The sequence below is a fragment of the Nicotiana tabacum genome, chromosome 18, assembly GCF_000715075.1.
Source record: "Nicotiana tabacum cultivar K326 chromosome 18, ASM71507v2, whole genome shotgun sequence".
NCBI classification, from domain to species: Eukaryota; Viridiplantae; Streptophyta; class Magnoliopsida; order Solanales; family Solanaceae; genus Nicotiana; species Nicotiana tabacum.
The window spans coordinates 6,643,876-6,715,964 of NC_134097.1; the positions used below are offsets into that span (position 1 = coordinate 6,643,876).

Here is a 72,089-nt window from a genome sequence, read left to right on the forward strand (position 1 = left end):
AAGCCTTGTTGTCTTCAACAGCGGCTATGCAGGTGAGACAAAAATTGTGGCCTCATAAAGTTATTGCCTTCATTACAGAATCTCCTCTACTACTCCTTAGTCTTCACTCTTCTCCCTGTCCTATTCACTTCTCCATTTAATGCCTTTATCATAGTTCAACCCAGTTGATGTATCATTTTTATCATCTCCCATATCCATATAGTGATCTTCTTCTTCTGGCATTTGGACTGAAATTACTTTTTACTTTATTTCAGATTCATTCTCCATTCCTTGCATGTTAGGATGACAATTTACGGTCATTATGGATCTGCATTGATCAGCATTAGTTTTTACCCAACAATGAAAATTCATGGTTCTAGTAACCAACAAAATGTGCAGTATCTATTATAGAAACTCAAAAAGTAAAGTCCCACCATGTCTAGCTTAAACGTCTTAGGAGGTTATCTCAGTGCGTAGGGCAGCCCGGTGCACTAAGCTCCCGCTGTGCGCAGGGTCCAGGGAAGGGCCGGACCACAAGGGTCTATTGTACGCAGCCTTACCCTGCATTTCTGGCTTTCTGCAAGAGGCTATTTCCACTGTTTGAACCCGTGACCTTCTGGTTACATGGCAATAACTTTACCAGTTACGCCAAGGTTATCTCAGTGTTTGATAGTACATATAGTTCATGTAAGGAGGGTTTGTCATCTTCATTCTAAGCCTGTGCTAATTCATTTTCCATCTCTATTCCAAATACATTACACGATGGATGGAATAGCGAGTATTTTTGATGTTCCATGTCCAATGAACTGATTATCTAATGCGATTACTTGACAATAATGCAGGTAGAAGAATATAGCATTAGGTCTCATCTTATACAATTGAAACAAGTTTGGAGAAGTGATGAGCAGCTGATACTTGGGAATTAGATAGCTTTACCAAATGCTTCTCAAAATGCAATTCTAACCAACTTTTCCTTGTCAAATGAAGAATATGCCACATCTCCAGCCTTAGCTAGTGTGTATAGTAATAGTTTTTTTTTTTTCTTTTCATTCTTTTTTTCCTTCTAATTTATCATGGGAAATCTTGAATTATTCCATTCTTTTTTTCTTCTCCACATATCTTGCAAAAAGCTGTCGTCCCTATCCTAATGTAACTTTTTGTATCATCAACAAAAAAAGGAAATGCAAAGGAAGAAAAAGATTCAAAATTAGTTATAGAGAAGAAGCAAACTTCCCCGAAGATATCTTTGAGCACGTTCTTAAACTTTTCCTTAAACTCAAATTTTCTATTTATTCATTTACATACAAACAAATTTGACAATCTTTTTTTCTATTGATCACTTAAGATTGGGATTGGAAATCATAAATAGAGAGCAAGTGACCGTTGCTAAAGAAGATGACTCACTTTGACATAATATGATTTTGAGTCTAGTTCTGTTCATTTATCGAATCATTGACAGCTCTATGCATATATTGCTTTAAAATTTTTGGAAACTCAAATTTGCCATTTATTGGATTCATTGATACCATTGCTTTTAGTAAATGTTTAGTATTTACACCATTCAGAGACTTTTATAATGTTTGTGTTTACCAAATGAATATGCTAAATTGGGAAAATTTACAAACGTAGCATGAAATAACAATAACATAATAAAGGGCATTTAAATTTGTTTAAAGAATTAGAAAATCTCCAATTCATAGGTGAGTAAAACAAATCCTTCGAGGATCATTCACAAAGTTGACAGCCTTAGCAATTTAGGTTATACAAAGGTTGAAGAATGGGATAGCTTATTCTATTCTGTTTTACCTTGCTCAGTTTTCCCAAAACACTCTTCATCGATGGCCTTTTGTCTCCAGGTCAGCTCTGTGATATCTGAAGCATTCATGAACCAAATGAGTTCTGCCAAACATTACCTCATCTACGACTGGCTCATATTAAGGATAACCAAATACAAATTCCTTTTTGGTTATCAACTCTATCAGTAGAAGACCAAATATATAAACATCAGATTTCATCGTCGGTTTACCTGCATTGATCCAGGAAAATAAGATAACCACAATATGCATGCACATGTAGAAACAACAAATATGAGTAAATTTTTCCATACTTGGAAGCTCAAGAGTCATAGTTCTTAAAACAGATGCATGCTGTCAAAAAAGTAGGAAAACATAGAAAGTGCCATGGTATTTGGGGTTTTAAGAAGGTGCTTTAATTTAGTGAAAATGAAAACAAAAGTATAATGATGCAAGAAAATAACTACAATCATATGTCAAAGCAAGTTCAAACTTCAAAACTATCTTAAGTTCGGATTCAGATGTATAAATGCAGTAAGAAGCTCCAAGTTTTCTCAAACTAAAAAAGTACCTAATATTTCTATACCTAACCACTATCACTTTTGTTAACAATAATATCTGCTTTTAGAAAGCAAGAGGAACATCTCTAGTGGCGGATCCACATTGTAACTAGGGGCGGAACCACGTGTTACTAAGCGGGTTCAACTGAACCCGTTTCATCAAAAAAAATAAAACTGTGTATATTAGTAAGTTTCTGATAAAATACTATTAGGGAGCATTTGAACACACTTGATGCATGCATGCTCTCTGTATAAGCGACCATTTGGGTTCGAACCCCGCTTTCACATTTGTGTATGCATATTTAAGTTTGTTTTTCCTTTTTGTATTTCGGTGGGCCTAGTAAGCTTGCGGGTCAAATTAACCACAACTTCTTGTAAATTTATTACACTAAAGTTTATTTTACTCGGTGTTGTCAAAAACTCATTTAAGGCGCACTTAAGTCCTAAAGCTCAAAAGAGTTCAAGAGGATGCTTCACCTCGCTTATGTTGCACTTCAGTGTAGGCAAGGCACTAAAGCGTGTGCCTGCCAATGATTTCTATCTTGAATAGAGTTGTAATAAACAACCAAAGAAGTGTATTATATTGCGCATTTTTTTTACTAAAGCTCACACTTTAATTGCGAGTTGCACTTAACCCAATAGACTTAGAACACTTTTTAGAGTTTTTCGCCTTTGACAACACTGATTTAACTACAAAATTAGACCCTTCTACAAAGTGAATTTTCATTATCTCTTTCATAAAATTTGCTAAAACATGCAATTAATTTTATTTGATGAAATTATTTATATTTATTTAGAGTACGTCGAAAGTTTTTATTTGTCTTATATTGAAATTTTTGGTTTAGGGGTATACGCCCCCTTGCTTTAATTATTGGCCTTAATTTAGTGATTTGTAACTCTTTTCTTATTGTCTTCTATTTGTAAATAATAGTAACTTGTTATTTCTTAACACAAACGTATTTTATATTCTGTCAAATTTCTTAGAGTTGATAAAAAATTTAAATTGATTTATTTGTTCAATTTTAACAAAACCTTGACTTCGCTGAAGTAATATTTGTTTAAATTAAATAGATAAATTGTTTGAAAAATAGAAGTGAATAGCTTTTTTGTTCTTCTTTAAGAATATGTGACAACAACAATAACAAGCTCAGTAATTTTCCGATGATAAGATGTACGCACCCTTGCCCCTACTCTGAAAGGGCAGAGAGGTTGTTTCCAATAGACCCTCGGCTGGAGAGCGGATGGAAAAAAAAGGTAGTGGTGACAATAAGTAGGAATAACAACAAGATAAAAAGACCGAAGTCAAGAAAGCAGTTAAACTCTAGGTAGTAAAAGCCAATGAATAGAAGGATATCATACGAACACTAATACTAGTGAACAGAGTAAAACAAATAGAAACGTTCGACTACCTACCAGCCTTCTACCCTAATTTTCGACCTTCACACCCTCCTATCTAGGGTCATGTCCTCGGTCAGGTCCAACTGTGCCATGTCCCGCTTAATAGCTTCTCCCCAAGACCTTTAAGGCCTACCTTTATCCCTCCTAATACCCACTGACCTCTCGCACCTTCTGACTGTGGCTTCTATACTTCTCCTCTTAACATACCCGAACCATCTCAACCTTGCTTGTCGCATCTTATCCTCCACATGGGCTACTCCCACCTTATCCCAAATAATTCCATTCTTAATCATATCCAATCGGGTATGCCCACGCATGCACCTTAACATCCTCATCTCAGCTACTATTATCTTCTGGACATGAGGATTCTTAATAGGCCAACACTCGGCTCCATATAGCATAGTCGGTCTAACTACCGCCTTGTAAAACTTGCCTTTAAGTCTCAACGACACATTCTTATCACACAAGACACCGGAAGCGTGCCTCCACTTCATCTATCCTACTCCGATATCCGATATGGTGCGTGACATCCTCATCAATCTCTCTGTTACCTTGTATTATAGATCTAGGGTATTTGAAACTACCTCTCTTGGGGATGACTTGTGTATCAAGCTTCACCTTCATATCAACTTCCTGGGTAACGTTGTTGAACTTACATTCCAAGTATTCCGTCTTGGTCTTGCTCATCTTGAAACCCTTAGACTCAAGGGTCTGCCCCTAGACCTCCAGCCTCTCTTTAATACTACCTCGCGTCTCGTCAATAAGAACAATGTTATCATCAAATAACATACACCATGGCACCTCTCCTTGAATGTGTCGAGTCAATGCGTCTATCGCCAAGGAAAATAGATATGTGACCTTGGTAAAAGATATAGATATGCCGAATTTAAAATGACTTTATTTTAAAATCACGCTATGAATAAAAATGACAAAATGAAAAAGGAAATAAAAAAGATGCGATCAAATCCTTCCTGTAGTGCTCGGCACCGCTTTGACTACTGATTACCATCGTCTTAAAGCTCATTTGGCCAAGTTGCCAATAACTGCTTGTTTTTAAAAGTGCTTTTACAAAATACTCCACTTATTTGTTATCTCTTACGGTGCTGATATTATTTATCCGGTTTATGTTATTGTTACGGACCTTTTGTCTCTGAGCTGATGGTCTCCCAGAAAGAGTCTCTCTACCCCTCCGGAGTAGGGGTAAGGTCTATGTAAACTCTACCCTCCCTAGACCCCACTAGTGAGATTACTACTGGGTTGTTGTTATTGTACTTTTACAAAATACTCCCTCTGTTTCAATTTATGTGAACATGTCTGACTGGCACGGAGTTTAAGAAAAAATAAAGACTCTTGAACTTGTGTAAAATGAGGCACATATTTTGTATGACTATAAATCATTGCATAAGGTAAATTGTGTCCAAATATGAAAAGAGGTCATTCTTTTTTACATGGACTAAAAAGAAAATAGGTTCACATAAATTGAAATGGAGGGAGTAGCAGTTTGTGTTTGTCCAACTCATTCACGTAGTGCTTTTCGCAAGCAAATTGTGTTTGGGCAATCTTTCTAAAAAAATATTTCTAAGTATCAAATTAGGAAAAAGAACAGTTTGGATTCACTTCGCAATTAGTACTATTTAAACGAAAAAAAGAATTAAATATTTACTATAAAAAAAATTCAATTCAAATATAAAATACAAAAAAATATATAAATTAAATTTTTAATTAATATAAAATATAGTCATTCCCAATCAATAATATTGGGGGTATTTGGTATTATTTGTTATGTACATGATAATTCAAATATATTAAAATACAATATTCAATATAAATTAAATATACTATTATAAATCACTATATAAAAGAAGAAACTACTTACAGTAGAGAGAATATTCTAAAAGAGGGATAGGAGAAGGAACTAGAAATTGTCCGTCCTAAAACTCTCTTAGAGAATAAAAATATGATGAAAATACAAAAGAGAAGAACGTATGGTAGAAAAAAGAAAAAAGAAAAAAGGTTAAATTAATGAGGGATAATTTAGAAAATATAAATTTATTGTAATGATATTTTTGTCCTGAATAAATTAATTTTGTACTTCGGCTTCTTGAAAGAAACTAGAATTTGTAGCTTCTGAAGCAGTAAAACTACTTCTGTTGTTGTTCAAAAGCATTTTTTTTTATTTTGGCCAAACATCTCACAATTCCAAAAAAAGTACTTCTTTGATAGGAAAAAGTACTTTTGACTTCTCCAAAGCTTGGCCTAACAAGCTCTTACAAAAGCTTTAGCCGTGCCTTGCATATGTATTAAAAAATACAGTAAATATTTATAAATATTTGATTGTGAATTCAATTATTATTGTTTTCTATCAAGAATAATAATTACTATTATATATTAACTGAAAGTTGCTATCGAAACCCATAAATTGGATACACCTCTGAACCTCTCAGGCTGCATTACAGCTAAAGGTGTCCTTCAACAATAAACTACTCTAGCCTGATTAATCACATTTGGGAAAGGAAAAAATTAAGTAGAAAATGACATAAAAACAAGAGAAAGGTGTGAAAATGAATGTTATAATGTTGGAAATTAAACCAAGATTAATTATTATTCCTACACCGTCTAGAATTTGGTGTTTACTAGTTTATTTAATTTATGTCTAATTAGGATTCACAACCAAAATCATGTAGGAATAGGTTTTCTAGATTCTATTCAAATCTTGTTTTGTTGTATTATAAATAGGGGTGCTACTACATATTTTCTAGTGTAGAGAGATTCAAGAGTTTATGAGTTGTGAAAAAACTTTCTACCACGTTCTCTCCCGAGTTTAATAAATTTCTTCTATAGAGTTTTTGTTGAATTTTTTGCTTGTGCCTAAATTATTTTTGGGGTATTTCAATCCTTCAAATTGGTATCAGAACTTGTGTGAGATTCTGTTAGAGCCTGTGTGAGATCCAAGAAAACAAATATGGATACTCTATTACCTAATTGTCCCATTTTTGTGTTTGATGGCAAAAGTAATTTCAAAACTTGGTATCAACAGATGAAGAATATTTTTAAGGCTATTGGATTATGGTCCACCATTGATGAAGGATTTGAGGAACCCTCGAAAGGTGCAACGTTGACTGGTGATATAACTACGAAATTGGAGAAGAAGAGACATTTAGATTATAAGGCACGCTACTATCTCGCTATCAAGGTTGAATTGCATGTATCTAAAAAATATTTGCATACAAAGTCATCAAAGGAGGCTTGGACAATCTTGGTGAAGTCATATCGAAAAGTTGCTGAAATAAAAAAGGAGAAACTGCAAGAGTTTAGGAGTCAATTTGAGTTGGCTCGTATGAGACCAACAGAGTCTATCAAAGAATTCTTTACAAGAATTGAAGAAATAGTCAATGGTCTAAGGACCAATGGAGAAGTATTGGAAGAAGTTAAAGTTGTTGAAAAAATATTGCAGTCTCTAAGTTTAAAGTTTCACAACAAGAAAGTTATTTTTGAGGCTACCAAAGAACTTAGCATGCTCAGACTTGATGATTTAAAAGGTGAATTGGTGACATACGAGATATCAATGAATCAACAGAAAGATGAGACATTGGAGGAGGCATAGCAAGAAAAGGATGATCAACCAAAAGAAAAGGAAGGCACACCAATAATGGTGGAAATAAATCAAGAAGGCCAAAATTCAGAAATAAAGATGAAAATAAGAGAAGATACATGTAATTTTTGTTGTGATAGAGATTCCATTAAAAGCGAAGAAAAGTCAAATAATGTTCAAATTGATATGCCAAGAATTTCTGCGATTGTTAAAAAAGACGATTTGGTTGCAAGAGATACCCGTCCAAAAGAGATTGGTGTTTTACAAGAAAAGTTATTTGATGGTATTGAAGATGAACCTAGTAACGAAAAAAGCAAGATGATTCATCAAGAGAAAATTTATGATAATCTACCCAAGACTGAAGCAGAAATAATTTGGGATTCAGAACTACAACACGTGATTATAGATATTGAAGATGTAATCAATTTCGTGCCATTGTTCGAGATTGCATGTTTCAAGCAAGAGGAAATGTTTATTGGTGGCATTACTCTACATCCTATAGAATGACAAATTAGAGTTGATTGATTGTACAAGTCCAACTATAAGGAAACCAAAAAAGTAGTTGATTTCAAAGTGAAGGAGAAATATGTTGATATTTTGAAGGGATTTACCATGAGTAAAGCCAAATCATATAAGAGCAATATTCAAGATAAATTGAAGTTGACTAAAGATGACACTCGTGATTTTGTTGATGCTACATATTTTAGGAAATTGGTGGAGAGTCTAAGGTACTTAACTTCTACAAGGCTTGATATTACTTATGGAGTTGAATTAATTAGCAGATTTATGAAGACTCCGCGACAATCCCACTTGCAAGCAGCAAAGAGATTTTTGAGATATATTCAAGTTACGCAGACTGATGGTATATTTTATTTAAAGACTAATGATAGTAGTCTTGTGGGATTTACAGACAGTGACTGGACTGGTGATACGATATAAAGAAAAAATACTTCTAGCTATGTATTTTATTTGGGTTCTGGTGTATTTTCTTGGTCTTCCAAAAAGTAACAAGTTGTTACTTTATCAACAGCTAAAACAGAGTACATAGTTGCAACAAGTAGTGCTACACAAACATTGTGGTTAAGAAGCATGCTTGGATTTCTTCAACACAAGCAAGACAGTCCTACAATAATTTTTTGTGACAACAAGTCTGCAATTGAGTTAATAAAGAATCCAGTTTTTCATGGGTTTAGCAAACATATTGATATCAAATGTTACTTTATTCGTGACTTGGTTCAAGACAAGAAGATAGTTATTGAATATTGTAAGATTGGAGAGCAAGTTGGTGATGTTTTCACAAAGCCACTAAGATTGGAGTTATTCATCAAGTTGAAGAAGATGTTGGGCATGATCAAGTTTGAATATCTTGGTTTAAGGGAGGCTGTTGGAAATTAAACCAAGATTAATTAGTATTCCTACGCCGTCTAGGATTTGGTATTTACTAGTTTATTTCATTTATGTCTAATTAGGATTCACAACCAAAATTATGTAGGAATAAGTTTTCTAGATTCTATTCAAATCTTGTTTTGTAGTATTATAAATAGGGGTGCTACTACATATTTTTTAGTGTAGAGAGGTAACTACGATATAGAGAGATTCAAGAGTTTTTGAGGTGTGAAAAAGCTTCTTACCATGTTCTATCCCTAGTTTAATAAATTTTTATTTATAAAGTCTTTATTAAATTTTTTGCTTGTACCTAAATTATTCTCGGAATATTTCAATCCTTCGTATAAACACAAGATAAAATGACATAAGCACAGCACGCGTGCGCGCGCGAGAGAGAGACGATTAGATCATAATATTGCCTTCCTTAAACTCAATCGAATGGAACTATCACCAGCGTAATAGAATTCAAAGGGCAGAAACACTAGATCTGGACAATAATATAGCAAGAGAGAGGAGAGAAAAAACCTAGAGTACATCGAGCAGTAACGACGAAAAAGCTGTTGGTTATAGCGATTAGTTTCTTCACTAAGCATAGGGTTATGCCAATCTGACTCATACTCGTTGAAAGGTTGGTAAAAATATGGTAAATCACGGCATTCCTTCATCTTCTATCGCATCATCTGAATGCAGCTCACTTTCATCTCCTCCTCCTTCTCCTCTCTCATCTCAGCAAATTTCTAGGAGACGAGAACCAAAAGGAATTAGAGTCCCTTCTTTTATAAGTATCCCGTGGGAGGACTTTAAAATTTCCTCAACTTTTGTTGAGCGAAAAAGAAGAAATAACGCAAATACTGAGTTTATTAAGGAGTAGATCCCTTATCTATAATTATTCACATAAATAATTAGTGGTTTTGGTTTATTTTAAAAATAGCAGTTTATTTTTACAGTTGTAGCATATCTCAAGATTATGCATTAAATAACAATATATTTAGAAAAACAAACGGACCCACAAATTAAGGGATTAGTTTTTTAAATCCTTTCACTTTCTCTCACATCTTAGATAAATATTCTTGGCTGAATACATACACAACCCCTTAAACTTGTCGTTACAATAAGGAATATGCGTGTCGTTCAACCTTCGGTGACATGGCAAAAAACCAATGAAAAACTGACGTGTGGCTCTTTCCCAGAAAAAACTTTGAAGCAATGTCCTTTTTAACTGTTGAGCATTAAAAAGGAGAGAACAATTCTGTATTTTTTTTCCAACTCTATTCCTCTGTTCATCTTCTTCCTTAGTTGCTCTCAAATCTCAAATTAGTTTATAGCTTATTCTTTAGCTTATAATTTTTTTCTCTATCGTCATCTTTCCCACACAAATTTCATTCCCTTTTTAAGACTTTTCTCTATTAGACCAGATTGAAGATTATCTCCGCCGGGATCGTCGTGTGTTATTCACCAAATTATGATCAAGTTCTATAGATTCTGGACAAAGTTTTCATCTTCTAACTCAATTAACAATACCGTGTTATGGAATAACAAACAACTAATTAAGAGAAACACTTTTGGGAGTTAGTTTTTTGTGAATAAACCAACAAACCTCACATCACCAGCCCCAAAGAGAACAACAAGAATTTGTCAACAATTGTGAAAGTAAAACGAAAATTTAAAAGTGTGATGAGCTGAAATTTTTTCTTTCTTTATTGCTAGGTGTATATTTCGCATTCTCTGTGCAACTTTGTGTGCTAGGCTTCTGTTTGTGTGTTTGTTTTAGTGAAGTTATGGTATTGAAGAGTGAGGACTAATGGTCATACTCATGTTGGTTTGTAAGTTTTGAGAGAAATTTTCTGTTTTGAGAAAAATAAAATGAGAGCAAGAAGAGAAAAATCAATGGGACTAGTCGTGCCTCTTAACAAAAATTAAGGTTAGTTTAAGTGTCTAGGTAAAAAAAAGGGACAAGTTAAGGGTTGTCTATGTATTCTGCCAATATTCTTTCAAATTCTCCAAACCTTTACCACTGTTTTTTCTTAGCCACTGACTCGACAATTTTCATTCACTTACTTTCACTTAGGATTCGTTCAATTTTTGCTTAGTATTTTTGCAATATTAAAGATAACTTAGATAATAAAAACATAAACACGACTATTATTAATATAGTATACAGGTATTGTTGGAATTATAATAGTTACAAATAAAATGCATAAAAAATGTATCCGAAACATCAAGATATCATTATAATACAATAATTATACCATATATTATATTTGTATGGAACTTACATGATGACGAAAGTACTGTCATGGGCTGCTTTCCGGTCACGCCTCATGACCCTTTGGACGCGCCCCGTGACGTCCTGGCAAGCTTCTCAACGCCTAATGTCATGGTCGGCCTCGTGGTCTCGGCAGTGCCAAGTGACAAGCGTGCATGTGCCTCTATCGCCACAACGATAGTCCTTGCTAGCGCCCAGCGGCAGGCGAATACCAACAGTGTCGAGCGCACAGACTATCATGCTGCCAACAGTGCCACGCACGCAGATCCGATGACAAGCGCCAACCCAGCCGCAGGCAGATTCAAATAGTGTTGCGCGCGCCGATCCTGATGCTCAGACAAAGTTGCTGCCAAACGGACTTGTTTCTACCTTGTAGAAGACTAAGTCCTTTTTATTGTAAATATAAATTAGTTTTACTTCATTTATGTTCAGTGTACTCCTACAGCTTTTATAAGTCAAGTCATGTAACTTTGGTTTATTTTTTTAAACATTATTAGGGGGGATCAAGCAATCAAACTTTCTAGCAAGCAAATAATTCCTTGTACTGGTGTCTCTCCCCCTCGACACTGCGTTGCCTTTATGTAATAACTTTCATTAATGCAATCAAGCTTTCTTTCAGTTCTCATTTATGTTCTCTCAATTGCTCTTGACATTGGTTTTCCCATACGGCAATGACAATCTCGTCTAGCGTACGGAGGGGACTTCAGTTGGCGGACACCAACTACACTGACATCAGTTGCTTAGCCTTACGTCACCCTTCCAAGGAATCTTAGGAAGGCGCCGCGTAATAGTTGGTATCAGAGCCTAGGCTCGATATCAGACGAGGGAACACATTTCCATTACCACTATTTCTAACCATGGTGAATCATGGGGACCGCATTGCGGCTCTTGAAGAGACGGTTGACGTATTACGGTCCATCGTAGATATGGTGCCTGATCTAAGAACCAGCCTAGTGCAAAGGTTGGACGACCTGGACCGCAAGATGCGGCATGCCGAAGTTGACATAGCAAACATCAGTTACGACTCTGAGAAAGATCGGCAAACTGCAGCCGTAGAGGCAGCCGAAATTCATGGCAAAATCGAGGACCTCCAGTAGGAGCGTGCTGAGGATTTAGCCCATCGGGAACTAGAGGCAAACAGAATGACTATCATGCAGCAAACCATAGATAACGTGATATGCCAGCTCAATATTGTCAGTGCTTATCTTCAAGGCCTGCTTAGAGGAGACGAAAACCAAATCAGAGGTGCCATGAACATCGCACATGTGCCCCAAAAGCTGAAAATTTAGGAGCCAAAGCCATACAACGGAGCTCGGGATGCAAAAGAAGTGGAGAATTTCATCTTCGACATCGAACGTAGAACAGTTGGACGAAGCCAAAAAGGTAGCAATTGCTGCCATGTATCTTCAGGGTGATGCTAAACTCTGGTGGTGAGTGAAATACGAAGCCATTAGGGTCGATAAAGATACTCTCAACACATGGGCAGAACTGAAGGCAGCCACACGCCTGCAATTATTCTCCGAAAACGTGGAATACAATGCACGGAGAAAGCTGCATGAACTCCGCCAGACTAGGTCAGTGCGAGATTACGTGTGGGAATTCTCCGCACCCATGCTAAACATACAGGATATGGGGACAAAGACAAACTATTTGCATTCATAGAAGGTTTGAAACCTTATGCTCGTATGGAACTGCAAAGACAAAGGGTAGATAACCTACCCAAAGCGATCCAAGCTGCGGAATGCCTTAGGGATAATCATATGGAAACTCAGAAGGATAGGCTCCAGCCACTTATCCGAGAGGGATACAACGGGAGCCAGCCTAGCAATAGTGGCCCTAGTAGAAATAGAGGAGATCGAAGTGCATCCAAATCTAAGACTCCTTCCTCAAGAAGCAACGGTGTTGCATCAGTCAACAACAATCAGGGAAGAAAACCCCCATCAGAATGTCGTCGAGGACGTTGCCAACTCAGGTGGGGGAGAATGTCATGGGTTGCTTTCCAGCCACGCCCCATGACCCCTTGGACGCACCCCGTGGCGTCCTGGCAAGCCTCTCAACGCCTAGTGCCATGGTCGACCTCGTGGTCTCGGCAATGCCAAGTGACAAGTGCGCATGTGCCTTTGTCGCCCCACCGATAGTCCTTGCCAGCGCCCAACAGTAGGCGAATACCAATAGTGCCGAGCGCACAGACCATCATGCTGCCAACAGAGACGTGCACACAGACAGTGCCGCGTGCGCATATCTGATGCCAAGCGCCCAGCAGCAGGCAGATCCAAATTGTATCGCGCGCGCCGACAACAATGCGCGGGCAGACCCTGATGCTCAAGATAAAGTTGTTGCCAACGGACTTGTTTCTACCTTGTAAAAGACTAAGTCATTTTCATTGTAAATATAGATTAGTTTTACTTCATTTATGTTCAGTGTGCTCCTACAGCTTTTACAGGTCAAGTCATATAACTTTGATTTATTTTTTTTAGTATTATTATGGGGGATCAAACAATCAAACTTTCTAGCAAACAAACAATTCTCTGTACTGGTGTCTCTCCCCCTCGATACCGCGTTGCTTTTCTGTAATAACTTTCATTAATGCAATCAAACTTTCTTTCAATTCTCATTTCTGTTCTCTCAATTGCTCTCGACATTGGTTTTCCTGTACGACACTGACAATCTCGTCTAGCGTACGGAGAGGGACCTCAGTTGGCGGATAGCAACTACACTAATATCAGTTGCTTAGCCTTACATCGCCCTTCCAAGTAATCTCAGGAAGGCGCCGTGTAACAGTACTCATGATACCATTATTATACAAGTATTATTACATATACTTGCTAATAAATTACATAAAAATACATATGAATCATCAAGATACTACTATGATACTAGAATCATACCATATATAATATATGTAATAACCTACACAAAAAATATATCTGAAGCATCAAGATACAATTATTATACCATATATAAGACCTCCAAATAATATACACAAAAGTACATGAAATATCAAAACACTACCATTTTAGACAAGTAATACTCTTTTCTGTGTTCTAATTATAGAATACAAGTATCTTGAATATAATGGATTGAGACCTGGGCAGTATTTCTATTTCAGTTACAGAATTTAATATTTTAGAACAAAAGTATAGGAAGTTAATTATTTGCGGTTGTACTTGCGTAATTCATTACTTTTATTTAGTAGAAGCTTTTATGATATGTTAATATTTAGTTGCCAAAAATGTTAATTAATGAATCATGCTAAGATTTTGTAAAAAAATTGTAAATATAAATCTTTTGTTTTTTTGACGTTTCGCCGTTCGGATTGGATTGTTTGAATTTTTGGTTTTCGGATTGAACAAAATGACAATCCAAATACATTCCAAATAAGTGCAAATTTTTTTAAATTTGATTTCGGATTAATCGGTTTGGATATTTTCGATTTTCGATTTTGAGCTTATAAGTTGATGAATATCCAAATGTATATAAGGTTTGGATAGATTGTATCATTTACTATCGTTTCATGATGTCATGCACTAACAATACGAATAACAAACTTACAACATTACTAAGAAAATATAGGATGCAAAGTAGAATTATTATATAAATAAGTAGAATAAAGTATAAAATATGATTATTTAATAATAAAGAAGGGCAAGATGAGAAAAAAAAGTAAGAAAACGATGCCACCATACTAAATACATTGTTCCATAAAGTGACACTTTTTATTGTTACGTAAAGAGACTTAACGATATGATACAATAAATTTTAATTAAATATTAAAATAAATATTATATTTAAAGTAATATGATACAATAGTATACGTAACAACTTGTTACCAATTTACTTCACAAAATTGACATTCCCGCCAAACCTATATATACTGCCGCCCACACCACTCCACTCTGAAGCAAATTCTTAAATGATTTACAGAACCATAGCATCCATAGCTCAAAGAGACAGAAGCTTCTTCGTAAGCCTAATAAACCAAGCCACCACACTCTCACACCTCAATCAAACTCACGCCCATTTAATCCGCCATAGCCTAAGCACTGATCTCATTACAATCACAAAACTCACTCACAAACTTTTTGACTTTAAAGCCATTTCTAAAGCCAAGAATGTATTCACCACCTTTAATAAAACTAACCCACCTGATCTTTTTCTTTATAATGTCCTCATTAGAGGCTACTCAAAAAACAATTTGCCTTTTGAATCTTTACAACTTTATTTACAACTTATCAAGAATACAAGACTTAGACCCGATAATTTTACGTTTGCGTTTGTTGTTTCAGCTTTTTCTTCATCTGGGTATGAAAAAGTTGGGATTTTGATTCATGGGCATGTGTTAGTTTGTGGATTTAGTAACGATGTGTTTGTTGGGTCGGCTTTAGTGGGTATGTATATGAATTTTTCAAGAATTGGTCATGCGTATAAGGTGTTCGATGAAATTACTGAACGAGATGGTGTTTTGTGGAATACAATGGTTTCTGGGTTGGTGAAGAATTGCTGTTTTGAGGAGAGTATTCGGGTTTTTGGCGATATGGTTGCAAGAGGGATGAGGTTTGATTCTACAACGTTGGCTGTGGTACTTACGGCTGTTGCTGAGTTGCAGGAGTTGAGGAATGGAATGTTGATACATTGTTTGGTTGTCAAAATGGGTTATCATAGTCATGAGTATGTTCTTACTGGTTTAATTTCTTTGTATTCCAAATGTGGTGATGTATCCGCGGCTAAATTGTTCTTTGGGATGATAAGAGAGCCAGATTTGATCTCGTGTAATGCAATGATTGCTGGTTTCTGTTTTAATAATGAGAATGAATCTTCGGTGAGGTTATTTAGAGAATTGCTTGTTCAGGGGGAGATAGTTAATTCAAGTACCATTGTTGGTTTAATTCCTGTTTCTTGTCCTTTCGGTCGTCTGAACCTCACATGTTCTATCCATGGTTTTTGTGTGAAATCTGGGATGGTCTCGAATCCTTCAGTTTCTACTGCTTTGACTACAGTCTACAGCCGACTCAATGAAATGGAATTGGCGCGGAGGCTGTTTGATGAGTCCCCACAAAAAAGCTTAGCATCGTGGAATGCCATGATATCAGGTTACGCCCAAAATGGGTTGACAGAAATGGCTATATCTCTCTTTCAGGAAATGCAGAAGTTGGATATCCATCCAAATCCTGTCACAATCACGAGTATACTTTCTGCATGTGCTCAACTTGGAGCATTAAGTATGGGAAAATGGGTCCATGACTTAATAAAGAAAGAGAAATTTGAGTCAAACATTTATGTATTAACGGCTTTAGTTGACATGTATGCAAAGTGTGGGAACATTGAGGAGGCGCGGCAAGTATTTGACAGCATTGTGGAGAAAAATGTGGTTACTTGGAATGCCATGATTTCAGCTTATGGTCTCCATGGATGTGGTCGAGAAGCACTGGTGTTGTTTGATCAAATGCTTGATTCTGGAGTTTCCCCAACTGGCGTCACTTTCCTTTGTGTCTTGTATGCTTGTAGTCATACCGGCTTAGTAGAAGAAGGTGAGAAATTATTCCACTCTATGATTCATGATCTTGGCATTGAACCTTTATCTGAACATTATGCCTGCATGGTGGACCTTTTGGGCCGAGCTGGAAAACTAGAAAATGCGTTGGAATTTATTTATAGGATGCCTCTTGAGCCAGGTGCAGCCGAGTGGGGTGCATTACTCGGGGCATGCATGGTCCACAAAAATATGGATTTGGCTCGCTTGGCCTCGGGTAAGTTATTTGCGTTGGACATGGGAAGTGTTGGATACTATGTTTTACTTTCAAACATCTACTCAGCAGATCGTAATTATTTTCAAGCTGCTTCAGTTAGGAAAGTTCTTAAGAACAAGAATTTAGCAAAGACCCCTGGGTGCACTTTAATTGAGGTTAATGGACACCAGCATGTCTTTACATCCAGCGACGAGTCACATCCTCAAGCAGCGGCTATTTATGCAAAGCTGGAGGAGCTGATGGAAAAGATGAGGGAGGCTGGATTTCACGCTGAGACCAGCACAGCGTTGCATGATGTTGAAGAAGAAGAGAAGGAGTTGATGGTCAAAGTTCATAGTGAGAAGTTAGCTATTGCTTTTGGGCTTTTAACATCTGAACCTGGAACTGAAATCAGAATCATCAAGAACCTAAGGGTTTGTGTGGATTGCCATAATTTCACCAAGTTTGTCTCCAAGGTTACGGACAGAGTTATTGTTGTAAGGGATGCCAACAGGTTTCATCATTTCAAAGATGGGGAGTGTTCCTGTGGAGATTATTGGTAAAAAGGACTTTTTACTGCCAAGGATGTTTAGTCAGCTTTTTAGGAGCAATATGGAGGTTAATGGAGCCAGTTTGTGTTTACCTTGTGCGTAGATCCGATTCTTATAGGAACAATGACAAGAGGATAGCTCAATCACTTGTTGCACATGCAATGTCAAAGGTTCAAGTTTATCGATGCCATTATTTGCTGTTTATTTGAAGTACGCTACACGGTTTGGCTCATAAGAAAAGTTTAACCGGAAGGAATCTTTTGCTTGTAATGCAGTTTAGTGAAGAGTGTAATTTCTTCTTTGGTCATGAAAACTGGTTGTTTTCAGTGGCTTACATGATTTTAGTTTGTCTGGGCAAAATCAATAAATATCATCATACGTCGCAGATTTTATCCTTACATTAAGACAGCACTTGAATTTGCAAGAACAGCAGTCTTTCATTTCTTTTTCCTTCCACCCCTTTGTTAGCTTTCGAGTTATATTGATGAAATATAATCCATACAAATGTATATAAGAGCAGGATATCAACTGAAAGTTACTTTGGATCAAATAGGCATAACTAGGTTGAGCTCTTATACACATTTTCCTTACTCATATGATATCCCATTTCTCTTAATCTTATTTTTCCAAGTTGTCCTAAACCTGTGGTGCACAGGAAGTTGCTGAGGAGTCTATCTGCTTGAATTCGCAGAAGATTTGGCGAGAAAGGTTGCATAAATTTCTCAGAGAACAGGCTCTTTAGGTACTAAATCCTCTCAAAACCTAAAGAAGTACCACTCATCTACTTTTATTTCATTCGCTAACATGCATCTTCAAGTGCCAAGTGTTATCTTCTTGGAAATTATATTCACTTAACTCTTTTAAGATAGGATGAGGGTATTCGGCACATTCAAATTCTTCATTCATTAGGACTTCCCTCGGATATTGCACTGCATATTTGTTCATTAAGTTCACAAATTTATTAGCTAAAAGTTCTATCAAAACTCATAGTTGGTCACTTAAGTGGGAAAAAACTTAGCAGATTGTTCAAATACTTTCATTTAGCCATATGCAAAATCGAGTACAATTTGTACACTAAACAAAACTTCTCACACTAGGTTTATTCTTTTGTTTGCATACTCCACTTTGAGGGATGTGCTCCGAAGAGAAGTATGAGCAAGCACGTCAGCAGTTAAGTCCACATTGCTTGACATCTGGTCCCTTGGTTTTGAGCACAAATGGATCAATTCGAACCCACAGCAAGGAAAAGATGGAGGCTAAAAGTATTGACCATATGACGACAATGGTTGGGGTCCTGTTCTGCCTACCCATAAGACCCTTGAGGAATGGATATAAATGAACAATGACCCAAAAAGCAAAGAAAAGCTTTCCGAACAGGGGACCCCACGATTGGTATCCGTTGTTGATGGCATCAGAGATTCCGGCTACAACCCCAACCAAGTTGATTATGAGAATCGTCGTTGGAGGAATAAGGAGAGTAGTCCACTTGAAGGCATATAGCTCTCCAAAGTTGTCATCATCTGTTGCCTTAGATGTCACAGTAAAGTTGGTATCTATGCCAGCCAAAATCTTGAGAAGACCTTGCACTACAGCAAAAAGGTGGGCAGATATCCCTCCAATCACCCAAAATTGCTCATTTCTCCACCATTCCTCAATGCTTACTCCACTCCACCTTAGCTCGAGAATTCCCGTTGCAAAGATTGAGAGGAAAAGAGCGATGAAAAAGAGACTTGCAAAGGTGCTTATCTGCATCAATGAATTTAAGTTCAAGTCAACTGAATAACTCAGAAAGCAAGTAAGCTTGTGACATAAGTAGCTACTTAGTTGCAACTGGTGCTAGAAGCATTCCTAATTTTCACTTATGGCCTTTAAGAAAAAAAATCGCATCCTTACCTCTGGCATTATGAATTTTCCAGTGAGCAAGCAGACAGCAGGGAGAGTACAGTAGGCAAGGAGAGGTAAGGAAGTGAAGGGGTAAACGGTTGTGTTAACATATGATAATCGTTCAAGCCACTTAAGTTTTCCCCCCTTGTGGCCATACCAAACTGGGCTGTGACGACTGAAAAAGATCTCAACGGAACCAAGAGCCCATCGAAGCACCTGGTTGAGACGATCTGACAGGTTGATGGGAGCAGACCCCTTAAACGCAGCTACTTTAGGCATACAGTAAACTGATCTCCAACCACGGCAGTGCATCTTGAAACCTGTTAAGATATCCTCTGTGATAGAGCCATAAATCCAACCCAGCTGCAAGTTGAAAAGCAGTTTCAACCAATCAAATGAGATATTCAGAAATGTTATTACATTAGAGGTGGATTATGATTCTTTATATATCTCAAGCTAGCTGCATATGTTACTGGTACAGAAAATTTTAAGCATTCATATCCTCTTTAATTCAAAAACTGAAATATGCTTGTATCCATGCAATAGCATATTTTCTCTAACCACAGTTTCTTTTCGTTAGTTTTAGTTTGCTAAAGAGTTTCTTGAATGTAATAGTCGAGCTATTAGAAGTACATCACACCACTTATTGATAATATTACCTCCAAACCCCATTCTGTTTTGTCTTCATAGCCACAGCTGATCACATGGATTGCTTCCTTTAGCAAGGCTGCTGGGCTCGATGAAGGAGGGACCCCACCTTCAATCATTAAAGTTGAAGTCACAAAAATTGCTGACTGGCCAAATTTCTTTTCAAAATTCATCTGGGACATTAATAGCTCTTTGTCATCGTCAAATCCTGAGGAGAAAAAAGAAAAAGAAAATAAGGGAAAAAATAATCTCAAGAGGATCTTATTAAACAAGCTGCTTAGGTTATCTTGAAAGTTGAAACATAAAATTTTAGTAATATGACCTTGAGCATTTGCTGCATCTCCATTGACTTCACATTTATAACTATCAAGCTTCTTTTTGCGTCCGAAACATGGGCAACAGTCACAGCTGACCATTCTTGGACGCTTGGCACGTTTAGGAGGATTGTAGCCATATAAAGCCTGCCTTCTGAATACACATCCTGTGCCAACATATACTGGACCTTGTATTCCGTCTAGGCCTTTCATGTTAATCTGCCCAAGTAATAGAAATAAGATCACGGTAAAGCTAATCTCAAATAAGTTAAAGAAATTGACCATCACTTTATATGTTTGCTATATTAAGTATTGTCTGTAAAACATCTTCTCAATTCTAATGTATATAATTTTTTGGTAGTGGCCTTATGTGGCATATTTTGCTGGATCTTACATCAAAGAAGACTGTGTTTCGGTTGGCATATCTATCGTGCCTGTCTATTCCATCAAATCTTTGAGGAAACTGGACGAAGCAAACTTTTTTGCCCATTTGTGGGTCCATTAAGAAGCACATGGCTTCTCTGGCAGCCTTGCTGTTGTTAAGGTAGTGATCACAGTCCAAGTTAAGCATAAATGGTGCATTGGTAAGAACTCCTGAAACACGAACCTGCAATGTTCACATTGAGAAAATATTCTGTCATTTCTGCAAAATTTCTTGTCAAAATATCTGATGTAATGTGCATAATGTTTCTAAATAGATGTGTAACAATTTTGACTTGTCAGTATGTTTACCAGGGCATTCATAGCACCAGCCTTTTTGTGATGCTGGAAACCAGGCCTTTTTTCACGAGAAACATAAACAAGACGAGGGAGTTCATTTCCTTCCACGTCAGTTCCTCCACTTTGGCCTAAAAAGACTTGAATCATACCGGGATGGTCCCTTGTATTATTTCCCGGCCATGGTGTTCCATCTTGCATGATCCACCCTCCCGGAGGCATTTTAGTTGCTTTGGCAACTAGTGCATTGATTCTTACCTTGAATTCTTCATACTCTCTCTGTCAAGTACAATAACGTTTGTGATTTCGTGACTTGGGAAAGTTTTATATTAGCACTAAGCTGCAGATGAAATCGAGAGTTCAAGCTATACCTTCATTGCTCGTCTCTCCTTAACGAATGTTGGCTGGACTTTGTCCTTGAGATAATCGATTTTTTGAGAGAAGTAAAACTCTGGTGCTCGAGGCTCTATAGCAAACTTCTTGCAGAAGGGTACCCATTTTCTAGCAAATTCTGCAGTTTCTGATAGTGCTTCGAAGGTGCACATTGAAGCTCCATCATCAGATAGGTAGCATGAAGTTTTGTCAACAGGGTAATCCATTGCTAATATTGAGAGGATAGTATTAGCCGTAACAAGAGGAGGTTCCTTCATAGGATCCACTGTACTGACAAATATATCGACGGGGGCTAGCATGTTTGGTTCTCCTTCCCTCTCATACCTACATAAAAATAAATTGTGAAATATGTATTTCTCTAGTGGTAAAGTTTGTTAGAACTTTTAAGAAGCAACTCGGAAAATGATTTGACTTGTAACTGTGAAAATTATAATCTCATTCAGATTAGATTGCAAATATGATTTGTCATAGTTTCTCTTCTAGTAAGTTTTGCCTGAATGCTAAGCTCTTCCTCTTCCGTGGAACTTTAATGTGGTTCCGTTAGTATCTAATACATTGTACTTAGGGTATGGCATATTTTTGCGAAAACAAGGGGCACACATCGGCAATACTCAATTGGTTTTATGTCCGTGCTTAAGCAGGACAATAGACTTGCAAAGATTTGTCACCTGAGAGAGAGACGATCAAGGTAAGTCTCACGGTCGATTGGGAACCATTTGGGGAACTGATCAAGGATCCAAGAGAAGGCAAACCAGATCTCACAGATGATAGAAGTTAGCCAGAGACCAATCGCGTCATGCACTGGATTCAGAATTCTGTAACGAAGGAAGATGGCCAGAATAAACAGCCTAGCCACAATCACCATCCGGTAAGGATTTATCTTGCTTGATGCTATTGGCACTTTTCTTGACAAAGGCTGTCTTGCTTCATCCACCCTGCATTTTCACATTGATTAGCTGAGAGTATGTTGCAGTTTCTGTTAGCTAATTTTAAGCATTGAACTGATGGATTTGAGAAGAAATCACTGCAATCTAGTGAACCGGATATGCGTTATCAACTAATAATCTACAAGACTAGATATACCAGAATTTTTTAGCGACTATAGATTTCTATACATCTATAAATGCCTTCTCATTTCAGCTAATTCATTCTTACTCCTACTGGCATGAACTTGTTATATGTAATCCTTTCACTTCCATTCATGTGAATGTGATTGAGAAAGAAGGGAGTGATTTTAAATAGTCAAATGCTAGTATATCTATCTCCAACCACAGGAAATAACCAAGACACAACCGAGATGCAGAGACGGAGCTAGAAGTTCGAGTACGGGTTCGGCCAAACCCAGTAGCTTTTGCTTAAATAGTGTATTTGTGTTAAAAGAAATTAGAACCCAGTTATTAGCACTTCAAGCGTTTCAAAATCCAGAACCCATAAAGTTGAAATCTTGGCTCCGCCTTTGCCTAGATGTGAGCATTTTGCATCGTGTAATTCCCATGCCTCAGTGTTATGGTTCAAGATATGTATTTGCATAATGTTTTCATGTTAAAGTTCAATGTTAACTACTTACATGGCCATATCAGGGTCAGCATAGTCATCATAGTCTTGCCCCAGATTTCCTTGCTGCAATTTCCAATCATCCATTCTTTCTTTCCACCCTCCCTCTTTCTTATCATCCCATCTTGCACTTTCAGGTTCGGAAGCTGGATACGGATGTATCCTTTTGTGAAGGGAAGATCCCAAAATCTGCTCTCCGTTTGCATGACTTGATATCGGGAATTCACCACTAACCTGTATCCATGAAATGCATTCTTATCCAAGGTATTCAAAATTTTCTCTTATCTTAGAAATTCTTGGACTGAGATTTTAATATTCATACCGGATGTGAGCGGATTCCAGCAATGACAGGAGGGTACTGAGCGGAATCTTCATCTTCTGGTCCTCTTCCATAGGTCATCTTACCATGGAGAATGGTCTCAACAATATTTCTATTCTTGTTTTGCTCGTCATCAATTTTGAATTCGTGTTCAATATCGTCAATATCTTCCTCATCTTCATCTCCCGCCACCCTTGGACTCCCTTCAAGACATCAAATACAATTTAAAACAAAAATTAAATAACACGAACAATTAACCAGAACAAGTTTGCATGGATGTGAATGTTTTATTCATCAAGATGTATATGTATATACCTTTGAGACGTTTGTATCTGGTCTTGCACTGTGGACACTGTTGAGTTCCTTCCCTTCTCTCATACTCGTAGCACGGCCGGCACACAGGGAAACCACACTCATTGCAGGCCACAAAGAGATCACCATCCACTGTTAGTCCTATTTCATCCCCACATATCTCACAAACTTGTCCACTCAAATCCTTCAATGGCTTATGCTGCACCAAATATAGGACAAGAAAGAAAGTTAGAATCGAACGAAAGAGAAAAGCAAAGGCATCTTTTCCTTCTCTATATTTCATATTGAACATAAAGATATAACTTAAATGTAACATTGTGAGGGGTCGTTTGGTACAATGGTGGGATATCTTTGGATATCCCATGAGATTAGCTATCCCATCTTTTGTATGGGAAAACTAATCCCACCATTTTCGTGTAAAAGTTGTCCCGGGATTAGCTAATATCCAAAACCAAACATGGGACAAAATTAATCCCAATTCTATCCCGAGATTATTATCCTTATCCCATGTACCAAACGACCCCTAAGATTACTTCTATGCATGCAGTTCAATGTTAACTTTGGACATTCCAAAAGAATGTTCCAAAGACATAATTACCTCTTCATGGCCATGAATGACGACGAGCTCGTTCCGGTTATGCGAACCAGCGACAAGACCGGCACTGGCTTCCATGGCAGAGGGAGGTGGTGGATATGATTCTAGTGAGAAATGGAGGGTGATGACAATGGTATATATGGTTTAAAGTTTACTTTTTAAATGAAAGAAAGAATGATGGAAGGTAAACATTAGTAGTACTAGTGTCATTTTCTATGTATCTTTCTTGTACCTAATATATGTCCATTCTATGGAAGATGTGTTGGTTGCAGAGTCTTCATTGCCTTTAAGCTAAGCTTCCTCAGTTTTTCAACAACCATGCATATTCTTTTTCTCTGTCTCCAACAGAATTTGCTAGTATGGCCAGCTTCTTTGCTTAAGCTTTTCCTTTGGTTGGTTATTTTTGTCAAATTAGCCCCACTATTTTTCTTATAATGTGTAATGGTCCTTTACTTTTGAGAATTACTACTACGAATGTTCAATTTCAGATATGGCTTTTATTCAAATCATGATTAGTATAAAAAAGTTTTCTACTCTCTCTCTCTCTCTCTCTCTCTCTCACACACACACACACACACACACACATCAACAGATTTGCTAGTATGTCAGCTCTTTGCTTAAGCTTTTCCTTTGGTTGGTTGTATTTTCATGTTAGTCCCAAGGTTTTTCTTACATTGTATGAATGGTCCTTTACTTTTAAGAAATTACTATTGTGAATTATTAAATTTCAGATTTGGCTTTTATGCAAATTATGATTAGGATAAAAGATTTTACTTATTAGTAAGTCAAATTTCTTTCAACTGAAAAGCACATATTAATTTCTAATTTGGAAAGTAATTTATTGATTGGAATCTAGTTTTTTTTTCTTTCTTGTCGTTAAAAGAAGCTTTTTTATGATAATTGTTTTTAGAAGTGGAATATATAAGAAAACAGCATAAGTTTTTTAAAGGAGAAAGTCAACGTTATAAATAACAGTGGGAAAGAAACCGAAAAACTGAAGTTTTTATATAAGTATTTTTATACTGAATAACTTTATAACTCAAATTGTATCCAACGATACCTTACAGCTTATCTGAAACTTATCACATTCGACGATGTGATGCTAACAGATTAAAATCATATTTAACTTGTTAAAAAAAAAAAAAACAGGTAACCCAAATATTTAGTAATTGTTAAATAAAATAAATTGCAAATGAAAAATTATCGGTAAGAAATAACTGTATATCACCCTATTATCGATGAGATAACCAAGAATTGACATACTTTGGACCTTGACTTTGGTTTTTTTTTTTTTTTTTTTTTTTTGGATTTGTCGTCATACCTTATATTTGTGTCACCTTTTAACATGTACCCTATTTTTTAAAATTATTGATTTGGTAGCCATTTCACAAAAAATTCGTAATAATATGACAATTACACCCCTGACAAAAGATATAAAACGATCTCCTCCTCTCCTCTCAGCAACTTTATAAAAAAAAAATTAGAAACTTGTCCAGATTCATCTTCAGAATCACACTTGCATGAAGTTGTTTCACCTTGAAGCTAAAACTTCATGCTATATAACATGAAGTTGTTTCACAATGAAGCTAAAATTTCATGCTAATGCATGCTGAAGTTATTTATCCTGCAGTCTACAGTTTTGTCATGAATCGTATCCGAAACATCAGTCTAAACATGCTGAAGTTATGTAGTTCATTTGCTAAAATTTCAGACTAAACATGCTTAAGTTATTTAGTTCATTTGCTAAAACTTCCGACTAAACATGCTTAAGTTATTTAGTTCATTTGCTAAACTTCATACTAAACATGCTTAAGTTATTTAATTTATTTGCTAAAACTTCAGACTAAACATGCTTAAGTTATTTAGTTCATTTGCTAAAACTTCAGACTAAACATGCTTAAGTTTTTGTCTTGTAGTATGTAATTTTCTAATGAGTTTTTTTCTAATGCATGCTGAAGTTATTTAATTCATTTGTTAAAACTTCAGACAAAACATGCTAAAGTTATTTAGTTCATTTGCTAAGACTTCAGACTAAACATGCTTAAGTTATTTAGTTCATTTGCTAAAACTTCAGAGTTTTTGTCTTGTAGTATGTAATTTTCTAATGAGTTTTTTTCTAATGCATGCTGAAGTTATTTAATTCATTTGCTAAAATTTCAGACAAAACATGCTGAAGTTATTTAGTTCATTTGCTAAAACTTCAGACTAAACATGCTTAAGTTATTTAGTTCGTTTGCTAAAACTTTAGACTAAACATGCTTAAGTTTTTGTCTTGCAGTATGTAATTTTCTAAAGAGATTTTGCTAATGCATGCTGAAGTTATTTAGTTCAATTGCTAAAATTTCATACCAAAACATGCTGAAGTTTTGTAACGCAGTCTACAGTTTTGTCCTGAGTTTTATCCGAAACTTCAATCTAAACAAGCTGAAATTTTTTAGTTTATTTGCTAAAACTTCGGCCTAAACATGCTTAAGTTTTTGTCATGCAGTTTGTCAATAGTCTTTTATTAAAGAAGGGCAAAATCGTCTTTTTAAAATACTTTTAACAAAAAATGGGTACAGATGCAAACGGAAAAACAAAACGGGTATAAGTTAAAAATGGGCGACCAAATAGGGCGCCCATGCAATTTGTACGTTTTTTTTTCTTTTCCCTAAAGGCATTACAGGCAACTATTCGTTTTATTAGAGGAAATGTTATAATATACAAAATTAATATCTATTTCATTTTGTGCGATCGTGTTTGACTTATATCAAATATTAGTTAGTAATGATGGAAGAATATACTAAAATAGTGGCTGAAAAAGAGAGAAACATGTATTACATTAATGTTAAGATATGAATACTTCAATAATTTAATTTCTTGAAAGTTGCAAATGCCGTATAGAAATAGTATTATGTCAGATATTTTGAGAATTAATAAAACGAAAAAGTATCATATAATTTAGAAGCGGAATGGACATTTCAAACTTAGCGAACCGAAAAACCTTAGTAGTTAAAAGGAAGAAAATAACCACAATTAAATATCTTTGAAATGGATCCTATATTTGAAGTGCCAACAAGAAATATCGTCAGAGGATGCTTAGGCTGCAAGTACTTCTATATAAAGTTTCCCACAAAATAAGCTATTGAAAGTGTAGCTAGAAAACTAATTGATAGCTCATCATTCTGATAAGGAAATCCCTCCCTTTGGTATAAAACTCTAACCATACAAAAATGAAAGGGAGAAAAAGAGGACCCAAATTCTCTCTTTTTTTTTGGGTAAAGGTAGTGTTGTGTCTGAGCCAGCTTGCGCACCTCGAATGAGTATCTGCTATCTCCCACCAATATAGGTATCAAATAATTCTATTTACTATAACCAACACACGAATCGAAAAACTGTATTTACTATAACTTAGAACCGCTCGCCTTTTCATCACTTTGGTCTGGAGACAATCTAGGGTGTACACTTGCTTCGCATAGGCTCGGATCGATGGTAAGCGATCCCTTGCCTTATTTTGTAGTAGGGCAATTGGATGAGACGGGGGCACAAGTCTCATTCTACTTGGGATTCTATATTTGGAGATCGAGAGCAGGGTCCAGAATAACATGATGTCTTCGTCTGAAGGCGAAACCGGCCTCGGACCCGAGGGAAGGAGCAGGCCCGCGACCTATACCTCTCTCCGAAGGAAAAAGGTCACCTAGCATTTTTACATCTGCTGGATATTTGAACCCTTATCTGCTATGGTCCATTCTACCTTTAATTGACTGATAGGCCACACCCATGGATACTTGGAGAATATTCAAATTCCTCATGCCAACGCGTGAAATATAACAAGTGAAGTAAAGCTCAACTTACTTCAACTTCACCTATTAGATGTTACTACAAAAACTTGAATGTTTCTTGCTACTATTACAGACACTACACAAGTGTATATCCTATTACAGACTTGTATTTGACTAATTCTATACAAGACATATATCAGGGTGGCATCTCACATTTCACTTTAGAAACATATGCATATGATTATCTGCTAATAAATTCATCTGATGCTCAAACACTGGCTGAAACTTCAGTTGCTGGTTTTTCCTTTTTCTTCGGTTGCTCTTGACCTTTCTGTACAATAGCCTTATTCGGTACCAATACTATGAACATGTTCCTATCCCTGAAACTTTTGTTCTCCTCGGTTGCAAGCTGCGAATGGCACCATAATATAAGACGTTAACTAGCCGGAGAGTGAAAAAGAGTTAGACTACTTCACGCAAAATAATTGAAATCCTGCATGCACCAAACTTACCTCGCCAATGTCATTCTGAAAACGCTTTATTAGCTCAATAGCATTATTTCTGAACTCATTTTCACGGCCTTTTAAGTTCACTATGATTTTTACCTGCAGGAGTTACCATTTAATAATGTTTAAATATTAAACCATCAAATTCGCAAAAGCACTTGCATGCTGAAATACAAGATTCCGAGCTACCTTGTCACCATCTTTCAAAAACTTTTGAGCAGCTCTCAAACGCACTGAATAATCATGAGAATCAATATTGTAACTGCAATAATATTCAAGAGAACTTTCAGATACCAGGAAAGGAGGCCAAAACAAATGAGGGAAAATAGGGTAAAAAATGTACCATGCCGCAACATATTAGTAAAGATTAGCGCTACAACCGTAAAAGATGTGACCTACTAGGTTTACTGGTCTTTTTTACTTCAGAGAACATTGATATTGAAGCGCTTACCGTGTGTTAAAACCTAACAATATAACTAACTTTTCTTGCTGGTAAATATGTCAAGCAATTTAACTAAAGCAAAGAGAAATACAAATATTGGAAATTCCCCCTTTTACCATTGAGAAAGCCTATTAACACAGAGAAATGGGAAGAAAACTTCATTCGCTTTTTTTCATAGAGGCCAAATCGATAGAGCAGCAATCACTTTAGAGACAGAGGAAAAGGATACATAGCACAATTGTTGACACAAAAGAGTAGTGTGCAGATGAGAAGAACCGTTTCAGAATACTTACAACTCTGAAAAAAGTAAAAAATGCAAGACCTATGGTGTGTGAGGTTCAAAAGGACTTACTGGTCTTCTGAAAAGGAGAAACGGAAGGTAAGTCACCCGTAACTAGAATTTCATGTGTCAAGTCATAATAGCCATTTCTTTTCATAGACAAGTCGTAGATACTTGTAAAGAGTCAACTGCTTACAATGAGCTCTCAGAGCCAATCCTTAGTAAACAGCCAATACTAGTTAACTCTATGATGATCCACATCAATAGTCAATAAACACATTAGGGAACTTGTTCATGATTATTACTTCTCCTTAATTTGAGGATACCTCAGAAGAGTTGATGTACACAGAGACGAACAATGAGTTAGATTATACCTCCGGTACTATCTTCTAACATAGCTAAAACATACTCTCTCTGTCCCAATTTATGTGTCATACTTTCTTTTCTAGTCTGTCCCAAAGAGAACGTATACCTCCTTATTTAGAAACAATTTAACTTTAAACTTCTTACTTCACCCTTAATGAGATGATTTTATAGCCACACACTTTAGACCACAAGTTTCAAAAGTCTTCATTTCTTTCTTAAACTTTGTGCCGAGTCAAACAATGTCACATAAATTGGGAAGGAGAGAGTATGTTTTCTCAATAAGTAAATAAAGAATCTAATAGCTAAAATAATTTCCTTTCCTAGTTTACCAAGGATTTTTCACATTTGCTCAACTCTCACAAAATCCCATGCTCTCTCTATCTTCTCTAAAACTCTGAAATTCCAGGATTTCACTTTCTTAGCCATCAAGGAAAAGGTTTTCACGGTCCATGTCTTTACTCAAGCCAAAGCAGATGTGACTTATATTTCTCTGTTATGTTTTCAGTCTTATGTTATTTTAGCAATTTACTCGTCACAGTCTCATTTTATATTAAATCAAAATGACTTAAATTCAGAAGGTAAAATCAACAAAGAAGTACAAAAAGGCTTCTATTGTTAGAGTATGCCCCATTCGACATAGTCAGATGGAAGACAACAAATTAGAGACACATCTCTGGATTTTATGGATGAATAAATTGATGCCTGATTATTTTGCATTTGTATATGATATCAGCCGATGGTTTTTCAAGTCTACATGCACTTCATTCTTGCTGTTCTAGTGTTAGTATTATATATTTGCATTAAATGATTTTGTTATTCTCACCTCTCGGCCCAATAGCAACGCTAATGATAAGAAATTTTTTTAAGATAAATGCAGCTCAAATGAATTATTTCCAGGAAAGAAGGCACATCCAGACAACAACAACATCAATTTGAACCCGTCCGCATTCCTCGCCTTCAATCCTACCCACCTGGTCTCCTGAACACAAGCTATATTGACCTTCCTCTTCTGGAGAATCTTCGCAAGCTCTATAGACTTACCCGTCAACGTCCCTATATTCCACGATCCAATCCTCAACCTACAGGCTCCCTTGTTGCCTTTACCCCCTCTGGTCCCCGTCCCACCCCCTGACCCGTGTCCCACCCCCCGCCCCTCCGCCCCGAGGACATGACCCTACTCTGCCATTACTAACCACACAAAAACCATAAACAATAAAGAATAAAACTTTAAATACTGAACCACCAAAAATCAAACTAAAGGAGAAAATATGGCCATAGTGTTAAAACTTTTCACCAAGTAGCCATCTAATGAAGGACTAGGAAAAAAGCTAACATTTTCTCAATATACATCAGCGCTAGGTATACATGATATGGAACCTTACCCCATTTTGAGCTCCTTCAAATCCATGCGGCTGGCTGCCATTAAAAGAAAAAGTTCATCCGTAAAAGGAAGTTAAAACGGGATCTATATTTCAAACGAAAAGCAAACTTCTAAAAAGGCAAGACATGTACCAGCATTTTTCTTTTGCTGCTCCTTTTTCTTCTTTTGCAGTTCATACTTATACTTACTGCCAAAAACAAAGCAAAATATCAATGCACTGATCTCTTAGCAATTCAAAATAATAAGAAATACGTGAAAAAGATCATTGCATCTAGTCAGCATACAAACGATCTAAAATTGATAAGCAGATAATAATTTGCACTATAACGTAATAGTCAAGCAAAAATAACACAGCATATACCTATGATCGTAATTTCTAACCCACCTAATTCAAGCCAAATAGTATGCTTTTTGAAACTTGCTTGGTTTTATATGATTTTCACAGTTTCATACAAGCTCGGCTTCCGGTTTAAGAAATATTCTTAACCCAGTTTGGTAAAAAAGAATCAAAATTCCAGCTCAAGCAGATCGTATTTCATGATTTTTACTCTTTCATTCTATTCCCAAGAACACAGAAACAATTAAACAACCCTACGAAATAGTAAACACTCTTAAATCTTATACTAGTAACAAGTTCATGTAAAACTAGGACTAATGAAACGGAACAGAGGGCATACCAATTACTCCTATTAGATGTGTCAAGCTACAAATTACGACCTTAATGACTCATATGGCTTATACTCAAATTCTGCACGTGTGTAACTAGATCATTCCAGGAATCAAGAAGCATCTGTCAAGATTGAAAATCAGAGACAACAAAAAACTTCTGATGGATATATCTTACTTGTAATCCATCATTTTGACAACCGGCGGATCTGCTTCTGGAGATAGAATCACCTACAAACATCCGCCAAAGAAAGAATAACATAATCAAACCAATATTAACTTTATCCTAATCAGTATTCTGGATTAGCTACTCTTCGTCTAGCTCAACCTAGGATAGAACTTCTGTTGACCACTAAATACATCATCTTGCATTTCAATTTTTTTCCTGCAAGTAATATATTCCCTTCTAACCAGGGGCAGATCCACCGTTACAATATCAGGTTCATCTGAACCCAATATTTTCGACATGGAGCACAAATTTATGCATAAAAATCCACTAAAATTGCAACAAATAATAGATATGAACCCATTACTTTAAAAATATAATGGGTTCATGCGAAGAACCTTAAAGGTTGAACATAGAGTTTAAATCGTAGATCCGCCTTTGCCTACATCTAATAACCTGAAGCAGTATTATTCTTATCTTCCTGTAACCCCCCACCCCCCCAACCCCCTCCTCCCCCCCCCCCCCAAAAAAAAAAAAAAAAAACAGTACAGAGTATATTATCTTTCTTCTTGGAGCTTCATAACTGCAGTCAACTTTGCCTAGTTTAACACTTATAACTGCATATTTTTTACCATCTTTGGAATAAAATTCTTTTCTTGACACCACATTATTTTTTACCATACAATACAAGATTACTAGCACAAATGAGGAAAATTAGAGGACTACATTATCATAGTTGAGGGATATTTTATTATCCCCGTAAACACAAAACTTGAAGAAAAAAGTTACATACAATCAATTCAGTCTTTCAAAGACATACCAAGTCAAGGCTGGCATCCTCAGCTTTCTGAAGAGCTTCCATTTTTGACACTATCCCCAGCTATATAACAAAAACCAATTAAACAAAATCAATGATTAATAACAACTAAGAAACCAACACAAGAAGCAAATATGAAATTAGACTAACCATGTTCTGCTTTTCATCAATGAGCCTAACCTTGTCTGACCTATTTCAAAGCACCACAAAAAAACTAAAAAAGTTAACATCTCTAACACAAGCCCAATACATTTCAACATTTAAAAAGAACATTTAATATCACAATAACTGAGAAAACCAAAAAAAGGACATGAATTTCCTATAAACATTACAACAAGCTGAGCGCACAACAGAAGAGACTAAAATAAAGTTAACATCTTTAACAAGAACCTAATACATTTTAAAATTAAACAAAAACATTTAATATCAAAATAACCAAAAACTCTATTAAAAAGCAAAATGGATAAGAATTTCACATAATGTTACTCAAGCTGAGGGCATAACAAAAGAACATGTGGAATACCTGATAGAGGAAATATCAAGGGCTTCATCATCATCAGAACGTGGGGGCGGCCGGAAGTTACCACGGCCGCCTCCACCGCCGTAGCGGGCGGAGACAGTGGCAGCATAATAGATAAGGGAGGAGCAAGAACGGAGCTGAGGAAGGTGAAAACGGAGGCCAAAAAGAGAAGAATTAAGGGAAGGAAGAAAAAGGGGTTTAGTATTTGGTTTAGAGGAAATGGTGGGTGTGAGAGTGAAGGTGGTAACGCCATGGATGATGGTGGGTGGGTGAGTGGGTGGTTTTACAGAGAGAGTTAACACACAGTGTGGTGGATCTTATCCATAGGTGCTTTTGCTCCTGAGGCTTGGCTACAAGTCTTTTTCTTTGGTGACATTGAGGGGGTGGCCCAAAGCATCTAACCCGCTCAATCCAGACACTAATGGGTCCAAATTAACCCATTATATTTTATGTAAAAATAGCATGGTATAGTCAGTTTTTGGACTGGTAATTTATGATTCATTAATATTCTTTATTTTAATATGTCATTAAAAAAGCAGTCTGATACACTAAGCTCGTTAAAAAGGCAGTTCGGTACACTAAACTCACTCTATGTGCGAAATCCGTAATTCAGACTATATTTTTGTAAGAGACTATTTTCACGGCTCAAATCAGACTATATTTCTATAAGAGACTATTTTTACGGCTCGAACTCATATCCTCTGGTAACATAGGAGCAAATTTATCGGTTATACCAATGCTCTCCTTCAATATTTTTATATGTTATATATATATATATATATATATATATATATATATATATATATATATATATATATATATGAGATTTATTAAAATAATATATTTTCTATTTAAATTATAAATGATCATACGTGATCATTATTTATTCCTCCATATGGTCCTAATAAATTAGTTTTTGTTTTCTCTTTTTTCTTCTTCTTGTTTTTTATAACACTAGTATTCGAGCTAGCTTTAGAAAAAGGGTAATCTGGTGCATTAAGCTCTCGCTATGAGCGTGATTTGGGGAGGATCGGACCACGACGGTCTATTGTGCGCGGACATTTTTGCAAAAGACTATTTCCACGGTTCTAACCCGTGACCTCCTGGTCACCTGACAGCAATTTTATCAGTTATATCAATGCTCCCCTTTTCGAGCTAGCTCGCCTTAATTATTTTTTAGCTAGAAAGATACACAAACCATTAAGTTTCAAGAAATTACACTCAATAACCTTGAAAATGAATGATCTTGATTTTTTAAATCATGTTGCCCAATGGATAAAAGTTTAAGGTCAAAAGTGTTGCTCATGATGCAAGCAAGCAATACTTATTAAATTTAAAGTTTTACTTACGAAGCAAACGGGGTCAAAAAAAAATAAAAAGTATCACCTGAAGTGTCCTATATGTGCAAATCAGTTTTGGTTATGTTGCTATTAAGCGAGCCAAACTAGTTCCTTAAAATCAAGGAGTGGCTATGTTTTAATAAACGGAAAAGAGCCAAAAATACCCTTGAACTATTTGAAATAGCTCAAAAATGTCTTATGTTTGTTTTTTTTACCAAAAATATACCGATCGAACCGGAAAAACCGGCCGAACCGATAATTTTAGTTTTTTCGGTCTTTCGGTCGATTTGCGGTTTATATTTTTAAAAAGTTCGGTGATCGGTTCGGTTTTCGATTTTCAATTTTGGTGCCCCAATTTTCAGTTAAATCGAAAAACCAAAATTTTAGTGTATAGTTTTGGTGGGCTCTTCTTCACCTATTAATCTCTAGCCCAATTTGCTTACCCACACTCTAAAGGCTGAAGTCCAAAAATCTATTTTTCAAAACCAAGCCCTTTTGTTAATATATACGTATAGTGTATAGTTTAGACTATGATTTCAGTTTACCAAATCCCTTTTCTATTTTCTCATTCAAGATTAGTTACAGTTCATAGGAAAGTTGAACGTATGGCCTCATTCTTTTTTCATTTTTGTGAGTTTGTGATGTATTAGTATTTAACTAGTTAACCGGAGAAAAAGTTAATTGTAAAAAACTGAATTTAAAGGCCTTTTCTTGGTAGAAAAAGCTCAAACAAAAATCCCTTAAACCGACCGAACCAAATCGAATATCGACCGAACCGAACTAAGAAAAACCGATAAAAACGAACTAATATTGGTTCGGTTATTGGTGCACCAAATGAAAAATCGAAAATCGATTAAACTGAACCGAACTTTTGAAAAACCGAACTGAACAGATCAACGCCCACCTCTATTGCCGTCTATATTTTGGACTACAAATGTCCTTAAACCGTTAGTCTTGCCATTGAAGGTGACATGGCAGTCCAACTGGGATAGATTTGCTTACATGGCCATCCACCTAAGCAATCTAGCATGGCAAAATTATTTTTTCGGAAATTTTTATTAAAATACAAAATCAACACTTATTCCGAAAAAAGTAAAAAATTTCCGAAAAAATATTTATTTCTGAAATTTTTATTAAAATATAAAATCAACACTTATTCCGAAAAAAGTAAAAATTTCAGGAAAAATAACCCCCAAATATTTATTTTTCCGGATTTTTTTTACTTTTTTCGGAATAAGTATTGATTTTGTATTTTAATAAAAAAATTCGAAATAAATATTTTTCCGAAATTTTTTACTTTTTTCGGAATAAGTGTTGATTTTGTATTTTAATAAAAAATTCTGAAATAAATAATTTTTTCAATGGCATTTGTGGTCCAAAATATAGACTGCAGTGATATTTTTGGTACAAAAAACAAACGGATGACATTTTTGAGCTATTTCAGATAGTTCAAGGACATTTTTGGCCCTTATCCGTTTAATAAATTTACAAAAGCTGGTTATATTATGAACATTATCCTTAAACGTGGCCTTCTTTCCAATAAAAATTATTTGGGATGGTCCTTGTACGATTTTCAAAATTATCATAAATATTGTTTGAACATCTATTTGCATTTTAGTTATATGGTCATGAATTTAATAAACAACAAACTTTAGCAGAGTCATTAATTTTTTATTTTAATCTAAAATGGGGAAAATAGTTATTTCTGTTATAAAATAAAGACTGTAAAGTAAAGACAAGTATAGAGAGAAACTGATATATTATTCAAATTTCAAACTTATGTACATAATGAACTGAAAACTCCTCTCTTTATAGAAGAAATGAAGCTGTTGTGTAAGCTATTTGCGGGCTGCTATTGCAAGTTGTTGTGTAAGCTGCTTGTAAGTTGCTACTACAAGTTGCTGTGTAAGTTGCGTGTAAGCTGCTACTGCAAGCTGCTGTGTAAGATGCTTGTAAGTTGCTATTGCAAGCTGTTGTGTAAGCTGCTACTGTACCAGATATAGATAATCTTCTACCGGGGGTAATGTTTATCCATAACAGAGTACCAAAATGATAAGCTTCTTTAGGAAGCTTATTTCCAATAGAGTACTAAATAGATAAACATATTTACGGCGGAGCCTCATATGGATAAACTTCTTCAGGAAGCTTATTTACAACGGAGTAAATGAACATCCATAATATAATATATTTATAACACTATCCCTTGGATGTTCATTAAAAGATAATCTGCCTCATTAAAACCTTACTAGAAAAAACCCTAGAAAAAAAATCCTAGTGAAGGAAAAAAAGTATACATATTTAGTAATACACATTGCTAACTGCCTCATTAAAAAAACTTTATAAGGAAAACCCTATGGGAAAAAAGAGTACATCGCATATTTTACTCCCCCTCGTGAAAACCTTGTTTCAAATATTTGAGTCTCCGCATTACACTCTTGTATACCATCTTCTCAAAAGTTGAAGTTGGCAAAGATTTAGTGAATAAATATGCCGGATTGTCACTTGAACGGATTTGTTGCACATTAATGTCAATATTTTCCTGAAGATCATGTGTGTAGAATAATTTTGGTGAAATGTGCTTCGTTCTATCTCCTTTTATAAATCCTCCCTTCAATTGAGCTATGCATGCAACATTGTCCTCGTATAAAATTATAGATCTTTTATCACATTCCAAACTACATTTTTCTTGAATAAAATGAATCACTGATCTCAACCATACGCATTCCCCACTTGCTTCATAAATTGCTATTATCTTAGCATAATTTGAAGAAGTAGCAACAATAGATTGCTTTGTGGAGCGCCATGATATGACAGTACCTCCACATGTAAACACGTACCCGGTTTGAGATCGTGCTTTATGGGGATCAGATAAATAACCTGCATCTGCATAACCAATAAGATCTGCACTACCTTTGTTAGCATAAAACAAACCCATATCAAGAGTTCCCTTTAAATATTGCAAAATATGCTTAATTCCATTCCAATGTCTCGTTGTAGGAGAAGAGCTATATCTTGCTAGTAAATTAACAGAAAATGCTATGTCAGGCCTTGTAGCATTAGCAAGATATATAAGTGCACCAATTGTACTGAGATATGGTGTTTCAGGACCAAGGAGTTCCTCTTCCTCTTTTGGAGGTCGGAACGGGTCCTTATTCACTTCAAGTGATCGAACAACCATTGGTGTACTCAATGGGTACGCTTTGTCCATGTAAAAGCGTTTTAAGACCCTTTCTGTATAGGCAGATTGATGTATAAAGATCCCGTCTGCTAAATGTTTAATTTGCAGACCAAGACAAAGTTTTGTCTTTTCCAAGATCTTTCATCTCAAATTCTTTCTTAAGATATTCAATTGCCTTTTGGAGCTCTTTTGGAGTTCCAACAAGATTTATGTCATCAACATAAATAGCAAGTATAACAACTTTGGATGCCATTTTCTTTATAAAAATTCATGGACAAATAACATCATTTATGTAACCTTCTTTCAGCAAATATTCAGTGAGGTGATTATACCACATGCGCCCAGATTGCTTTAAACCGTACAAAGATCTTTGTAATCTGATTGAGTATATTTTCCGAGATTTTGAATATGCTTCGGGCATTTTAACTCCTTCAGGGATTTTCATGTAAATTTCACTATCAAGTGACCCATACAGATAAGCTGTAACCACATCCATTAGATGTATTTCAAGCCTTTTACGTAAGGCTAAACTGATGAGATATCGAAATGTTATGGCATCCATAACAGGTAAATATGTTTCTTCATAATCGACTCTAGGTTGTTGTGAGAATCCTTGTGTGACAAGGCGAGCCTTGTATCTTTCAACTTTATTTTTGTCATTCCTTTTTCGCACAAAAATTCATTTATGACCAACTGATTTTATACCAGCAGGTGTTTGGACTACTGGTCCAAAGACCTCTCTTTTAGCAAGTGCGTTCAATTCTGATTGAATTTCTCCTTGCCATTTTGGCCATTCAAATCTTTGTCGACATTCTTCGACAGATCGGGGTTTAAAATCCTCACTATCTTCCATAATATTAAGTGCAACATTATATGCAAAAATATTATCCACCACTATTTTAGATCGATTTAAATTAATCCCATCACCAGTAGAACTTATTAAAAGTTCATCGCTCACTTGAGTCTTTGGTTCATTGATTTCTTCAGGAATCTCAGAACTAATCAGATTTTGGGTCTCTCCAGGAGATCCTTTCATAGTATCGCTATCATTTGTCGATTTTCTTTTTCGAGGATTTCGATCCTTAGAACCCAAAGGCCTACCATGCTTCAGGCGTGCTTTAGGTTCAGTAGCTCTCATGCTAATCGATGGTCCTGCTGGGACATCAATTCGGATAGGCACATTCTATGCAGGGATATGTGACTTAATTATCCTATTCAAATCAGTAAATGCGTCTTGCATTTGATTTGTTATTTTTTATAAATGGATGATCTTCTGGACCTCCTGATTACATATAGGGGTACATGGATCAAAATAAGATAACGATGAAACTTTCCACACAATTTCTCTTTTGATTTCCTTTATCTCTCCCCCTAATTATGGAAAATTTGTTTCATCAAACTGACAATCTGCAAATCGTGCAGTAAATAAATCTCCCATCAATGGTTCAAGATAGCGAATAATAGAGGGTGATTCAAACCCAACATATATTCCTAACCTTCTCTGTGGGCCCATCTTACTGCGTTGTGATGGTGCTACTGACACATATACAGCACATCCAAAAATTTGCAGATGGGCAATATCTGGTTCATGACCAAAAACTAATTGTTACGGAGAATATTTATTATAATGTGTCGGTCTGAGGCGGATAAGTGATGTCGCATGCAAGATAGCATGACCCCAAATAGTAGTGTGCAATTTTATTTTCATAAGTAGTGGTCTTGCTATCAATTGCAGGCGTTTAATAAATGACTCTGCAAGGCCATTTTGAGTATGAACATAAACTACAAGATGTTCAACTTTTATCCTAACTGATAGACAATAATCATCAAAAGCTTGAGATGAGAATTCTCCAGCATTATCAAGGCGAATAACCTTTATGGGATAATCTGGGAATTGTGCCCTTAATCGAATTATTTGGGCTAATAGCTTTGCAAACGCCATGTTGCGAGATGATAGTAGGCAGACATGAGACCATCTTGAAGATGCATCTATTAGGACCATAAAATATCTAAACAACCCACTTGGTGGGTGAATAGGTCCACATATATCCCCATGTATGCGTTCTAAAAAGACAGAGGATTCAATGCCAACCTTCATTGGTGATGGTCTAGTGATCATTTTACCTTGATAACAAGCATCACAAGAAAATTTATTATTTGTAAAATCTTCAGGTTCTTTAATGGATGCCCACTCAAAATTTCAGTAATTCGTCTTATTATTATTGATCCAGGATGGCCCAAACGGCTATGCCAAAGTACGAAAATATTTGAATCAGTAAACTTTTGGTTTACGATAGAGTGTGATTCAACTGTACTAATCTTTGAATAGTATAAGCCAAAAGATAAAGTTGGTAACTTTTCTACAATTCACTTCTAGCCAGAAACATTCTTTGTAATACAAAGATATTCCATATTCATTTTATCAGTGGTCTCAACATGATACCCATTTTGGCGGATATCTATAAAACTCAATAAGTTTCTTCGGGACTTGGAGGAGAATAGTGCATTGTCTATAATAAGTTTTGTTCCCTTAGACGAAAATATAGTGGCTCTTCCGGAGCCTTCAATTAAACTTATATTACCAAAAATTGTTGAAACATTTACTTTTTCCTTATGTAAATAAGAAAAGTATTTCTGATCTTTGAATATGGCATGGGTTTTTCCACTATCAATTATACAAATATCTTCATGATTGGTCTTTGATCCAAACATAATTTGAGGATTATCCATATTCTTCAAAATGACATAAACAAAATAAGTATGATAGTAAACATCATTATTAAAACATAACTTTTATTTACAACAATTACATAACCATACTATCTACTACAAACAACAAAAATTAAAATATTTACATCTCTACAGATTCATCACCGATCACATGACTTGTTTCTCCTTCCGGGAGTGCAAAGTAATCAGCTACATCCAAATGCATAAAGTCTAAATTATCTTCAGAAATAAAATTTGCTTCAGCATTTTCCTGTGTCTTCTTCAGGGAGGCTTGATAAAGCTCAACTAGGTGCTTTGGCGTACGACAGGTACGTGACCAATGCCTTTTTCCTCCACATCTATAGCATGCATTTTCTGGCTTTGCTGCTTGTACCGCTTCATGCTTTTGTTCCTTCCTTTTCCACTGCTGGTGGTGAGGAGGGTTCTTTGGTGCATTATTATTACCATGATTAAAGTTTCTTCCCCGACCACGGCCATGACCACGACTGGGGCCACGTCCTCTTCCACGCTTAGCTTGGTGGAAGTTCGTCTCATTTACTTCAGGGAATGGACAAGAACCAGTAGGTCGACTTTCATGGTTTTTCATTAATAGCCCATTATGTTGCTCGGCTACAAGAAGATGTGAGATAAGTTCAGAATACGTTTTGAATCCCATCTCTCGATATTGTTGCTGCAGGAGCATATTCGAGGCATGAAAAGTGGTGAAAGTTTTTTCCAATATATCATGATCAGTAATATTATCACCACATAGTTTCAATTGGGAAATAATGCTGAACATAGCAGAATTATACTCACTGATAGATTTAAAATCTTGTAGCCTTAGACGAGTCCAATCATAACGTGCATGTGGAAGAACGACCATCTTCAGGTGATCATATCTATCTTTCAAATTATTTCACAGTATAACTGGATCTTTAACAGTAAGATATTCCATTTTCAGGCCCTCATCAAGGTGATGACGTAGGAATATCATTGCTTTGGCACGGTCTTGATTTGATGCCTGATTTTTGTCCTTGATGGTGTCTGCCAGACCCATCGCATCAAGATAAATTTTGGCATCAAGCACCCAAGACATGTAACTTTTGCCCGATATATCCAGGGCTACAAATTCAAGTTTAGAAAGATTTAACATTATTTAGAAAAGGAAAGTTCGTACCTCTGATACTTTCAAAGTATTTGCTCGAGATGACAGAGTCTCGTGTTGATAACGTGTTATAAAATAAAGACTGTAAAGTAAAGACAAGTATAGAGAGAAGCTGATATATTATTCAAACTTCAAACTTATGTACATAATGAACTGAAAACTCCTCTATTTATAGAAGAAAGGAAGTTGTTATGTAAGCTGCTACTGCAAGCTATTGTGTAAGCTGCTACTGCAAGCTGCTGTGTAAGCTGCTATTGCAAGCTGCTATTGTACCAGATATAGGTAATCTTCTACCGGGGGTAATGTTTATCCATAACGGAGTACCAAAATGATAAGCTTCTTCAGGAGGTTTATTTCCAATAGAGTACTAAATAGATAAACAAATTTACGGCGGAGTCTCATATGGATAAACTTATTCAGTAAGCTTATTTACAACGGAGTAAATGAACATCCATAATATAATATATTTATAATAATTTCCACATTTAATAGTTATATGCCACAAGATATAATGTGACTCAACTAATGAGTCTAATGTCTTAGATATGTTATCCAGATTTACGAGTGTATATTTGGTATATCATGTTTTATACGATAGGAATTGCACCTGGTAGTTAGTTTTCACCTGTTATTTAAGGTATATTTAATTTTTTCAAATTATTTAACTTGTAATCGATGTTGAAAAACTTCAGAAAAAAGTGTTGATTCTCCTCTTCTTCTTCGTTTAGGTCAATTTCAGACAAAAATAATTGAAGTTTGGGCGGCCAAACTCACACTATTGAGACTTATATTGTATTTATATTTATCCCCTTTATAGTTAGTGTTAGTTAGTGTTACGCCCCAAACTCGGAGAGCGCGACCGGCGCTCAACCGAGATAACCCGACCAAGCAAGCCTGTACAATACCTTCTACCCGAACTTACTCAAGAATAACAGTAAAATCCAATTCATTAATCAAGCGGTGAGTAGGATCAAGTAATGAATTGTTTTTATTAAACAATAGGGAGATCATATAGACAATAACAATTCATTACCATTAGTAACTATGTTTAACAAGTCTCAAAATACTTGCATTGTAATGATTTGAAGTGGAACAAGTGATCAAAACACAAAATAACTTGTTTGACTTTTCCAACACCCATATACAACCCACATATGTCTACGGAGCCTCTAATAGATACAAAGGAGTACAATGATAGTGCATGCAACAAGGCCCAGGCTATACCTCTAACACCTTACACAAAGAACAAAAGATACATGACCCCGAAATGAAGTAGGGTTCACCAAGTCTGTTGGGAAAAGAGTGTACCGCTATCACTGATCAATGCCTCATGTCGTGGAACCACCTGCATCTATTAAAGATGCAGCGTCCCGGCAAAAAGGACGTTAGTACATGTGGAATAGTACTAGTATGTATAACTAAACACCCTCTCAATGGAATGAGTAATAATAAAAGGAGGAACCAACATGAAGTCAATAGAAACCTCAAAGAATACCAAAACATCAAGTTAAGAACCACATAAGTTTTCAAGTAAATTTTCATGTTTTTAGGTTGGGAGATCTTTAGTACCGATATACCATCATTCAAAATACCACCGTACTATTACAATGAGTCCGATCACGACTCGATCGGCTAGGCCGTTTCATTTGAGACATCAAGCACACTCACAATTTCAATTATAATTTCCAGCACAATCACCACCATATGTGTGGCATGGTGTCCGATCTCGACCTGATCGGCTAGGCTGTCTCACCTGAGACATTATCCTTTTCTATCAATCATCTCATCTCATACTCCTTTCACATCTTTTCAATTCATTGGCACTAGCGGCCACAATTATAATATCATTCTTGGCACTTGGCCGTATCTCATATTTCATGCTCACCCTTTTCACTTTCAAACATCATCATCATTATCAGCAACAAGGCTTTTCAATTCAGGACTTTAAGTACACATGTGAGCAATTAAGAGTCTTAGACATATAGAGGTTTTTCACTTAATTTGTCATAATAACCTTCATTCAAACTTGACTTGAAGTCGTAAAATTCTTAACACATAGCCCATACTTTGAACTTATTCTCAAATGATATCATAGCATCATAAAAGCATTTGGAATGCACATTGAACATATAATTTTCAACACAAGTTTATTCGGAATAGCCAATTTCATAATGACCAAATCGGGTCTTACATAACTTACATAAACACCGTGAGATTCAATTCTAAGAAAGGAGTTTAGCCAACATGCCTCAATTGAGCTTCCTTAAACTCTAAAATATTCTGGAATTCTTAGCAACTTCAATCTATTTTAGAAATATAACAAGTTGAACAAAAATTAGGAAGATGATCATGGTTCTAGCTCATTTGAGCATTTTATCAAACACTAGGTGTGCGTTAAGGTTTCAAGGTCCTTTTATGGAGGATTCCATCATCCACAACCTATTCTTTACCATTTTTAGCTCACAATCTTCCTACACCCTTCGATTACACATGCATGTAAAATAAACAACTCCCATACCCACGAATTGTCTTGCTAATTACCCATTTTTAGTTAAATTTTAAAATTAAGGGCTAGGGTATAGAATCTTACCTCTAGGATGAAGACCTAGTGAGTTTTTCTTGTTAATCTTCGAGGATTTGAGCAAGAATCGAAGGACAATTTGTTGAAGATCACTCTCCCCTCTAGGGCACTCTCTCACTCATAAAATATCAGGTTTTTGCTAAAAATGGTCCATTGCGTCTATTTAATCGAAGTAGGGTCGGGTTATAAAAACCCCAAAATGAAGCTCCGGAACAGGGTCTGCGGTCCGCGAAATAGCCCTCCGGAACTGGGCTGGTCTGTCCCACTCTGTGGCCGTTATTCAGTCTGCAGACCTGTTCTGCGGTCGCATAATGCGTCGCAAAACCTCCCTCCGCAAAATTTCCAAGCTGGTTCTGCGATCAGTGTGCGGCCCGCGAAATCATTTTGTGGTCGCATAATGGGCCGCAAAATGACATCCAAAAATGGCTCAAATGACTTCCTCATTCTGCGGCCATTCTGTGTCCCGCAGAGTGATTCTGCGAATGCATAATGGGCCGCAAAAATGCCCTTTTCTGCCAAACATTTACCTTCAACTCCCCAGCGCACTGTTTAACCCAAAAGGTATGTGCCGCAGTGAGAATCTCTATTATCATTAATACATACGCCTACCTCGGCATCACGAAACCCCGAGTTTTAGGAAAAATTTTAGGGGCCTTACAGTTAGTGGCAGTTTTGTACTTACACTTAGTAGTTAGATATGTGGTCCCACTCGTGTATATAATCTGTACATTGAGATAGTTTGAATATACAGAAATCATTTCACAAGTCTTCAGCTATCTTCTATAATGTTCATTTCCCCTCTCTCTCCCAGCAACTCATATGTCAATGGCGGATGCCTTCACCATGAGAATACACGAATTCAACATGATATTAGAGCTCGCGTTCCAGCTCTGAGTTTTTCTACCTCGTCTACTTTATCTCGTTGTTATTGCTTCTCTTTGCTCGGACTCAAATAGCAGAATCGAAGATTTAGGGTTTTGAGATTCACATGTTAATCGGGTGATTTTCTCTCGTTTTCTTCATAATTGATCAATCTTATCTACTAATTTGAATTGAATCATGGACGGAGATAAGGATACCTCAAATACAACTAACCCTAGCCTAGACACAACTAGTCCTCTATACATGCACCCGTCTGAGAGTGCTGTAACAGTGCTGGTACCGGTAGTCTTCGACGAAACTAGTTATAGATCCTGGAGGAGAGGTGTTATGAGAGCTCTTTCAGTGAAGAATAAAGTCGGATTCATCACCGAAAAATATAAGAAGCCGAGCTCCGATGATGCGACCTTCGACCAGTGGGCTCGATGTGACGTCGTAAATTCTTAATTCACTCTCAAAGGATTTGGCAGGCAGTCTATAGTATGTCAATGATGCCGAGGAGTTATTGCAGGAGTTGGAGGACCGATACGATCAAACCAATAGGGCAAAACTTTATCAGCTTCAAAAGTAAATAAATGACCTTAGTCAAGGTACTTTGGACATCACATGATATTATACAAAAATGAAGAGACTTTGGGAGGAATTAAACACCTTAAATGCCTACGTACAATGTAGTTGTCAATACACTTGTGGAGCCAAAGCAAATATGCATAATCCTAGCATTGCACAAGCCTTCTCCATTCTAATTCAAGAGGAGAAGCAAAGAGAAGTCAGGCCAAGCAACCAATTGGCAATGGAGTGTGCATTACTCAATGCCAATTGGCCTGGTTAAAACACATTCAGAACTAACTATGATCCACATACACGGGGCACAATGAATAACTCATTAAGAGGAAATGGAAATTACACACTCAATAAGTCAAGACTTTTCTGTGACTATTTCAAGAAGTCGGGGCACACAAAAGAAATATGATATAGAATAATTGAATTTCCACAAGACTTCAAGTTCACTAAAGGCAAGGCAGAAATACAAGGTCTGTTGCAAATGTTCATAGAGGTTGTGAAGAGTAATTTGGTGGAAGTATTGAAGGATCAGAGCACAAGAATTCAAACCAAGGTGTGTTAGGTCTGACAAAGGAACAATATGGACAATTGCTGAACTTGCTGGAGACTTTCCAAGCTGAAATACAGGGGAGAATCCAAACAACATTGCATGTGGAGTTGCAAACTTTGCAGGTATTCTAGCTTGCTCTACTTATAAAGAGATTGCAGAAATAACTATGTGTAAATAAATCTATTGCTGACTTATAGATACTAGATGGTAGAGCCTCAAACCACATGACTTACAGAAAATCCTTTAAGACTTTACCTTATCCATTTTTAGTTACCCTACCTAATGGATATAGAGTCAAAGTGACATAAATATGAGATGCATTCCTTGGTCCCAGTCTAACTTTGTTTAGAGTATTATATGTGCCTAGCTTCAAATTTAATCTCATCTCAATTCACTCATTAACTGTGCATCTCAATTGTATGGTTAACTTCAATAGGTATCTCTGCTTAATGCAGGCCTTTCAATGAAGAGGCCTCTGAAAATTGGTAAGACAAGAAGTGGCCTATACTTCCTCCGCTCAATGTGTCTCAGTCATGAGTCTAAGTCAAATTTTATTTCTGCTTTCAACTTGGATCTTTTCAAGTACTTTAGTTCATGTCTTCCTACATCTGTTGATGCTACAAGTGGAGTTAAGAGTCATCCTCCTCATTCATCTGCATTTGTAAATAAATCATCATGTCCATCCAATGATGTAAATATGCTTCATTCAATCAATAAGACTGACTTTTCTACTGTTAATTCCATTTCAATGTCTTCTGTTATGTCTCATAGAAATGTTGTTGATCACTTGTGGCACAATAAACTAGGACATGTACCTTTTGTAAAAATTGGGGGAATTTCCACAATATCTGTCACTTTTGCTCCCAAACGACCTTTCTTTTGCCCAATCTGCCCAATGGCTAGACAAACCAGACTTCCATTTACCTATAGTACCACTACTTCTACTAAAATCTTTGAACTAATACACATGGATCTATGGGGCCCTTATCATATAAACACATATAACAATCATATATATATATATATTTCCTGACCTTGGTTGATGATTTCAGTAAATCAACCTAGACTCACTTGTTGAGCTGTAAAAGTAATGTAATCTAGATCGTCAAAGCCTTCATTTCCATGATATAAAATCAGTTCAAAACCACAGTCAAAATCATTTGGTCTGAAAATGGCCTAGAATTTGTCAATAATGAATCAATGTCATACTTCCAAACCAAAGGAATTGTTCACCAGAAAACCTATCCATACATACCACAACAAAATGGTGTGGTAGAGAGAAAACATAAGTACCTACTTAAAATAGCCGGGGCATTATTATACCAGTCCAAATTACCCATGATATATTGGAGGGGGGAGGGGGGGAGGGTGCATCCTCACTGATACATACCTGATAAATAGATTGCCTTCCTCAGTCCTTAAAAATAAATGTTCTTTTGAGATTCTCTATGATAGTAAGCCCAATTATTCACATCTTAAGAGTTTTGGCTACTTGTGTTATCCTACCACCTTGAAAACTCATAAGGATAAGTTTGAACCAAGATCCACACTTCATGTATTCATATGATATCCCTTTAGAACAAAAGGGTACAAGGGCCTACACTTGGTCACTAAGAGGATACATGTTCCCGGGATGTTCAATTTCATGAAAATATATTTCCTTTTGCCATTAAGTCTAAGTCAAATCCTTCTATTTTTCCTAAATCATTTCCAGATTCAACTTCAATATGCATTGATTCTGACCCTTGTAGTTTGAGAGATGATTGCTTGTCTGATAGGAATGCACCCTCCTTAGATTTTGTCACCACTAACTCACCTAATAACTCACCTACCCATACTGCTTCATCACTTGAAGACTTAACCACTAAAAGCCAAACTACTACTTCACCTGAAAGACATTCACAACAAAATGATGATTCCACCCTCACCAACCAATCAGATCTTCCACAATTGAGAAGATTATCTAAAACTCACACAAGTCCCTCACAATTTAAGGAATATATTTGCTCCATACCAAATTTACAGCCTAGCACTTCCCAAATTAACCAAACTTCACTTACTACATTATTTGCTTATAAGCATCATGTTGCATTCAATACTCTTAACCATGAAAGTCAGCAGCTTTTAAGGAACATTTCACATAACTGTGAGCCAAACTCTTATGAGGAGGCAACCGTGAATCCTGCATAGTAGGAAGCTATGACACAGGAATTTTAGGCCTTACACACTAACCATACTTGGTATTTAGTGCACTTACCTGCAGAGAAGAAAGCCATAGGTTGCAAGTGGGTGTACAAAATCAAGCACAAAGCTGATGGGAGCATAGAGAGATTCAAAGCAAGATTTGTGGTGAAAGGTTACACTTAGGAAACAGGGATTGATTATACGGAGACATTCTCTCCAGTGGTGAAGATGACTACAGTTAGGACATTGGTCACTATTGTAGTAAAAAGGGGTGGAGTCTTTACCGGTTGGATGTAAATAATGTTTTCCTCCATGGGGACTTGCATGAAGAAGTATACATGGAGATTCCACAAGGTTTGATGGTAGATGACATTAGCCTGGTGTGCAAGCTCAGAAAATATCTATATGGGCTCAAACAGGCTAGCAGACAATGGTATGACAAGTTAACAGAATCTCTATATTCAAAAGGTTTTAGGCACTTAGCAAGTGACTACTCACTGTTTTATAAGAAAGAAGGAACTTCACTGGTGTTTGTAGCAGTCTATGTAGATGATGTGATCCTAAGTGGCAATAACTTAGAAGAGATAGAAAAACTAAAGACATTCTTGCCCAACCAGTTTAAGATCAAAGACTTGGGAATATTACATTACTTTTGGGGTCTGGAGATATTGTATTAGTCTGGTGGAGTCCTGATGACTCAAAGGAAGTTTGCTAATAACTTGTTGAAGGAGTATGACTGCTTAGGCTACACCACTGTGTTATCTCCTCTTGATTCCACAATCAAGTTGAAAGCTGGAGAAGGGCCTCTACTTTCAGATCCAATGTAATATAGAAAATTAGTTGGAAAGCTCAATTTCCTCACCAATACAAGATTGGACAACGCATATAGTGTCCATCACCTGAGCCAGTTTATGCAAGCCCCAAGGGATCTACATCTGAAGGCTGCTTTACATGTCGTGAGAGACCTGAAGCATGATCTTACATTGGGAATTTTTCTGTCCAAGGATCCCAATTATGGGCTAAGAGCTTATTGTGATTCAGATTGGGTATTTTGCCCTGATTCAAGGAAGCCAGTCAATGGCTATATTGTCCTACTTGGTGATAGTCCTATTAGCCGGAAGTCCAAGAAACAGAGCAAAGTATCACTATCTTCTGCTGAAGCAGAGTACATGTCAATAAGGAAAGTGGTAGGAGAGCTAGTGTGGGTGAAGAGGTTGATGGAGGAACTAGCAGAGGTCTGCCATGATCCTATTCCTGTATTTTGTGATAGTCTGGCAGTTGTTTACATTGCATGAAATCCAGTTTTTCATGAGAGAACTAAGCACATAGAAGTAAATTGTCACTTTGTGAGGGACAAAATTCAAGATGGGTTGATTACACTGCATCACATCTCCACCAATGCATAGTTAGCAGTTATTCAGACCAAGGCTCTTACAGGGATTAAACATTCTGCTATTCTTGGAAAGTTGGCAGTGAGTTCCTCGCCTCCAACTTGGGGGGGGGGTATTGAGACTTATATTGTATTTGTATTTATCCCCTTTATAGTTAGTGTTAGTTAGGGGCAATTTTGTACTTACACTCAGTAGTTAGATATGTGGTCCCACTCGTGTATATCATCTGTACATTGAGATAGTTTGAATATACAGAAATTATTTCATTGGTCTTCAGCTATCTTCTAGAATGTTCATTTCCCCTTCTCTCTCACCATCTCATCTGTCAACGGCGGATGTCTTCACCATGAGAACACACGAATTCAACACACACAAAAATGTCCGAAGTTTACTTGTTTTCAAATTGTATGAAGTTTGTTTTTGGCCAGCCTAACTTCAAATGTTTATGTCAGACTCGCGTATCTTAAGTTACTTTTGGGGAAAATAGTACGGGCTAGCCAGTTTTCAGACTGGTAATTGAAAAATAGCCAGCGTTTGTAAAGTTATTAAAAAATAGCCACTATTTTACTGCAACACAGAAAGTTCCAGCATAATATACTGGAGATTAGTGCATATGCGTATGAATTACCAGCATATTACGCTGGAACTCCAGCACACGGAAAGTTCCAGCACAATATACCGGAGATTGGAGCACCTGCGTATAAACTTCTAGCATATTATGCTGGAACTCCAGTATATTATGTTGGAAGTTCACATGTAAAAAGTTCGAACTCCAGTATATTATGCTGGAATATTTTCCGGATTTTTAACAGTGTTTTTGTTCAGATTTATCTTTACATAAAAAGTGACTAAATTTCGATTAATTTTAAAACTGTGGCTATTTTTCAATTATCACTTGTAAATTTGACTATTTTTGAATTTCAACCTTGCTTTTAAGCTACTAAACTTGCAAACGTTTATGAATTTTGGCCATATCTTAAATAGGGGACCTAAAACCGTCTATTTATGCACTTTTTCCCTTTATACTGAAGTACACAAATACCTCTCAAAGTGGATGGTCTAGAATTTTCGGCCCTGCTTGTTCATGGGCAAAACTTTAAGTTTAACAAGTGTTGTACTGCAACACGTTTAGCTTTTGACCTTAATGTAAATTTTTGCTCCTCGAACAAGTGGGAGTCAAAATTTAAAAACCAACCCAAAAAGTTTCATACTTCTCTAATTTTTTGGATACCCTTCCCTCTTCGTTCTTTGCCAATTTAGTTGAACTCACTTGTCCTGGTTGCATAGTGAAAATAACGAGCTAGCTAGTTTTGAACTGGTAATTGAAAAATAGCCAGCGGTTGCAAAGTTATTGAAAAATAGCCACTATTTTAGCAGAAACACGGAAAGTTCCAGTATAATATGCTGGATTTTGGAGCTCTTGCGTACAAACTTTCAACATATTATGTTGGAACTCAAGCATAGGGGTGGGAAACGAGCGGTTTGGGTCGAAAACGGATAATGCAAAAATGGATAAATTATCCAACCCGATCCATATTTAATACAGATAAAAAAAGGGTTAACTGTCGGATAATATGAATATCCATATTATCCATGGCTTCTTGAATATGATCACTTTTGAGAGAATTTCTAGTCTCTCAAACTTGAGAAACCCCCAATTTGAGCTTTACAAATAAAAAATTTAAACTCATTGATTATCCATTGGGTATTCATTGGTTATCCATTTTCTAAGTGAATAATATAGTTCTTCTCCATATTTGACCCATTTTTAAAAAGTTCATTATCCAACCCATTTTTTAATGAATAATATGGGTGGATAACTATTTTTTTAATTCATTTTACCACCACTACTCAAGCACATTATGAAATTCTAGCATATTATACTGAAAATTCATATGTAAAAAATTCGAACTCCAGCATATTATGCTGAAATTTTTCCGAATTTTTAGGAGTGTTATTGTTCAAATTTTTTCTTTACATAAAAAGTGGATAAATTTTAATTGCTTTTGAAACTGTGGCTATTTTTGAATTACCAATTATAAATCTGACTATTTTTAATTTTTTGGGGGATTTTTACCTTCCTATACACTATTTGAAATTTTATTACCCTCCCTACTCAAGTTTCAATTTAATTACATAGCCATATACAATTTACCAATTATATACATTTTAGAAATTAAATGAGTATCCCTTTTATAATAGGGATTGAATAAGGAATCAATTAGTTCTCATCCTTATTCTCTCTCCCTTCTGCTCTCTCTCTCTCTCTCTCTCTCTCTCTCTCTCTCTCCATCTCTCTCTGTCTCTCTCTCCTACACTCTCTCTTTCTCCGTCTCTCTCTGTCTCTCAATCTCTCATTCTCTGTTCTTTCCTCAATTTTTCTTCCTGTGATGTTCTCTATTTTTTATCCTTTCATGTTGTATATATTTTTAATGAAATTCATCAATGGATTTCAAACGCTTTACTATAGAGTTTTAACTTAGCAATTTCCTTTCATGTTGCACAATTGGTGTTCAAATTGAAATTGTCAATCAATAAATTTTGAAGGTATTTGACTCTCCACCATTGACAGCCATTAAAAAGCTTTGAAGCTTTGAATTTGAATATGAATTTTCAAAAACCATTATTTGTTTGGATTGTGTGTTGTTGCAAATAATTGGGAATATTATTTGGAGTTTATATCTCAATTTTGAGGGTGTTTGGTGAAGATTAGACTTAATTTTGGCTGAATTTCAGATTGAAACTAGAAGAAGAAGAAGAAGAAGAAGAAGAAGAAGAAGAAGAAGAAGAAGAAGAAGGAGAACACATGACATACCATATACTTACGAAATTGTAGTAAAGTTGTAGTATAATTGTATTATATTGTAGTTAAGTATTTTTTATTATTTGAATGTTGTATAAAAGTTGAAAAATAGTTGTATAATATTTGAATCGTTGTATAAAATCTGTATTTAAGTTGTCAATACTATCTTTTTTACATAAAGTTGTTGATATGTATCAAAATTGTATTACGAGAGATATTTGATTGGAATTTTAGAGAGGAAGAAGCACACACCACACAAAATATATACAAATCAGATACAAAATATATACAAAATATACAAAAGATGTATCGTATAATTGTAAGTTGTATGATGTTGTAGTTGTATTTAACTGGGTAAGAAGGATGTATGAAAATTGTAGATAAGTTACAAATACGTTATATATTGTATAATTACTTGTATAAAATTTATTTTTATTATGTATGTTTTTGTAGCTTATCAAATTTTGTATTAAATTTGTATGATGTCGTACCATACATTACTCTTTTCTTGGAATATGATGTGTTGATTAAAGGCATTGATTTTTGTAATCGGGGCTTGTGTTGTCATGAAAGAAGTCCCCATTGAATAGGTTGTGTTTTAGTTTTCTTTTCTTTCTTTTTCTTATTAACCGTGTGCCCACTTTTGCCCCATAGATGTCAGTTGATTTCTTTTGTTGGTAAATTAAGAGGGTCCTTCTTTTCTGGCTTTGTTTTTTATCGTTCTCCTGTTTGCCATCAAATTTTTTCTTATGAGAAGCATAATATGATGTCTGTATTTTATTTATGGATAAGTGACAGAAGATATCAAACTATATTCTAATGAAATGGGATTTTCGTCAAAATCATTAGAGAAATTATTGAAATATTTCCAGCTTCACTTGTCTGCATCTTAATATTGCTACACGATCATTGCACTAGCTGAAGCAGTTTTCTTTCTTCTTTTGTTTCCAAAATTCAGACAATATGCTTGTCTACAAAAAAGTATTTAAAGAAAGAACAATTAGGGTGACATTTGCTTAGAAGTATTGCTTATTTTGTACTCTCCCGTCTGTTTGCTTTCTTTTCTTATCTTTTAAAAAAAAATATAGTTGATCAGGGAAGGGAAATGTGGTTAACACCATTGTTCCCTTCAGTTATGCCTTTTTCCAAGCAAAGAATCCCTTAATTTAAGCTACTAATAATAGATTTGGAGCCTTTTAAGGTGGAATATATATAATTTGTAAGTAATTATTATTTAGGACGGATAATATATAAAATTAAGATAATTTTGATAAATAAATTTTAATTATTGTATAGAAAAGAAAAAATCTCTTCTTTTTTTTCGGCTGCAGAAGGTCCAATTCATATGTTTATCGGGCCCATTACAGTCAAACCCAAGTTCCACTTGGACTATTTCAAAAAGAAACAAGAACCAAATACTTTACTTCCCAACATAGCACATAGAAGTAAATTGTCACTTTGTGAGGGACAAAATTCAAGATGGGTTGATTACACTGCATCACATCTCCACCAATGCATAGTTAGCAGTTATTCAGACCAAGGCTCTTACAGGGATTAAACATTCTGCTATTCTTGGAAAGTTGGCAGTGAGTTCCTCGCCTCCAACTTGGGGGGGGGGGGGGGGGGGGTATTGAGACTTATATTGTATTTGTATTTATCCCCTTTATAGTTAGTGTTAGTTAGGGGCAATTTTGTACTTACACTCAGTAGTTAGATATGTGGTCCCACTCGTGTATATCATCTGTACATTGAGATAGTTTGAATATACAGAAATTATTTCATTGGTCTTCAGCTATCTTCTAGAATATTCATTTCCCCTTCTCTCTCACCATCTCATCTGTCAACGGCGGATGTCTTCACCATGAGAACACACGAATTCAACACACACAAAAATGTCCGAAGTTTACTTGTTTTCAAATTGTATGAAGTTTGTTTTTGGCCAGCCTAACTTCAAACGTTTATGTCAGACTCGCGTATCTTAAGTTACTTTTGGGGAAAATAGTATGGGCTAGCCAGTTTTCAGACTGGTAATTGAAAAATAGCCAGCGTTTGTAAAGTTATTAAAAAATAGCCACTATTTTACTGCAACACAGAAAGTTCCAGCATAATATACTGGAGATTAGTGCATATGCGTATGAATTACCAGCATATTACGCTGGAACTCCAGCACACGGAAAGTTCCAGCACAATATAGCGGAGATTGGAGCACCTGCGTATAAACTTCTAGCATATTATGCTGGAACTCCAGTATATTATGTTTGAAGTTCACATGTAAAAAGTTCGAACTCCAGTATATTATGCTGGAATATTTTCCGGATTTTGAACAGTGTTTTTGTTCAGATTTATCTTTACATAAAAAGTGACTAACTTTCGATTAATTTTAAAACTGTGGCTATTTTTCAATTACCACTTGTAAATTTGACTATTTTTGAATTTCAACCTTGCTTTTAAGCTACTAAACTTGCAAACGTTTATGAATTTTGGCCATATCTTAAATAGGGGACCTAAAACCGTCTATTTATGCACTTTTTCCCTTTATACTGAAGTACACAAATACCTCTCAAAGTGGATGGTCTAGAATTTTCGGCCCTGCTTGTTCATGGGCAAAACTTTAAGTTTAACAAGTGTTGCACTGCAACACGTTTAGCTTTTGACCTTAATGTAAATTTTTGCTCCTCGAACAAATGGGAGTCAAAATTTAAAAACCAACCCAAAAAGTGTCATACTTCTCTAATTTTTTGGATACCCTTCCCTCTTCGTTCTTTGCCAATTTAGTTGAACTCACTTGTCCTGGTTGCATAGTGAAAATAACGAGCTAGCTAGTTTTGAACTGGTAATTGAAAAATAACCAGCGGTTGCAAAGTTATTGAAAAATAGCCACTATTTTAGCAGAAACACGGAAAGTTCCAGTATAATATGCTGGATTTTGGAGCTCTTGCGTACAAACTTTCAACATATTATGTTGGAACTCAAGCATAGGGGTGGCAAACGAGCGGTTTGGGTCGAAAACGGATAATGCAAAAACGGATAAATTATCCAACCCGATCCATATTTAATACGGATAAAAAAGGGTTAACTGTCGGATAATATGGATATCCATATTATCCATGGCTTCTTGAATATGATCACTTTTGAGAGAATTTCTAGTCTCTCAAACTTGAGAAACCCCCAATTTGAGCTTTACAAATAAAAAATTTAAACTCATTGATTATCCATTGGGTATTCATTGGTTATCCATTTTCTAAGTGAATAATATAGTTCTTCTCCATATTTGACCCATTTTTAAAAAGTTTATTATCCAACTCATTTTTTAATGGATAATATGGGTGGATAACTATTTTTTTAATTCATTTTACCACCACTACTCAAGCACATTATGAAATTCTAGCATATTATACTGAAAATTCATATGTAAAAAATTCGAACTCCAGCATATTATGCTGAAATTTTTCCGAATTTTTAGGAGTGTTATTGTTCAAATTTTATCTTTACATAAAAAGTGAATAAATTTTAATTGCTTTTGAAACTGTGGCTATTTTTGAATTACCAATTATAAATCTGACTATTTTTAATTTTTTGGGAGATTTTTACCTTCCTATACACTATTTGAAACTTTATTACCCTCCCTACTCAAGTTTCAATTTAATTATATAGCCATATACAATTTATCAATTATATACATTTTAGAAATTAAATGAGTATCCCTTTTATATTAGGAATTGAATAAGGAATCAATTAGTTCTCATCCTTATTCTCTCTCCCTTCTACTCTCTCTCTCTCTCTCTCTCTCTCTCTCTCTCTCTCTCTCTCTCTCTCTCTCCGTCTCTCTCTGTCTCTCTCTCCTACACTCTCTCTTTCTCCGTCTCTCTCTGTCTCTCAATCTCTCATTCTCTATTCTTTCCTCAATTTTTCTTCCTGTGATGTTCTCTATTTTTTATCCTTTCATGTTGTATATATTTTTAATGAAATTTATCAATGAATTTCAAACGCTTTACTATAGAGTTTTAACTTAGCAATTTCCTTTCATGTTGCACAATTGGTGTTCAAATTAAAATTGTCAATCAATAAATTTTGAAGGTATTTGACTCTCCACCATTGACAGCCATTAAAAAGCTTTGAAGCTTTGAATTTGAATATGAATTTTCAAAAACCATTATTTGTTTGGATTGTGTGTTGTTGCAAATAATTGGGAATATTATTTGGAGTTTATATCTCAATTTTGAGGGTGTTTGGTGAAGATTAGACTTAATTTTGGCTGAATTTCAGATTGAAACTAGAAGAAGAAGAAGAAGAAGAAGAAGAAGAAGAAGAAGGAGAACACATGACATACCATATACTTACGAAATTGTAGTAAAGTTGTAGTGTAATTGTATTATATTGTAGTTAAGTATTTTTTATTATTTGAATGTTGTATAAAAGTTGAAAAATAGTTGTATAATGTTTGAATCGTTGTATAAAATCTGTATTTAAGTTGTCAATACTATCTTTTTTACATAAAGTTGTTGATATGTATCAAAATTGTATTACGAGAGATATTTGATTGGAATTTTAGAGAGGAAGAAGCACACACCACATAAAATATATACAAATCAGATACAAAATATATACAAAATATACAAAAGATGTATCGTATAATTGTAAGTTGTATGATGTTGTAGTTATATTTAACTGGGTAAGAAGGATGTATGAAAATTGTAGATAAGTTGCAAATACGTTATATATTGTATAATTACTTGTATAAAATTTATTTCTATTATGTATGTTTTTGTAGCTTATCAAATTTTGTATTAAATTTGTATGAAATTTATTTTTAATTTGTATGATGTCGTACCATACATTACTCTTTTCTTGGAATATGATGTGTTGATTAAAGGCATTGATTTTTGTAACCGGGGCTTGTGTTTTCATGAAAGAAGTCCCCATTGAATAGGTTGTGTTTTAGTTTTCTTTTCTTTCTTTTTCTTATTAACCGTGTGCCCACTTTTGCCCCATAGATGTCAGTTGATTTCTTTTGTTGGTAAATTAAGAGGGTCCTTCTTTTCTGGCTTTGTTTTTTATCGTTCTCCTGTTTGCCATCAAATTTTTTCTTATGAGAAGCATAATATGATGTCTGTATTTTATTTATGGATAAGTGACAGAAGATATCAAACTATATTCTAATGAGATGGGATTTTCGTCAAAATCATTAGAGAATTATTGAAATATTTTCAGCTTCACTTGTCTGCATCTTAATATTGCTACACGATCATTGCACTAGCTGAAGCAGTTTTCTTTCTTCTTTTGTTTCCAAAATTCAGACAATATGCTTGTCTACAAAAAAGTATTTAAAGAAAGAACAATTAGGGTGACATTTGCTTAGAAGTATTGCTTATTTTGTACTCTCCCGTCTGTTTGCTTTCTTTTCTTATCTTTTAAAAAAAAAATATAGTTGATCAGGGAAGGGAAATGTGGTTAACACCATTGTTCTCTTCAGTTATGCCTTTTTTCAAGCAAAGAATCCCTTAATTTAAGACACTAATAATAGATTTGGAGCCTTTTAAGGTGGAATATATATAATTTGTAAGTAATTTTTATTTAGGACGGGTAATATATAAAATTAAGATAATTTTGATAAATAAATTTTAATTATTGTATAGAAAAAAAAAAAATCTCTTCTTTTTTTTCGGCTGCAGAAGGTCCAATTCATATGTTTATCGGGCCCATTACAGTCAAACCCAAGTTCCACTTGGACTATTTCAAAAAGAAACAAGAACCAAATACTTTACTTCCCAACATAGTACTTGTATTTGCAAGAGTATAACAAAAGCTACGTGGGAGTTCAACATCTCAAACAACTCATCAATTTCTTGACAACTCACTCCACCTGAGCTAACCATTTCACCGCCACCTAAATTTTAGATAACCACCACCGCTCCGCCTAATCTGTAATTCCCAAAATACCCTCATTTCCCACCCCATAATCTAATATCACCAAGGACTTTTCTGTACCAACGGGGTCCGAAGAAGATTGTTTTCACAACTCGATCTCGTGATCTTCTGTACTTTATCAATTACGTCAAGGACTCTCCTTTATTTAATTATGCACTAAGCTCTCATTATGTACGAGATCCGGAAAAAGATCGGAGCACAAAAGTCTATTGTACGCAACCTTAATCTATATTTCTGCAAGAGACTATTTTTACGCCTTGAACTTGTGACCTTCTGATCACATGACAATAATTTTACCAATTATATTCAAGTATTATAAAAAAATATCTTGTTTATTTTCTTTTAATGACTTTATATACTATAAATTAATTTAATAACTTTCATGTTATTTAGATAAGCACGTAAAATTTAGGTACTTCTCGTTATTTTGGTACGACCGTCTAGAATCATCTCCATTCTTCCTCAAAACTTGTATATATAGTACTCAAACAAAATCTTGAATTATACATACTAGACTATTTACAAAAAAACCCCACAAAAGAATCTTGAAGTTTTACCTCTTCAAAAAATGGCGACCAAAGAAGGAAAAGCAATAGGAATAGACCTAGGCACAACATATAGTTGTGTTGGGGTATGGTTAAATGATAGAGTTGAAATCATACCAAACGACCAAGGCAATAGAACAACACCATCTTATGTTGCTTTTACTGATACTGAACGTTTAATTGGTGACGCAGCCAAGAATCAAGTAGCTATGAATCCACACAACACAGTTTTTGATGCTAAACGTTTAATTGGTCGTAGATTTACTGACCCTTCTGTTCAAAGTGACATGAAATTATGGCCTTTCAAAGTTATTTCAGGAGCAGGTGAAAAGCCAATGATAGAAGTAAGTTACAAAGGTGAGAAAAAACAGTTTTCAGCTGAGGAGATTTCGTCAATGGTGTTGAATAAAATGAAAGAAACAGCTGAGAATTTCTTAGGGTATAACGTGAAAAATTCTGTGGTTACTGTACCTGCTTATTTTAATGATTCTCAACGACAAGCAACTAAAGATGCAGGAGCTATAAGTGGAATGAATGTTTTGAGAATTATTAATGAGCCAACTGCTGCTGCTATTGCTTATGGTTTAGATAAAAAAGCTTCAAGAATAGGTGAGCAACATGTTCTTGTTTTTGATTTAGGTGGTGGTACTTTTGATGTATCAGTTTTAACTATAGAAGAAGGGATTTTTGAGGTTAAAGCAACTGCTGGTGATACACATTTAGGTGGTGAAGATTTTGATAATAGGTTAGTGAATCATTTTGTATCTGAGTTTAAGAGAAAACATAAAAAGGACTTAAGTGGAAATGCTAGAGCTTTGAGAAGATTAAGAACTGCTTGTGAAAGGGCAAAAAGGACATTATCATCAACTACTCAAACTACAATTGAAGTTGATTCTTTATTTGAAGGGATAGATTTTTATGCTACAATAACAAGAGCTAGATTTGAGGAGTTGTGTATGGATTTATTTATGAAATGTATGGAACCAGTTGAGAAATGTTTAAGAGATGCTAAAATTGATAAATCTCAAATACATGAAGTTGTTTTAGTTGGTGGATCAACAAGAATACCAAAAGTACAACAACTTTTACAAGATTTTTTCAATGGGAAAGAATTATGTAAAAGTATAAATCCAGATGAAGCTGTAGCATATGGTGCAGCAGTTCAAGCTGCAATCTTAACTGGTGAAGGAGATGAAAAAGTTCAAGATTTGCTTTTACTTGATGTTACACCATTAAGTCTTGGACTTGAAACAGCAGGTGGAGTAATGACAGTTTTAATACCAAGAAATACTACAATCCCAACTAAAAAAGAACAGATTTTCTCTACTTATTCAGATAATCAACCAGGAGTACTAATCCAAGTATATGAAGGAGAAAGAGCAAGAACAAGAGATAACAATCTTCTAGGAAAATTTGAACTTTCTGGTATTCCACCAGCTCCTAGAGGGGTTCCTCAGATCAATGTTACATTCGATATCGACGCGAATGGGATTTTAAATGTGACTGCTGAGGATAAAACTGCTGGTGTAAAGAACAAGATTACAATCACAAATGATAAGGGAAGATTGAGTAAAGATGAGATTGATAGAATGGTAAGGGATGCTGAGAGGTATAAAGCTGAAGATGAGGAAGTGAAGAAGAAAGTGGAAGCTAAGAATGGACTTGAGAATTATGCTTATAATATGAGGAATACAATAAAAGATGAGAAGATTGCAAGTAAATTGAGTTCTGAGGATAAAGAGAAGATTGAGAAGGGTGTTCAAGAAACTATAGAGTGGTTGGAAAAGAATCAATTGGCTGAAGTTGATGAACTTGAAGATAAGTTGAAAGAACTTGAGGGAATATGTAATCCTATAATTGCAAGAATGTATCAAGGTGGCGCCGGCGCCGGCGGCGGTGTTTCTATGGACGATGATCAAATGCCGGGTGGTGGTACAAGTGGTGGAGCTAGTGGTACTACTAGCACTGGACCTAAGATTGAAGAAGTTGATTAGATGGTATAGAGTGAAAGATTTCAACTTTAGTTTGTTGCTGGTTGTGTGTTTATCTAGTGTCATCTTGTTATATTTTATGTTTCTAGTTTTTTGGTTTGTTAAGAATGTTTATATCTTGTGTTTGGAAGTTATTCTCGTTTCATTCTGTGTGTGAATAAATAGTGTTATTTTGTTATGTTCCCATCTTTTTGAGTTTTATATTTCTAGTCTTTTGGTTTGTATAGGATGTCTATATCTTGTCTTTGGAATTAATTCTCGTGTCATTTTGTGTGTGAATCTAGTGTCATTTTGTTATGTTTTCACCCTTTATATAGACACTTATGTTTCTAGTTTTTTGGTGTGAAGGATGTTTATATCCTATCCTACGATTATTTTTACGGCTCGAACTCGTAATAATTTTTATACGCAAAATATTTAACACGGTACAATAAATTACACTTCTATATATAATCACACCATCAAGAAGTTATTCTATTCCTAATATCGTCATAAACCCAAAATTGGTATGGGCACCCAACGGATTTCACATCTGTTAGAGAGAATCTTTACTCTCCAACATGACAGAGAACCCATGAAATGAAACATATAATGAAGTTACTATCAAATAAATACAAAACTACTCATGTTTTACTTTATCTGATAAAGTTTGAATTGATGCGGAATTATAAAAAAAGAAAAATATTTGACACTTATGATCTAAAATAAGTTATAAATATTTCGGTTGCTATAAGAATATCTCATTTAGAAAGTTAAATATTTTGTGGGAATATTTAATAAATTCCTGTAAGTTATCCTCATTAATATATAAGATCAAGGTTATGACACATCCACTTTAACCATATGAAAGTTTTCCTTGAACTTTAACTTTAGGAGGATACCTCAATAGGAAAAATCTTTTTTTTTTGTTCAATTTTTGCACCAAATCAAACTAATTCATTCGTTCATTAAAAATACTCATTACTGTTATAAATCTGTATTGCTGTAATAAACAATTAAATCATTAAACTTTCTGAAATATATAAACAAAACAGAAAGTTAGTAACACTTATTTAAAGAAATAAATTCTGAAAAAACAGTGTAGGAATAAATCGAGCCCACTGAATACACAGTGTGTCCTTAAGGAAATTATTCCCCTCAAGTACCCGAGGTGCTGGAATATATCCTCCCAGGATAGAACGATTTAACTCACCGGAGTGTTGGTACCAAAACGCCGGTGAACAGCGAGCCACTCGAAGGCTGTAAAACACACTAGAATTTTTGTGCAGAAGAAGAAGAAGATCAAAAAATTTCGTAAGGAAAAATTCTGGGATTCAAAGTATATTTATAGAGTTGCTGGTATTGTTTCTGAAAAGGTTTGCAACCTTTCAGAATCAGCCATGGCTGTTGAAACAGGTTGTTTGAAATATTGCGGGAAAATTTAAAATAATCTGAAAAAGAAAACGGGCCTGACCGGACCGGGTCGCGGGTTATTCCGGATTGAATTTTTCGTTAATTATTTTTTTAATTAATTAAATAATTGAAAGAAATTTTGTCCAAAAAGATTAATCAATCAATCAATCTTTGACTGAAGCCGAAGCCGAAGCCGAGCGAGCGACGACGACGACGGCGCGAGGCTAGCCTTCTTCTTAACTCTTTAAGAGCTAGAAGAAGAGCAATTATATATATACCTATCAAAAGCCTTTTCTTCCTCCAATATGGGACAATGTCCCTTTGCCAAGGAGGGAAACTCAAATATTTCATTTTTCCTCAATTTCTCATTCACCCTCTTTAAGCTACACAAGCTTAAAATCCCAACAATCCCCCACATGAATGGGGAATGGCTATAAAATAAAGGAATGCACGGACGCATGTGTGTTTTACATGCAAGAATTAATTGCATCTGGATAAGTAGGTTTCCCTTTGAACTTTCCGTAGTGAACTTATATCGGATATACTCGGTCAATCGGTAGATTTGATATCTTTGAACCGTCGAGCTTTGTTGTATACCTAGACAACATAAGTCACACAATCAATCCTTAACCATCTATGGTTCTCACGGTTGTGTTCGTTTCAGCCATGAACACCGCCTGGTTTCATGAGTGCTTAGAGAATGGGCCTTTACTTTCATTCCCCTTGAAGCGGCTTACACTTCACACTCACATAGGTGATTTCTAAATGTGTAATCCTATAGACACACTATCTGGTCATATCCTGCCAGACTTAGCAAATCATTAAAAAACCTTTAAGCTTTGCTGACTCATCAAAAAGCCTTAATGCTTTACCTCGATTTCTGAACATTGTCTTCATCACGAGAATGGGTTGAGTTATTTGATAATGTTGAACCATCATTCATAACTTTGTTTGATCTCTTTGAACCTAGCTCGTGGGATCTCCAATCTGCTAGGTAGAGTTACCGCCATGATGACTTGTCCTAGACCTTAACTCCATTCCCTTTTATGATCTTTCAACTGCATCTCTAGATAGGCCTTTTGTAAGTGGATCCTACACGTTATCTCTTGACTTTACGTAGTCAATTGTGATAACACCACTAGAGAGTAGTTGTCTAACGGTATTGTGTATCCGTCGTATATGACAAAATTTTCCGTTATACATAACGCTCCCTGCCCTGCCTATTGCCGCTTGACTATCACAATGTATACAAATAGATGCCAAAGGTTTGGGCCAAAATGGAATATCTTCCAAGAAGTTCCGGATCCATTCAGCTTCTTCACTGGCCTTATCTAAAGCTATGAATTTAGATTCCATTGTAGAACGGGCGATGCACGTTTGTTTGGATGATTTACAAGGCACTGCTCCACCGCCAATTGTGAAAATATATCCACTCGTGGATTTAACTTCAGATGATCCAGTGATCCAATTTTGCATCACTATATCCCTCGATCACTGAGGGATATTTGTTATAATGCAAAGCGTAATTTTGGGTATGTTTGAGATACCCCAAAACTCGTTTCATTGCCATCCAATGTATGTTATTGGGATTTCTTGTAAACCGACTCAGTTTACTAATAGCACATGCTATATCTGGTCGCGTACAATTCATGATATACATCAAACTTTCCAATACTCTTGCATAATCCAGTTGTGAGTCACTTTCACCTTCATTCTTTTGAAGTGCATAACTCACGTCAATTGGAGTCTTGGCAATTTTGAAATCCAAATACTTGAACTTGTCAAGTACCTTTTCAATGTAGTGAGACTGTGATAATGCTAGACCTTGTGGAGTCTTGTGAATTCTGATTCCTAAGATCACATCAGCAACTCCTAAGTCTTTCATATTGAATTTGCTAGCCAACATGCGCTTAGTAGCATTTATATCTGCCATGTTTTTGCTCATTATCAACATGTCATCAACATATAAACAAACAATGACTTCTTGACGTGGAGTGTTTTTAATGTAAACACATTTGTCGCAATCGTTGATTTTAAACCCACTTGCCAACATTGTTTGGTCAAATTTGGCATGCCATTGTTTGGGTGCTTGTTTAAGTCCATAAAGCGACTTAACAAGTTTGCACACTTTCTTTTCTTTACCAGTTACCACAAAACCCTTAGGTTGTTCCATGTAAATCTCTTCCTCTAATTCTCCATTTAAGAAAGCTGTTTTAACATCCATTTGATGGATTTCAAGACCATACACGGCCGCTAGTGCCACTAACACCTTAATAGATGTTATCCTCATTACTGGCGAGTAAATGTCAAAGTAATCAAGGCCTTCCTTTTGTCTATAACCTTTGACAATAAGTCTTGCCTTATATTTGTCAATAGTGCCATCACCTTTTACTTTCCGTTTAAAGATCTATTTCGAACCTAAAGGCTTATTTCCCAGAGGAAGATCTACCAATTCCCATGTATGGTTATCCAAAATTGATTGAATCTCACTATTGACTGCCTCTTTCCAAAACGCTGAATCAGAAAATGACATAGCTGCTTTAAAAGTTTGAGGCTCATTTTCAAGCAAGAATGTCACAAAATCTGGTCCAAAGGAAGTAGATGTTCTTTGACGTTTGCTATGCCTTGGATCTTCTATACTTGGAATATTTTCCTTTGGTTCTTCCCGGGGTCGTTTAGGTCTTTCACTTAACGACTCACATTCAGTTTTCTATGGATAAATGCTTTCAAAGAATTCAACATTATCTGATTCCATTACCGTATTAACGTGAATTTCGGGATTATCGGATTTATGAATCAAAAACCGACATGCTTTATTGTTTGTAACATATCCAATAAAAATGCAATCAACAGTTTTTGGTCTGATTTTAACCCTTTTAGGTAAAGGAACTTATACCTTTGCTAGACACAGCCACACTTTGAAATATTTCAAGTTGGATTTTCTTCCTTTCCATTTTTCATATGGAATAGATTGCGTTTTGCTGTGGGATACTCTGTTGAGTATTCGGTTAGCTGTAACTTGTAAGGATAGCTTCGCCCCATAAACTCTACGGTAATCCGGAACTTATTAATAAAGAATTCATCATTTCCTTTAATGTTCGATTTTTCCTTTCCGCAATTCCATTGGATTGGGGTGTGTAAGGTGCAGTAGTTTGATGAATAATTCCATATTCCGAACATATTTCTGCAAACGGAAATTTATATTCCCCACCCCTATCACTTCTAATCATTTTGATCTTTTTATTCAATTGATTCTCCACTTCATTCTTGTATTGTTTAAATGCTTCAATTGCTTCATCCTTACTATTAAGCAAATAAACATAACAATATCGAGTGCAATCATCAATAAAAGTAATAAAATACTTTTTCCCACCTCGAGATGGTGTCAACTTCATATCACAAATGTCAGTATGAATTAAGTCTAAAGAATTTGAATTCCTTTCAATAGACTTATAAGGATGTTTTACAAATTTAGACTCAGCACATATTTAACATTTTGATTTATTACACTCGAATTTAGAAAATACTTCTAAATTAATTAACTTCCGCAAGGCTTTGTAATTGACATGTCCTAAACGAATATGCCATAAATCATTTGACTCCAATAAATAAGAAGAAGCTAAAATTTTATTCATACTGTCAACAACCATTACATTTAGTTTGAAGAGGCCCTCTGTGAGGTAGCCCTTTCCAACATACATTTTATTGTTGCTTACAATAACTTTATCAGAAAAAAATACACATTTGAATCCATTCTTAACAAGCAAAGAAGTAGAAACTAAATTCTTCCTAATAGTAGGAACAGGAAGAACGTTGTTGAGCGTTAACACCTTTCCGAAAGTCATCTTCAGGAATATCTTCCCATAACCTTCAATCTTGGCTGTTGCAGTATTTCCCATGGAAAGCTCTTCTTCGGGACCAGCAGTAGAGTAAGTCGCAAATGCTTCCTTGACAGCACAAACATGTCGAGTGGCTCCAGAGTCAATCCACCACTCCTTCGAATTTCCAACTAGGTTGCATTCCTAAAGCATTGCACACAGATCATCAATGTCATCATTCTTCTCCACTATGTTGGCCTGTCCCTTCTTCTTATACTTTTTCGGGAGACGACAATCAGGGGCTTTGTGACCGATTTTTCCACAATTGTAGCAGCTGCCCTTGAATTTCTTTTTGTTCTACTCCTTAGTCTGTCCAGAAGACCTCTTTCTCTTCTTACTTTTTGGAGCAGTCTCCTCAACGATATTAGCTCCCATGATCGTTGAATTTCCACGAGACTTCTTCTCGGCTGTTTTGTTGTCTTCCTCAATCTTGAGACGAATCACAAGATCTTCCAACTTCATTTCTTTGCGCTTGTGCTTAAGATAGTTCTTGATATCTCTTCACGAAGGAGGCAATTTTTCAATCATTGCAGCCACTTGAAATGCTTCATTCACGACCATACCTTCAGCAATGAGGTCATAAAAAATAAGTTGAAACTCATGAACTTGGGTTCCAACAGTTTTGCTATCTATCATTTTATAGTCTAGAAACTTGGCAACCACGAACTTCTTCAAGTATGCATCTTCAGTCTTGTACTTCTTCTCAAGTGCATCCCATAATTCTTTCGAAGTATTCATCACACTGTACACATTGTACAAGTCATCCTCTAAAGCGCTTAAGATATAACCTTTGCAAAGAAAATCTGCCTGCTTCCACGCCTCAACAATCATGAATTTCTCGTTGTCCGACATGTCCGCAGCAGGCACTGGAGGTTCTTCACTAGTGAATTTCTGCATACTAAGTGTGGTAAGCCAGAAGAACACTTTTTACTGCCATCCTTTGAAGTTGGCTCCGGAAAATTTCCCCGGTTTCTCTGCCGGTGGAACAACAGTCCGGCTTGACGAGGCTATCGTCGTTGCCGCAACAGTCGCAGAAGAATTTCCGTTATCAATTGCCATTTCTCACTGTAAACAACAGAAGAGTTCAATTACTGGCAAAATCAAAACAGTAAACAATACCGTTATTAAAAAAAAAGTATGTATAATAAATAAAACAGAAGTTTTTTTATACTGTTTCACAGAAAAACGATGAAGTTTTTATGTTCTTCAAATCATTTTATGAATTTCAATACTCTGATGAAGTTTTTTATATCTTCAAATCAGAATAGTAAAATTCAGAAGGAGTAGAAAACTACACAGGTTTTAATCTCCACAAACAAAATACAAAATATAATAAATTAATTTCCTTAAGATTGTTATAAATCTGTATTGCTGTAATAAATAATTAAATCATTAAACTTTCTGAAATATATAAACAAAACAGATAGTTAGTAACACTTGTTTAAGGAAATAAATTCTGGAAAAACAGTGTAGGAATAAATCGAGCCCACTGAATATACAGTGTGTCCTTAAGAAAATTATTCCCCTCAAGTACCCGAGGTGCTGGAATATATCCTCCCAGGATAGAACGATTTAACTCACCGGAGTGTTGGTACCAAAACGCCGGTGAACAGCGAGCCACTCGAAGGCTGTAAAACACACTGGAATTTTTGTGGAGAAGAAGAAGAAGAAGATCAGAAAATTTCGTAAGGAAAGATTCTAGGATTCAAAGTATATTTATAGAATTGTTGGCATTGTTTCTGAAAAGGTTTGCAACCTTTCATAAATAGCCATGGCTGTTGGAACAGGTTGTTTGAAATATTACGGGAAAATTTAAAATAATCCGGGAAAGAAAATGGGCCTGACCGAACCGGGTCGCGGGTTATTCCGAATTGAATTTTTCGTTAATTATTTAATTAATTAATTAAATAATTGAAAGGAATTTTATCCAAAAAGATTAATCAATCAATCAATCGATCGATCTTTGATCGAATCCGAATACGAAGCCGAGCGAGCGATGACGACGACGGCGCGAGGCTTGCCTTCTTCTTAACTCTTTAAGAGCTAGAAGAAGAGCAATTATATATATACCCATCAAAAGCCTTTTCTTCCTCCAATATGGGACAATGTCCCTTTGCCAATGAGGGAAACTCAAATATTTCATTTTCCCTCAATTTCTCATTCACCCTATTTAAGCTACACAAGCTTAAAATCCCAACAATCCCCCACATGAATGGGGAATGGCTATAAAATAAAGGAATGCATGGACGCGTGTGTGTTTTACTTGCAAGAATTAATTGCATCTGGATAAGTAGGTTTCCCTTTGAACTTTCTGTAGTGAACTTATATCGGATATACTCGGTCAATCGGTAGATTTGATATATTTGAACCGTCGAGCTTTGTTGTATACCTAGACAATATAAATCACACAATCAATCCTTAACCATCTATGGTTCTCACGGTTGTGTTCGTTTCAGCCATGAACACTGCCTGGTCTCATAAGTGCTTAGAGAATGGGCCTTTACTTTCATTCCCCTTGAAGCGGCTTACACTTCACACTCACATATGTGATTTCTAAACGTGTAATCCTATAGACACACTATCTGGTCATATCCTGCCAGACTTATCAAATCATTAAAAAACCTTTAAGCTTTGTTGACTCATCAAAAAGCATTAATGCTTTACCTCTATTTCTGAACATTGTCTTCATCACGAGAATGGGTTGAGTTATTTGACAATGTTGAACCATCATTCATAAATATGTTTAATCTCTTTGAACCTAGCTCGTGAGATCTTCAGTCTACTAGGTAGAGTTACCGCCATGATGACTTGTCCTAGACCTTAACCCCATTCCCTTTGATGATCTTTTAACTGCCTCTCTAGATAGGCCTTTTGTAAGTGGATCCGACACGTTATCTCTTGACTTTACGTAGTCAATTGTGATAACACCACTAGAGAGTAGTTGTCTAACGGTATTGTGTCTCCGTCGTATATGACGAGATTTTTCGTTATACATAACGCTCCTTGCCCTGCCTATTGCCGCTTGACTATCAGAATGTATACAAATAGGTGCCAAAGGTTTGGGCCAAAATGAAATATCTTTCAAGAAGTTCCGGAGCCATTCAGCTTCTTCACCGGCCTTATCTAAAGCTATGAATTCAGATTCCATTGTAGAACGGGCGATGCACGTTTGTTTGGATGATTTCCAAGGAACTGCTCCACCGCCAATTGTGAAAACATATCCACTCGTGGATTTAACTTCAGATGATCCAGTGATCCAATTTGCATCGCTATATCCCTCGATCACGGAGGGATATTTGTTATAATGCAATGCGTAATTTTGGGTATGTTTGAGATACCCAAAACTCGTTTCATTGTCATCCAATGTATGTGATTGAGATTACTTATAAACCGACTCAGTTTACTAATAGCACATGCTATATCTAGTCGCGTACAATTCATGATATACATCAAACTTTCCAATACTCTTGCATAATCCAGTTGTGAGTCACTTTCACCTTCATTCTTTTGAAGTGCATAACTCACGTCAATTGGAGTCTTGGCAATTTTGAAATCCAAATACTTGAACTTGTCAAGTACTTTTTCAATGTAGTGAGACTGTGATAATGCTAGACTTTGTGGAGTCTTGTGAATTCTGATTCCTAAGATCACATGAGCAACTCCTAAGTCTTTCATATCGAATTTGCTAGCCAACATGCGCTTAGTAGCATTTATATCTGCCATGTTTTTGCTCATTATCAACATGTCATCAACATAAAAATAAACAATGACTTCATGACCTGAAGTGTTTTTAATGTAAACACATTTGTCGCACTCGTTGATTTTAAACCCACTTGCCAATATTATCTGGTCAAATTTGGCATGTCATTGTTTGGGTGCTTGTTTAAGTCCATAAAGCGACTTAATAAGTTTGCACACTTTCTTTTCTTTACCAGTTACCACAAAACTCTCAGGTTGGAACATGTTGTTTGAAATATTGCGGCAAAATTTAAAATAATCCGGGAATGAAAACGGACATGACCGGACCGGGTCGCGGGTCTTGGGTTATTCCAGATTGAATCTTTCGTTAATTAATTAATTAAATAATTGAAAGAAATTTTAGCCTTAGCCTTAGCCTTAGGCGAGCGAGCGACGGCGCGAGGCTTGCCTTCTTCTTAACTCTTTAAGAGTTAGAAGAAGAGCAATTATATATATATACCCATCAAAAGCCTTTTCTTCCTCCAATATGGGACAATGTCCCTTTGCCAAGGAGGGAAACTCAAATATTTCATTTCCCTCCATTTCTCATTCACCCTCTTTAAGCTACACAAGTTTAAAATCCCAACAATTACAAATATCAAAGGTTTGTTTGGTTGCATGACAATAATGGAATAACTGACTTATGAAATAATTATGTTTAAATTAATAAATCAGTAATTTAAACAAGACTGGCAATTATATTTTAATTAATTTTCGAATGAAGCCAATTAAATTAATACTCAATTTGCTATTGTTATAGGCAAAGGCTAATAATATGAGATAATCCAACATAACAATGATAAAATAAAAAATAATATGAGATCAATAACAATAAGCATGCAAGTGTTTATGCGAGAAATTGTTTAGAAAACAACGGTCTACTTGAAAAACTAACAAGATAATCAAGAACTGAAAACTAAAAAATTAAACAATGGCAAATGATGAGAATAACATTGGGGAGGTATTTATAACTACATAAATCAATACCTACGAACTAGGGGTATACAAAAAAAATCGATAAACCGCACCAAACCGATAATCCGAGTCAAACCGAAAAAAAAAACCCGATGTGGTTTGGTTTGATTTGATTTGGTATTAGAAAATAAAACCCGACCATAATTGGTTTGGTTTAGTTTTAACTAAATAAAGTCAAACCGAAACCAAACCAACCCGATAGTACATTTATATAATTTTTAAAAATATTTTATACATATAACTATTTATTGTAATGTAATTTATAAATATTTCTTAAACTTTTTCACAGTTTTATCTTTTAACGTACTATTTCAAGTTTAGACTTAACATTCTTGAATGATAAATAAACTTTATAGCCCATAAATATAGTAACTCAAATAAAGTTCAAATCAATACTAATGCTAACAAAAGAAATTCTATTCAATACTAGGAATGATGATAGTATTGGATAATTATTTTAGTTTTATATTGGTTTATAATGAAAATGCATAACATAACTTATCTTTTTTGTTAGTGCTTAGTTATGTAATTAATATTAGTACTTATTAGCTATACTTATTTTAGCATGGCCTATATAGTATTTTTAGATTATGTTAATTTTCATTATGGCTTATTAATTAGCAATATTTATTTTATGTAATTTAATTATTTTATTTTTGTTATTGAATATTTTAGTATAATGCTATGACTTATCTCATATTATTGTGTTAGTTTCTTGGAAAACGTTATATAGTTGTATTTTACTAGGACTTAAGAAATATTTGAAGCACAAGTTATATATTTTATGCTATGAAGACTTTACCCGAAAAAACCCGAAAACCCGAAAAACTCGAGAAAAACCGAGATTGAAAAATCTAACTTTGTTGGTTTGACTTGGTTTATAAATTTAAAACCCCGATACCATTGGTTTGGTTTGATAATTGAAAAATCCAAACCAACCCGATCTATGTACACCCCTAGTACGAACTTCTAAGAGACTAAGGGGTCATTTGGTACGATGTATAAGATAATGTTGAATTAGGTGTATTAGTAATGCAAGCATTAGATATGCAGAGGTTATTTCTTATCCATTGTTTGGTGTGGTGTATTAAAAATTAAAATCCATTTCATAATTTTTAAGAAAATTATTTGTTTACAAAAATGCCCTCCATATTCTTTAGCTTTAAAGGACTTTAAGGATAGTTTGGCTTTTAACCATACTAATGCATGCATTAATAACCTTGGTATTGCTAATACCATAGTTTGCTATGCATTAGCTATACATAGGATAATACTAAATATGATGTATAACTAATGCTTGTATTAGTTATACATAGGTTGAAAAAGTATACCAAACAAGGTTTTACCAATACACAAAGCTAATGCATGCATTATTTTCTCTAATGCGCTCTACCAAACGACCTCTA

The 72,089-nt window shown here is 35.5% G+C and overlaps 5 protein-coding genes across 8 annotated transcripts in view; 3 read left to right on the forward strand and 2 right to left on the reverse strand.

Annotated features, from left to right (window-relative positions):
• LOC107762722 (AUGMIN subunit 8) overlaps positions 1–1,200 on the forward strand; it is an 8,944-nt gene extending 7,744 nt beyond the window's left edge. For all 3 annotated transcript variants that reach the window (XM_016581104.2, XM_016581107.2, XM_016581106.2), the window contains 2 exons: positions 1–32; positions 822–1,200. The exon at positions 1–32 is cut by the window's left edge and continues 76 nt beyond it. In XM_016581104.2, the coding sequence (XP_016436590.2) occupies positions 1–32; positions 822–905 (116 nt within the window). In that variant the 3' untranslated portion in view covers positions 906–1,200. The remainder of the gene's footprint in view (positions 33–821) is intronic.
• A 13,644-nt stretch (positions 1,201–14,844) lies between these two features.
• On the forward strand, positions 14,845–17,406 carry LOC107806629 (pentatricopeptide repeat-containing protein At4g30700-like). Its single transcript, XM_016630821.2, has one exon. It carries the CDS (start codon positions 14,888–14,890, stop codon positions 17,261–17,263), a length of 2,376 nt encoding a protein of 791 aa, XP_016486307.1. The 5' UTR covers positions 14,845–14,887; the 3' UTR covers positions 17,264–17,406.
• An 862-nt stretch (positions 17,407–18,268) lies between these two features.
• Positions 18,269–24,150, reverse strand: LOC107806628 (cellulose synthase A catalytic subunit 7 [UDP-forming]). 2 transcript variants are annotated; one of them, XM_016630819.2, is made up of 12 exons: positions 23,991–24,149; positions 23,396–23,591; positions 23,084–23,283; positions 22,775–22,995; positions 21,876–22,142; positions 21,186–21,531; positions 20,830–21,093; positions 20,492–20,704; positions 20,106–20,316; positions 19,795–19,991; positions 19,145–19,498; positions 18,269–18,997 (listed from the first exon to the last, which is right to left on the reverse strand). In XM_016630819.2, exons 1-12 carry the CDS (start codon positions 24,063–24,065, stop codon positions 18,416–18,418), a joined length of 3,126 nt encoding a protein of 1,041 aa, XP_016486305.1. In that variant the 5' UTR covers positions 24,066–24,149; the 3' UTR covers positions 18,269–18,415. The 2 variants fall into 2 exon arrangements, with proteins under 2 accessions (XP_016486305.1, XP_016486304.1); XM_016630818.2 differs by having other exon boundaries at positions 19,795–20,316; positions 23,991–24,150.
• A 3,604-nt stretch (positions 24,151–27,754) lies between these two features.
• LOC107806630 (translation initiation factor IF3-2, chloroplastic-like) lies at positions 27,755–33,269 on the reverse strand. Its single transcript, XM_075236561.1, has 9 exons — positions 32,896–33,269; positions 32,523–32,562; positions 32,376–32,435; positions 31,568–31,620; positions 30,855–30,910; positions 30,725–30,758; positions 28,444–28,516; positions 28,261–28,353; positions 27,755–28,157 (listed from the first exon to the last, which is right to left on the reverse strand). The coding sequence occupies exons 2-9, from the start codon at positions 32,523–32,525 to the stop codon at positions 28,017–28,019; spliced, it is 513 nt and encodes a 170-aa protein (XP_075092662.1). The 5' UTR covers positions 32,526–32,562; positions 32,896–33,269; the 3' UTR covers positions 27,755–28,016.
• Positions 33,270–58,656: 25,387 nt separating this feature from the next.
• Positions 58,657–60,878, forward strand: LOC107825874 (heat shock 70 kDa protein-like). Its single transcript, XM_016652795.2, has one exon. It carries the CDS (start codon positions 58,733–58,735, stop codon positions 60,701–60,703), a length of 1,971 nt encoding a protein of 656 aa, XP_016508281.2. The 5' UTR covers positions 58,657–58,732; the 3' UTR covers positions 60,704–60,878.
• Positions 60,879–72,089: the final 11,211 nt, after the last annotated feature.

Coding starts and splice junctions, on each gene's coding strand:
- LOC107806630 (XM_075236561.1), bottom strand. Junction 28,517..30,724: donor TTGAAGGAGCTCAAAATGGG/GTAAGGTTCCAT, acceptor ATATTATTGCAG/TTACAATATTGATTCTCATG. Junction 28,158..28,260: donor TTCAGAATGACATTGGCGAG/GTAAGTTTGGTG, acceptor TGCCATTCGCAG/CTTGCAACCGAGGAGAACAA.
- LOC107806628 (XM_016630818.2), bottom strand. CDS start 24,065: ATGGAAGCCAGTGCCGGTCTTGTCGCTGGTTCGCATAACCGGAACGAG. Junction 20,705..20,829: donor CTGGTGCTATGAATGCCCTG/GTAAACATACTG, acceptor TGAACATTGCAG/GTTCGTGTTTCAGGAGTTCT. Junction 18,998..19,144: donor GAAAATTCATAATGCCAGAG/GTAAGGATGCGA, acceptor TCATTGATGCAG/ATAAGCACCTTTGCAAGTCT.
- LOC107806629 (XM_016630821.2), top strand. CDS start 14,888: ATGATTTACAGAACCATAGCATCCATAGCTCAAAGAGACAGAAGCTTC.
- LOC107825874 (XM_016652795.2), top strand. CDS start 58,733: ATGGCGACCAAAGAAGGAAAAGCAATAGGAATAGACCTAGGCACAACA.